Genomic DNA, 72,089 nt, shown 5'->3' on the forward strand with positions numbered 1-72,089 from the left:
TTTTTATCTGTGCTCTATGGTACAATTCCTGTCGACCTCAGGCTTGGTTTTGCTCTGACATGGCACTGTGTCATGACTCTTTGGAGGATCCCTAGATCAGTGTTACAGTGGATCAGCGTTCCAATAGGGCCCTCTCACCCGCAAAGGAGGGATGGATGTGAGGGTTTTATGACACTCACGTGATCGTAAAATTGTAGCAGCAAACATTCCTTTTGATTTCTGTTTGGGTGGAATGAATGTCAATTTGTTAGAGAGAGGGTGCGCCCAAAACTTCAACATCAAATAATTGACACTGCGACAATTTATTTTCAACATCCGAATGTTGGGATGATGAGAGATGGAATATGGAAAATGTATGTTATATTTTGTGATGTTAATTTAAAATGGTTATTTTAAGACGTTATAACGCAAACATTGTAACTTGAAGAGCTTTACACTTTGTACACGTAACTAGCACGCCCAGGGGAGCCAGAGGCGTGTCAGCATGACGTAAAATGCCACTTTTTCCCAAGGGTATAAAAAGTTTGATTAAGAATGAACATTCAGACTAAAGGACCACACTCTGCAGCGAGGTCTACGATAGTCACAAACCCCCAGAACGCAACACAGGTTGAAGAAGACAAATCATGTTCCAATCATTGAAATTACCACAGGTGGACTCCAAGTCAAAGTTGGAGAAAATCTCAAGGATGATCAGTGGGATCAGGATGCACCTGAGCTCAAATTTCGAGTCTGATAGCAAAGGGTCTTGAATACTTAAATAATACCTTACATAAGGTTATTTCTGTTTTTTATTTGTAATAAATTTAAATTGCTAAAATGTATACAAACCTGTTTTCGCTTTGTACTATGGGTATTGTGTGTAGATGCTGAGAATTTTTTTAAATCAATTTTTAGAATGTTATGTAACAAAATTGTTGGAAAAGTCAAGGGGTCTGAATTACGTTTCCAAAGGGCAACTTGTATTTATATTATGTTACTCAAACATGTATTTAACAGTGAGGGGGGGGGGGGGGGCGGGGGGGTTTTGGAGATAGACTGCGGACTCTTATCTTCATGATGTTATAATACAATAAGTTGTGTTAACAAGACTTTACATCAAGTTGCTATTTACCATAAAATGCAATGACTTAATAATATCATTGATTAAAAACATGTTGTTCCATAACTCTTTAGGTAATTGCAGTAGTATTTGCATTGACATTGCATAGTTTATTATGGGATTAACTGTTTTTGTAGTACTGTACAAGAGTGATATAGGGATTGTTCCTTGTTTCCACTTGTGCTTATAACAAAGACCACTCAATTTTATTACAATGCAATTACAAACCAGTTACAAAATGACTATGTAACAACCTGTTATTATTAACAACTAATGTTAATCAATGCCAAGTTATTGAAATAATTAGTTTTTAAACTGCATTATTGCTGAACACCACATGATACTTGGACCTCAATTCAATGGGCCTACAAGTTATGGTGTGGACATTGTACCCAAATCTGTCACACATGATAATAATGTTACATTATTCACCACATATCCACTATTGATTGGCCTCTATCTCTATCTTTAATTGACCTTATGATCAGCATGTCTACTATATGTTGATGATTGGTCCATAGCACTTTAAGCTGTACAGTAACTGCTTCGAAAGCTATTGTGGGCGTTAGTAGGCTGCTTCCTCTGCTATTGCAGATACATCCTCAGGTTTTAGAATTCATTAATCAGTTCATTTTTACGCAAATTGGACCAATCAGAAAAATGTAGGTTAGGAATTCGTTTCCATCGAAAATTGATCTAAGGCTTAAATTAGAAACAGATGCTATGGCCTCAATATGCTCTAAATCTAAATCCAACTAAAAACTCAATTTGCAAGAAATGCACCAAACGCTTAAGGGCTAATCTAAACGGCCAGTAGTTCTATGTTATAGGTTAAATCAGAACATCGCAACAGCTGACCGACAACATAAACCACAATTATTTTTAACGAAACAATTGGCTCCAATTCAAATAATATACGCCATTCAAATAAAACCGAGTACATTGTATGGGAAGGTATTCTTGTAACACTAGTGCAAAAAATATATAGTGCCATATAGTCAATCTTACCATGGTGAAAATTTGCCCCTGATATCAAGAGGGGCAGGTTCGCCAACATGAAAGTTAATCATCTCCATTTTAATGCTGGCCAAAGTGCCCAGAACCAAAAACTATTCAAAAAAACGAAGGTGCTCACACAGACTGCGTTCCTACGGTCCCATTAATGCGGAGGAAAGATCGGGATAAAGTAATCTGTGTGATGACCATGCTTCTGCTCACACCAGCGCGCGCCTGGCTCCTCCCTGTCTGGCCAGCACACAGAACGCACGGTGTTCAACTCGTTGGTCAGGACCACAACAGTCGATTACTGGAGCGCACTCTTGCACTCACTTTCGCAGCATGGGCTCGAGATATAGGACCACACTATCTCTCTCACTAAGCGTTGCTTAAGCAACGTCAGATTAAATCGTCCTCATGGAAACGCTGTCTCCAATGTAAACCAAGGCGCGAAAAGAGACGGACACCGATTATTATGTAATGGATTTGATAAACTTTTATGTTATTCAACTTTTATCTTAAAGTTTATATATTATTGTTATCTCACATTCATCTGCACATCCGATAATTTCAGTTGTTAAAATCAAAAACGCACAATAGACCAATTAACATTTGCACATAGCAATTTCAACAAATCCATAGTTTTATGAATGAGCTAGTACAGGACAATATTTATATTTATAGAAAATGTAGGCCTATCTCTAAACCTAATCTTCAGATATTACACCCCCCCCCCCCACACACACACACACACACACACTTTGTGATGTTAAAAGTATTTTCATATCAATGCACCTGCCCTGGTTTCATTTTCATTTGCTTCACTAAGTGAGAAAGGAGCAAGTGGACTGTCACTTGCTCATCCTCTCCTGGGCATATTCACTTGTAAAAGGGCAGTTATTCTGCTTTGCCATTTGTAAGGTCACACGCCTTGCCTTTTCCCTCGTGGGTCAGTTGCTCTTTTTCTTTAGGGCCTTTGTGCATAGTGACATATATTAAGAATCACCAATTAGGAGTTATGAGACATCTTTTTGTAAGGAACTATGTAAAAATGTCTTTCTGCATACATACTTATAGCATAACACCTGGCAAAAATAATTAGAGAAACCTATGATTTTATCTTTCTTTTCTCCATACTTGCATTTCAAACCCTGAGAAAAACCTGCTGAGCTGGTGTTGATTTATATCAGTCCAGAAAAAGCACATGTAATATGTTTCATTATAATCTTCCAGAATAACAGATATAGTTCTTCGATGTGGGACACTTCAGCATTTAACACCTCCAGCTTCCTTTTTGTTTTTGTCACGGTCCTATGACACAGAACACAGTCTCTTAAACACATGTTTACTCAGATAACATAATAATCAATGATCTCAAACAAAATGGTTGAATAGTCCTCACACACAATGATTACAGTCAAATAATGATATCGCATAAAACCCTGAATAGCTGCCCCGCGTTATACAGATTAAAACTGTGTACACTACTTCGTACTTTGAAGCAGAAGTCATGATAGAGGGGGATTTATGTCAGCTCATCGATGATGTACTCTAAATTGATTTTATGACTAAAGGCTATACTCTCCCTCTAGTTAACTATTAACTGCAGGGGTGGCAGTACAGTTGGCAGGCATCCTTATATAGGCACTCTCATATTGTCAAAGACACCCTTGAAAAATGTTTGTAATAAACTCACACTATACTAATATAAGTATCCTATTATTAGTGTTGTAAAGCTATCAGTAATTTTAGCAAAGTGTAGCCGGAGAATCTTCCGCAGTAATTTTGGTAATTAACAGAAACTCTATGGCAATACTATGACTTATGACTTGACATAACTTAACATTTATTCAGGTATGAAGTGTTCATGTTTTTTTTTTATACTGTGTCCATATGTCCCATGCAGTTTCTACTAGATAGACAATATGGTTCAAGACAATGGCAATTATTTTAATTACCTCTGTAACTAGTCTACCTATTGACTTTTTTCAAACTGCCATCAAGTTTGATTCCGAAACATTTAACTATGAAATATGGCAGTATAACAGTAGGTAAAAAAAAGTGTTGAAAAAATATATAGTAAGAAGGATAATTTCATTGAAGAAACTGCTGATATCTCAAACACCAAAATGTTAATTCAACGGAGTTGATGGTTTATATTTAGGGATAATGTTTTACAGCTTTTGTCATTATACTTTTTATCTTTAATATCATCTTATTTAATTATTTCATATTACATTGAAACCAAAATATAAATGCAACAATCATGCAACAATTTCATACAAGGAAATCATTCAATTGAAAATAAATTATTAGCCCTAATCTATTGAATTTCGCATGACTGGGAATACAGATACGCCATCTGTTGGTGACAAGACCTTTAAAAAAGAAGTAGGGAAAGTGGATGCAGAAACCAGTCAGTATCTGGTGTGACCACCATTTGTCTCATGCAGCGCGACAACATTTTCTTCACATAGAGTTGATCAGGCTGTTGATTGTGGCTGCTGGAATGTTGTCCACACTCCTCTTTCAATGGTGTGCGAATGCTGGATATGGCGAAACTGGAACAGCTGTCGTACATGTCGATCCAGAGCATCCCAACATGCTCAGTGTGGTGACATGTCTGGGAGAATGCAGGCCATGGAAGAACTGGGATATTTCAGCCCAGGATTGTGTACCGATCCTTGTGACATGGCCATGCATTATCATGGGTGAAAGAATGGCACGACAATGGGCCTCAGGATCTCGTCATGTATCTCTGTGCATTCAAATTGCCATCAATAAAATGCAATTGTTATCATTGTCCAAAGCTTATGACTGTCCATACCATATCCAAACCGCCACCATAGAGCACTCTGTTCACAATGTTGGCATCAGCAAACACGCTCGCACACACAACGCCATACACTCTATCTGCCATCTTGGCTGGTACAGTCAGAGGTGTTGGGTTTAAAGCGGAAGTCACATTTCAGTTGAATGCATTCAGTTGCTACAACTGACTAAGGTATCCCCTAGTCAGTTAGAGCACATTCTCCGTGTGCCAGTGGCCATCGAAGGTGAGCATTTGCCCACTGAAGTCGGTTTACAACGGAACTGCGTACGTTCAAGATCCTGGTGAGACGACGGAGCACACAGATGAGCTTCCTGAGACGGTTTGTGCAGAAATTCTTCAGTTGTACAAACAGTTTCATCAGCTGTCTGGGTGGCTGGTCTCAGACAGTCCCGCAGGTGAAGAAGTCGAGTGTGGGGGTCCTGGGATGGCGTGGTTACACGTGGTCTTGGTTGTGACGCCGATTGGACGTACTACCAAATCTCTTAAAATGACATTGGAGGGTGCTTATGGTTGAGAAATGAACATTAAATTCTCTGGCAATAGTCTGGTGGACATTCCTGTAGTCATAATTGCACTCTCCATCAACACTTGAACATCTGTAGCATTGTGTTGTGGACAAAACTGCCCATTTGTGCTGCCACAGCACAAGGTACACCTGTGTAGATGAATCATGGTGTTAATCAGCTTCTTGATTGCCCACACCTGTCAGGTGGATGGATTATCTTGCAAAGGAGAAAATGCTTTCACTACAGGGATGCAACACACATTTGTGCAATGTTTTTTGAGAAGTAAGCTTTTTGTGCGTATGGAAATTTCAGCGTCTTTTATTTCACTTACATGTTTCGTTTATAATTTTGTTCGTGTATTTTACGTGTGATAAGGCCACACAGAGGGCTAGAATAATTACAGAACACCTTTGATAATCTGAAGTACCCAAAAGGGCCACTAGATGTCTTGTGATAGATTACATAAAGTTGTTGAAAGATAACACATTCTGGTAGTTTACTGGTTAGCCTACACATTTCACTGAAGTCCCAAGTACAGCCTACTTGATAAAGCAGTTTTTATTATTGCAATGCTAACATAAACAGCATATGTTTTAATAATATTAATTTCGCTTATTTCAATTAATTTTACACGAGATAGAGAGAAAACAGATAAAAATCCTAAATCCTAGTCATGCACACGCTGACTGTATATCAGGGTCTTCAACCTTTTCTTGCCAGGGACCCCTCCCAGCAAGACAGCCACACCAGACCTCCCATCATACGTCTTGTGTTAATCATCAGGTGAATGAAAATGGCAAGGAGAAGTAATTAACATTTTTAAAAAATTAATAGATTGGGTAAATATTGGAAGACGAGTTAAATTAACATAGCCTATTAGCTGAAAGGTAACTCCAAACACATTTTAGCTAAGAGCAGCTGTCCAGTCAAGAAACTTCTTAGCGCCCAGTGGCACTTGCCGCACTGATAGCCGATTCACAGTTGCTTTTTTAAAGCCTATATCAGATTCTCCAGTGAGTGTAATTGTCTTCAATGATGTAATTTACTCAGTATAAGGAGTTGAGAATAATTTGACATCATCATAAGAAATATTCTCCTGTTTTCTACTGTAGGTATTTAAGCGTTTTGTTGCTAGCGATATTCATAAAAACATAATTTTTTAAAATCCTTGGTCTACATGTCAGAGAGGCATGTATTTGTTCTATTAGGCTACAAACTAATATCTGAACGTTGCCAAAATGTTGTGCCCTGCTGAACGAACCCTGGATGCACCCTCTCTTCATGGGGGGGGGTTGTAAGTTAACACATGGTTTGGCAGCTGGCTGCGAAGTTGAAGACAAGAGAAGGCAGTAGCTACCATAGCTAGTTAGCTTGCAAAGTTACACAGTTAGAAAGAACTCCAGGTAACAGCAACAAAGTCAATAAAGATAACCCACATATACCTTTTATTGACTGCTGGTTAGGTAGTGTAACGTTACATGATTGACTAATGCGCTAGCTAACGTTAGCTAGGTTGGCTGTTGCAATGACTGTAATGCACGAGCCTACCTGAACATGTTTAAGGCAGTCTAGTATAGCTACACTACATGACCAAAAGTATTGCTCGTCGAACATCTCATTCCAAATCATGGGTATTTAATATGGGGTTGGTCCCTGCCTTTACTGCTATAACAGCCTCCACTCTTCTGGGAAGGCTTACCTCTAGATGTTCGAACATTGCTGCGGGGACTTGCTTCCATTCAGCACAAGAGCATTAGTGAGGTCGGACACTGATGTTGGGCGATTAGGCCTGGCTCGCAGTAGGTGTTCCAATTCATCCAAAGTGTTGATCCGGTTGAGGTCAGGGCTCTGTGCAGGCCAGTCAAGTTCTTCCACACCGGATCTCGACAAACCATTTCTGTATGGACCTCGCTTTGTGCATGGGGCATTGTCATGCTGAAAACTGTCACGGCCGTCGTAGGGAGGAGACCACGCAGCGTGGAAGCGTACATTCTTCTTTATTTATAGAACGAAACTGAACAAAAACGAACAAAATAACAAAACAACTGTGAAGCTAATATGGCATGCAGACAGGCAACTAAACATAGAATAAAGAAACCCACAAAACCAAAAGGGAAATGGCAACCTAAATATGATCCCCAATCAGAGACAACGATAAACAGTGCCTCTGATTGGGAACCAATTCAGGCCACCATAGCATCATATGCCTAGACTTATCTAACACCCCTAGACATACAAATAACCCTAGACAATACAAAACAAGCATACCCACCCTCTCACACCCTGACCTAACAAAAATGATAAAGAAAACATAGATAACTACGGTCAGGGTGTGATAGTACCCCCCCAACAAAGTGCGACTCCCGACCTCAAACCTGAACTTTATAGGGGAGGGTCGGGGTGGGCATTTACCTCGGTGCGGGCTTCTGGTTCTGGACGCCGCCCCCCCTCATTACACTGTCCCTCCACCTATGTAGATCCGCGCCATGATACGCCGGAGGCCCGGACTGCGTATAATTCCGGAGGCCCCGGACTGCGGATAATCGCGGAGGCCCCGACTGCGGATATCGGCCGGAGGCCCGGACTGCGGAATAATCGCCGGAGGCCCGCGACTGCGGATAATCTGCCGGAGGCCCCGGACTGCGGATAATCGCCGGAGGCCCCGGACTGCGGATAATCGCCGGAGCCCGGACCGCGGGATAATCGCCAAAGGCCCCGGACCGCGATAATCGCCGGAGGCCCCGGACTGGGGAATCGTCGCTGGAGGCCCGGACGGGGATCGTCGCTGAGGCCCCGGACTGGGGATCGTCGCTGGGAGCGGTACGGGCTGAGGACACGCACCCAGGGCGAGTTCGGGGAAGAGGCACAGGCCGTACTGGACTGTGGAAGTGCATGGAGGCCTGATGCGTGGTGCCGGAACTGGTGGTACCGGCTGAGGACACGCACCTCAGTGCGAGTGCGGGAGCAGGACGTACTGACTCTGGAGGCGCACTGGAGGCCTGGTGCGTGGTGCCGGAACTTGGTGGTACCGGGCTGGGGGACCACGCACCTCAGGGCGATTGCGGGGATAGGAGCACAGGCCGTACTGGACTGTGGAAGCGCACTGGAGGCCTGATGGTGGTGCCGGAAACTGGTGGTACGGGCTGAGGACACTCACCTCAGGCGAGTGCGGGGAGCATGACGTACTGGACTGTGGAAGCGCAACTGGAGGCCTGGTGCGGGTGCCGGAACTGGTGGTACCGGCTGGGGACACGCACCTCAGTGCGGAGTGCGGGGGAGGCACAGAGTACACTGGGCCGTGGAGACGCATTGGAGATTTGGAACGTAGAGCTGGCTCAATGCGTCCTGGCTGGATGCCCTTCTAGCCGGCAAATGCGAGGAGCTGGGAACTAGGAGCGCACCGGGCTATGAATGCGAACTGAGACCCGTGCGCATTTCTGCATAACACGGTTTACTGACCAGTCACACTGGTAGCACGGGAGCACGGTAAGCACGAGGAGTTGGCCTCATGTTCTGCAACCTGACTCAGCCAATCTCCTCGTGTGCCCCCACAAAAAAAATTTGGGGCTGCCTCTCGTGCTTGCCTTGTTTGTTTTCTCCTCACTGTATCGCGTTCCGCTTTTGCTGCCTCCATTTCTTCCTTCGGAGCGATTACTCCCCCAGCCTGCGTATCCAGGGTCCTGCTCCATCCAGTATTCTCCTCCCAGGTCCAATTTTTCCATAAAACGCTTTGGGCTTTTTCCTTTTTCCCCTTTTCCCTTTCCACCGCCTTGGCCCCCCCCCTTTTTTGGGTTCCCTTTTATGTGGGTTCGTCTGTCACGGCCGTCGTAGGGAGAAGACGCAGCGTATAAGCGTTACATTCTTCTTATTATAGAACGAAAACTGAACAAAAAACTAACAAAATAACAAAACGAACCGTGTGAAGCTAATATGGGCTAGTGCAACAGGCAACTAAACATAGGAATTAAGAACCCACAAAACCAAAAGGCCGGGGCCTCCGGCGATTATCCGCAGTCCGGGGCCTCCGGCGATTATCCGCAGTCCGGGGCCTCCGGCGATTATCCGCAGTCCGGGGCCTCCGGCAATTATACGCAGTCCGGGGCCTCCGGCGATGATCCATGGCGCGGATCTACATAGGTGGAGGGATCAGTGTAATGAGGGGGGGCGGCGTCCAGAACCAGAGCCGCCACCGAGGGTAAATGCCCACCCGGACCCTCCCCTATAAGTTCAGGTTTGAGGTCGGGAGTTCGCACCTTTGTGGGGGGGTACTATCACACCCTGACCGTAGTTATCTATGTTTTCTTTATCATTTTGGTTAGGTCAGGGTGTGACGAGGGTGGGTATGCTTGTTTTGTATTGTCTAGGGGTTTTTGTATGTCTAGGGGTGTTGGTAAGTCTAGGCATATGCATGACTATGGTGGCCTGAATTGGTTCCCAATCAGAGGCAGCTGTTTATCGTTGTCTCTGATTGGGGATCATATTTAGGTTGCCATTTACCCTTTTGGTTTTGTGGGTTCTTATTCTATGTTTAGTTGCCTGTCTGCACTAGCCATATTAGCTTCACAGTTAGTTTTGTTATTTTGTTCGTTTTGTTCAGTGTTCGTTCTATAAATAAAGAAGAATGTACGCTTATCACGCTGCGCCTTGGTCTCCTCCCTACGACGGCCGTGACAGTTTCAGCATGACAATGCCCCCATGCACAAAGCGAGGTCCATACAGAAATGGTTTGTCGAGATCGGTGTGGAAGAACTTGACTGGCCTGCACAGAGCCCTGACCTCAACCCGATCAAACACTTTTGGATGAATTGGAACACCTACTGCGAGCCAGGCCTAATCGCCCAACATCAGTGTCCGACCTCACTAATGCTCTTGTGGCTGAATGGAAGCAAGTCCCCGCAGCAATGTTCGAACATCTAGAGGTAAGCCTTCCCAGAAGAGTGGAGGCTGTTATAGCAGTAAAGGCAGGGACCAACTCCATATTAATRCCCATGATTTTGGAATGAGATGTTCGACGAGCACATACTTTTGGTCATGTAGTGTAGCTATACTAGACTGCCATTAAACATGTTCAGGTAGGCTCGTGCATTACAGTCATTTGCAACAGCCAACCTAGCTAACGTTAGCTAGCTAGCATTGTAATCTAACTTACTAACTAACCTTAGCTGAACAGGTAATATGTGGGTTATCTTTATTGACTTTGTTGCTGTTACCTGGAGTTCTTTCTAACTGTGTAACTTTGCAAGCTAACTAGCTATGGTAGCTACTGCCTTCTCTTGTCTTCAACTTCCAGCCAGCTGCCAAACCATGTGTTAACCCTTACAACCCCCCCCCATGAAGAAGAGGGTGCATCCAGGGGTTCGTTCAGCAGGGCACAACATTTTGGAACGTTCAGATATTAGTTTGTAGCCTAATATAGAACAAATATGCCTCTCTGACATGTAGACCAAGGATTTTAAAAAATTATGTTTTTATGAATATCGCTAGCAACAAAATCGCTTACATACCTACAGTAGAAAACAGGAGAATATCTTCTTTATGATGATGTCAAATTTATTTCTCAACTCCTTATACTGAGTAAATTACATTCATTGAAGACAATTACACTCACTGGAGAATCTGATATAGGCTTTAAAAAAGCAACTGTGAATCGGCTATCAGTGCGGCAAGTGCCACTGGCTGCTAGTAAGCTTTCTTGACTTGGACAGCTGCTCTTAGCTAAAATGTGTTTGGAGTTACCTTTCTAGCTAATAGGCTATGTTAGAGTTTACACTCGTCTTCCAATATTTACCAAATCTATTAATTTTAAAATGTTAATTACTTCTCCTTGCCATTTTCATTCACCTGATGATAACACAAGACGTATGATGGGAGGTCCCTGTGTGGCTGTCTTGCCTGGGAGGGGGTCCCTGGGCAAGAAAAGGTTGAAGACCCCTGATATACAGTCAGCGTGTGCATTACTAGGATTTAGGATTTTATCTGTTTTCTCTCTCTCTGTTAAAATTAATTGAATAAGGAAATTAATATTATTAAAACATATGCTGTTTATGTTAGCATTGCAATAATAAAACTGCTTTATTCAAGTAGGCTGTACTTGGGACTTCAGTTGAAATGTGTAGGCTAACCAGTAAACTACCAGAAATGTGTTATCTTTCAACAACTTTATGTAATCTATCACAAGACATCTAGTGGCCCTTTTGGGTACTTCAGATTATCAAAGGTGTCTGTAATTATCTCTAGCCCTCTGTGTGGCCTTATCACACGTAAAATACACTGAACAAAATTATAAACGAAACATGTAAAGTGAAATAAAAGATCGCTGAAATTTTCCATACGCACAAAAAGCTTACTTCTCAAAAAAACATTGCACAAATGTGTTTGCATCCCTGTTAGTGAACATTTCTCCTTTGCCAAGATAATCCATCCACCTGACAGGTGTGGCAAATCAAGAAGCTGATTAACAGCATGATCATTACACAGGTGTACCTTGTGCTGTGGACAGACAAATGGGCAGTTTTGTCACACAACACAATGCTACAGATGTCTCAAGTGTTGATGGAGAGTGCAATTATGACTACAGGAATGTCCACCAGAGCTATTGCCAGAGAATTTAATGTTCATTTCTCAACCATAAGCCACCTCCAATGTCATTTTAGAGAATTTGGTAGTACGTCCAATCGGCGTCACAACCACAGACCACGTGTAACCACGCCATCCCAGGACCCCCACATCCGACTTCTTCACCTGCGGGACTGTCTGAGACCAGCCACCCAGACAGCTGATGAAACTGTTTGTACAACTGAAGAATTTCTGCACAAACCGTCTCAGGGAAGCTCATCTGTGTGCTCGTCGTCCTCACCAGGATCTTGAACGTACTGCAGTTCGCCGTTGTAACCGACTTCAGTGGGCAAATGCTCACCTTCGATGGCCACTGGCACACTGGAGAAGTGTGCTCTACAACTGACTAGGGGGATACCTAGTCAGTTGTACAACTGAATGCATTCAACTGAAATGTGACTTCCGCATTTAACCCAACACCTCTGACTGTACCAGCCAGATGGCAGATAGAGTGTATGGCGTTGTGTGTGCGAGCGGTTTGCTGATGCCAACATTGTGAACAGAGTGCTCTATGGTGGCGGTTTGGATATGGTATGGACAGTCATAAGCTTTGGACAATGATAACAATTGCATTTTATTGATGGCAATTTGAATGCACAGAGATACCATGACGAGATCCTGAGGCCCATTGTCGTGCCATTCTTTCACCATGATAATGCATGGCCCCATGTCACAAGGATCGGTACACAATTCCTGGAAGCTGAAAATATCCCAGTTCTTCCATGGCCTGCATTCTCACCAGACATGTCACCCACTGAGCATGTTTGGGATGCTCTGGATCGACATGTACGACAGCGTGTTCCAGTTCTCGCCAATATCCAGCAATTTCGCACAGCCATTGAAGAGGAGTGGGACAACATTCCACAGGCCACAATCAACAGCCTGATCAACTCTATGTGAAGAAAATGTGTCGCGCTGCATGAGACAAATGGTGGTCACACCAGATACTGACTGGTTTTCTGATCCACTTCCCTACCTTCTTTTTTAAAGGTCTTTGTCACCAACAGATGCGTATCTGTATTCCCAGTCATGCGAAATTCATAGATTAGGGCCTAATGAATTTATTTCAATTGAATGATTTCCTTGTATGAAATTGTTGCATGTTGCATTTATATTTTTGTTCAATGTATATGAAATAATTAAATAAGATGATTTTTAAATAAAAAGTATAATGACAAAGCTGTAAAACATTATCCTAAATATAAACCATCAACTCCGTGAATAACATTGGTGTTTAATATCAGAGTTTCTTCATGAAATATCCTTTATATATATTTTTTCAACACTTTTTTTACTATGTTAATATGTATTTCATGTTAATGTTTCGGAATCAAACTGATGGCAGTTGTGAAAAAAGTCAATAGGTAGACTAGTTACAGAGGTAATTAAAAATAATGCCATTGTCTTGAACCATATTGTCTATCTAGTAGAAACTCATGGACAATATGGACCCAGATAAAAAAAAACATGAACACTTCATATGAATAAATGTTAAGTTATTCAAGTATAGTATAGTATTGCCATAGAGTTTCTGTTAATTACCAAAATTACTGAAGATTCCGGTAACTTTGCTAAATTACTGATAGCTTTACAACACTAATAATAGGATACTTATATTAGTATATGTGATTCTATTATCAACATTTTCAAGGGTGTCTTGACATTGAGATCCCTATATAAATGCCTGCCAATGTACTGCACCCCTGCAGTTAATAGTTAACTAGAGGGAGAGTATAGCCTTAGTCATAAAATCAATTTAGAGTACATCATGATGACTTACATAAAATCCCCCTCTATCATGACTTCTGCTTCAAGTACGAAGTAGTGTACACAGTTTAACTGTATATCGCGGGGCAGCTATCAGGGGTTTATGCGATATCATTATTTGACTGTGAATCATTGGTGTGAGACTATTCAACCATTTTGTTTTGAGATCCATTGATTATATATGTTTAACTGAGTAAACATGTGTTAGAAGACTGTGTTCTGTGTCATAGGACCGTGACAAAAACAAAAAGGGAAGCTGAGGTGTTAAATGCTGATGTCCCACATCGAAGAATATATTCTGTTATTCTGGAAGATTATAATGAAACATCTTACATGTGCTTTTTCTGGACTGATATAAATCAACACCAGCTCAGCAGTTTTTCTCAGGGTTTGAAATGCAAGTATGGAGGAAAAGAAAGATAAAATCATGAGGTTTCTGCTAATTATTTTTGSCAGGTGTATGTAAAGTATGTATGCAGAAAGACATTTTTACATAGTCCTTACAAAAAGATGTCTCATAACTCCTAATTGTGATTCTAATATATGTCACTATGCACAAAGGCCCTAAAGAAAAAGAGCAACTGACCCACGAGGGAAAAGGCAAGGCGTGTGACCTTACAGAATGGCAAAGCAGATAACTGCCCTTTACAAGTGGAATAGTGCCACCAGGAGAGGAGAGCAAGGACAGTCACTTGCTCCTTTCTCACTTAGGTGAAGCAAATGAAAATGAAACCAGGGCAGGTGCATTGATATGAAAATACTTTTAACATCACAAAAGTGTGTGTGTGTGTGTGTGTGTGGGGGGGGGGGGGTGTAATATCTGAAGATTAGGTTTTAGAGATAGGCCTACATTTTCTATAAATATAAATAATTGCCTGTACTAGCTCATTCATAAACTATGGATTTGTTGAATTGCTATTGTGCACAATGTTAATTGGTCTATTGTGCGTTTTGATTTAACAACTGAAATTAATAGGATGTGCAGATGAATGTGCAGATAACAATAATATATAAACGTTTAAGATAAAAGTTGAATAAATAAAAGTTTATCAAATCCATTACATAATATCGGTGTCGTCTCTTTTCGCGCCTTGGGTTTACATTGGAGACAGCGTTTCCATGAGGACGATTTAATCTGACGTTGCTTATAGCAACGCAGTGAGAGAGATTAGTGTGGTCCTATCTCTCGAGCCAGTGCTGCGAAAGTGGAGTGCAAGAGTGCGCTCCAGTAATCGACTGTTGTGGTCTGACCAACGAGTTGACACCGTGCGTTCTGTGTGCTGGGCCAGAACAGGGAGGAAGCCAGGCGCGCGTGTGTGAGCAGAACATGGGTCATCACAACAGATTACTTTATCCCGATCTTCCTCCGCATTATGGGACCGTAGGAACGCAGTCTGTGTGAGCCCCTTCGTTTTTTTGATAGTTTTTGGTTCTGGGAACTTTGGCCAGCCATTAAAATGGAGATGATAACTTTCATGTTGGCGAACCTTGCCCTCTTGAATATCAGGGGCAACATTTTCACCAGGTAAGATTGACTATATGGACTATATATTTTTTGACTAGTGTTACAGAGAATACCTTCCCATAAAATGTACTCGGGTTTTATTTGAATGGCGTATATTATTGAATTGGAGCCAATTGTTTCGTTAAAAAATAATTGTGGTTATGTTGTAGGTCAGCTGTTGCGATGTTCTGATTTATCCTATAACATASACTACTGGCCGTTTAGATTACCCTTAAAGCGTTTGTGCATTTCTGCAAATTGAGTTTTTAGTTGGATTTAGATTTAGAGCATATTGAGGCCATAGCATCTGTTTCTAATTTAGCCTAGATCATTTTTCGATGGAAACGAATTCCTAACCTACATTTTCTGGATTGGTCCAATTTGCGTAAAATGAACTGATTAATGAATTCTAAAACCTGAGGATGTATCTGCAATAGCAGAGGAACAGCCTACTCAACGCCCACATAGCTTTCGAGCAGTTACTGTACAGCTTTAGTGCTATGGGACCAATCATCAACATATAGTAGACATGCTGATCATAAGGTCATATTAAAGATAGAGATAGAGGCTCAATCAATAGTGGATATGTGGTGAATAATGTAACATTATATCATGTGTGACAGATTTGGGTACAATGTCACACCATAACTTGTAGGCCCATTGAATTGAGGTCAAGTATCATGTGGTGTTCAGCATAATGCAGTTTAAAACTAATTATTTCAATAATTGCATTGATTAACATTAGTTGTTAATAATAACATGTTGTTACATAGTCATTTTGTAACTGGTTTGTAATTGCATTGTAATAAAATTGAGTGGTCTTTGTTATAACACAAGTGGAACAAGGAACAATCCCTATATACACTCTTGTACAGTACTTACAAAAAACAGTCAATCCCATAATAACTATGCAATGTCAATGCAAATACTATGCAATTACTAAAGAGTTATGGAACAACATGTTTTTAATCAATGCTATTATTAGAGTCATTGCATTGTTATGGTATAATAGCAACTTGATGTAAAGTCTTGTTAACACAAGGTTATTGTATTATAACATCAGAAGATAAGAGTCCCAGTCTATCTCCAATCACTGTTTAAATACTATTTGTGAGTAAACATATATAAATACAGTGCCTTTGGAAAGTATTCAGACCCCTTGACTTTTCCCACATTTTGTTACATACATTCTAAAATTGATTTAAAAAAAATTCTCAGCAATCTACACACAATACCCCATAGTGACAAAGCGAAAACAGGTTTGTATACATTTTAGCAAATTTAAATTTATTACAAATAAAAAACAGAAATACCTTATGTAAGGTATTATTTAAGTATTCAGACCCTTTGCTATCAGACTCGAAATTGAGCTCAGGTGCATCCTGATTCCACTGATCATCCTTGAGATGTTTCTACAACTTGATTGGAGTCCACCTGTGGTAAATTCAATTGATTGGACATGATTTGTCTTCTTCAACCTCGTGTTGCGTTCTGGGGGTTGTGACTATCGTAGACCTCGCTGCAGCGTGTGGTCCTTCTAGTCTGATATGTTCATTCTTAACTCAAACTTTTTATACCCTTGGGTAAAAAGTGGCATTTACGTCATGCTGACACGCTCTCTGGGCTCCCTGGGGCGTGGCTAGTTACGGTTGTACAAAGTGTAAAAGCTCTTCAAGTTACAATGTTTGCGTTATAACGTCTTAATAACCATTTTAATTACATCACAAAATATACATACATTTTCCATATTCCATCTCTCATCATCCCCAACATTCGGATGTTGAAATAAATTGTCCCAGTGTCCATTATTTGATGTTGAAGTTTTGGGCGGCAACCTCTTCTCTAACAAATTGACATTCCATTCACCCAAACAGAAATCAAAAGGAATTGTCTGCTGCCTACAATTTACGATCACGTGAGGTGTCATAAAACCCTCACATCCATCCCTCYCCCCTTCTGCGGGTGAGAGGGCCCTATTGAACGCTGATCCACTGTAACCTGATCTTGGGATCCTCCCAGAAGAGTCATGACACAGTGCATGTCAGAGCAAAAACCAAGCCATGAGGTCGAAGGAATTGTACATAGAGCACAGATAAAAGAATTGTGTGGAGGCAAAGATATTTTATTTATTTATATTAAACCTTTATTTAACTAGGCAAGTCAGTTAAGAACAAAATTTACAATGACGGTCTAAAACCCTAACCTTGACGACGCTGGGACTCCCAATGGGACTCCCAATCACGGCTGGTTGTGATATAGCCTGGAATCGAACCAGAGTCTGTAGTGACGCCTCTAGCACTGATATTCAGTGCCTTAGACCACTGCGCCACTCGGGATCTGGGGAAGGGTACCAAAACATTTCTGCAGCATTGAAGGTCCCCAAGAACACAGTGGCCTCCATCATTCTTAAATGGAAGAAGTTTGGAACCACCAAGACTCTTCCTAGAAACTGAGCAATCGGGGGAGAAGAGCCTTGGGAAGGTGACCAAGAACCCGATGGTCACTCTGACAGAGCTATAGAGTTCCCCTGTGGAGATGGGAGAACCTTCCAGAAGGACGTCCATCTCTGCAGAACTCTACCAATCAGGCCTTTATGGTAGAGAGGCCAGACGGAAGCCGCTCCTCAGTAAATGGCACATGACAGCCCACTTGGAGTTTGCCAAAAGGCACCCAAAAACTCTCAGACCATGAGAAACAAGATTATTTGGTCTGATGAAACCAAGATTTAACTTTTTGGCCTGAATGCCAAGCGTCAGGTCTGGAGGAAACCAGGCACCATCCCTACGGTGAAGAATGTTGGTGGCAGCATCATGCTGTGTGGATGTTTTTCAGCGGCAGGGACTGAGARACTAGKCAGGATCGAGACAAAGATGAACGGAGCAAAGTACAGAGAGATCCTTGATAGAAACCTGCTCCAGAGCACTCAGGACCTCAGACTGGGGCGAAGATTCACCTTCCAATAGGACAACAACCCTAAGCACATATTTTCCGAAGGCTCTGTATGTGAGCAAACAAAGCAAGTGAACATATCTAAATACTGTCTGTGAATTGACTCAACAGTTGAATTATTTTGTAAGTTGCCACAGCCAGTATGGCAGTGTAGGTGATATTAGTGACACACATCCTGGTTCTGTCATTGAAACAGTCTCTAAACAGTAAACTGTTGACCTATGTTCAGTTACACAGGGTTGCAAAGTGTTGCAATGTGTCCCAGGTCAAAAGGTTGTACAATGTTGTGTACTGGCAAATGTATCAACCTGGTAGCCCTCTCCTGACAACACATACCAGCAGAGGTATAATTGTTATTAGACTGTGATCTTTCACAGGCTTTTCTGAGATGTGTGTGTTTCTAATGAAAATATAAAATCAAAGATATAATATATTGTCCTCGCTTCATGATCGTGATGCATTAGCATTTTTCCCCCCAACATACGATCCTTCACATATTTAATGTGTGAGTGTTTTGGAATAACAATCTGATAGTGCCTCTTCTCTCTCTCTCCATGTATTATGAGCTTTTGTCAACAGCTTATTTTGTCACCATTTTGAATATTCTGGCAGAGTAGCTCTTCTGCTAGAGTTAAAAGGACAAAAGCTTAGTAGCCAAGTTACCTTGTTACCATCTCSGGTATGCATTTTGCATGCTTTTCACTCTATCCAAGTGTAATTTACCCTGCTCTGAGAGAAATCAACATTTGACTGTATTTCTCCTCAGTCAGTTTATTACTATTTGAAAATAGCTTTACACTTTTTCTCTATCCATCCTTTTTTATCATTCCTTTCACTGGCCTACTAAACTATTAATTGTGTTGCTACTTGACGTTGTGTTTTGACATGTTTTTGAAAAAATAAGCCAGAGTCGGACTGGCACAATATCTCACTACCTTTGGTGTGAGTCACCGCTGTTAATAAATCTGGATCCAGGTGACATGCACTATAGCCTTGGGGGTGATACTCCTTAGAAGTAAGCCACTTACTGGATAAATTCTCTTCACTCTAAGGAGGAACAGATTTTGAAATAGCACACAAATTTCACTGCAACGTGATCTCACATTTTTATGGGATACATTTTTGTTGTTTTAAAATATTACGACTTATGATAAAGTTTTCATATAATGTGTGTCCTGTAGAGCAGTTTATTTTACCCACACGAGGCCTAGGCCTACTATTTATTTAATGTATTTATTTAATTTATATTTTATTTCACCTTTATTTAACCAGGTAGGCCAGTTGAGAACAAGTTCTCATTTACAACTGCGACCTGGCATGGGTTTAGTACAAAGCTAGGCTTTTTAGGAAATATCTGCATTTAAAGGAAAACGGATGATTGTTGCAGTACACTGGAAGTATCATAATATCACAATGTGAGGTTGCATTTATTCTTGTTAGCTTAGTGGGGTAGCAGTTGCATAGTCAGTGACCTCTCTTATGCCCTACTGTAAGACATGGACGGCCCCTTAGGCTAGATGACCTTAGTATGTCCTTAATGCATGCTCCATATGTGCATATCAGGCAGATGCTAGTGCTGAGGGGTCCAGATATGTTCTAGCCAAATGACTGTGGGAGCACAGTTACACTACACTGCGTTTGTGATGGAAAGACCACAGTATGCAGAGAGAGCTTTCACCTTATAGAGGCTGTAGGGAATTAATTTGGCTAATCAAGGTTGGAAATGACAGATCTTGTATGTGCCATATCTGTGCAATGCCACCATTTCATTCTMTACTGATTGGCATTTAAAAGGCTGTAGATTTAATTAGCTAGCTTTACGTGCTGTCACATTCAGGATTTACAACATTAACAATATAGGGCTACGCAAGGATGACTAGTGCTAGTGCGGTTCTCTTCTCTGTTCTCAGGTACAAATTGATGTCATTGTAGGAATCTAATTACGCTTGTTAGAGCTGGGGCTACATTACAAGGCTTTTTTAACTTTSTTTTTTATTTATTTGTTAAATCTGTGGGAAGAAAAGCTGCTCCTTTTGTGTTTCTTCTYTTTCACCTCAGCACTCAGTGAATGTATTTGAAATGTCTCCCTATTCCCTTTATAGTGCACAAACCATGTCAAAAAGTAATGCAATGTATAGGGAATAGTGYGCCATTTCGGACATACCCAGTGTGTTAGCTCGTAAATAGACGGTTAGCGAAACAGGGCCTCTGGAGATCCTGTTAATGAACCAAAATAAAAGACTAAGAGGAACAACATGAGCGGGAAATTGACTTTGAACTGTTATAACAGAGTTTGGAGGGGTGAGAGCAGGACTAGCATGTTTAAAGAAACCCCCTCGAGACCAATCAAATTCTCTGCCCTATTAGCATTTTATGACATCACATTTCCTTTACTGCATGCATAATGTGTATCCTGTTGTGCTGTACACTGCACTGGAGTTACTACAGGTATACCTACAACAGCTTTAAATAGGTCCCATCTCTTTATCAGTTAGGTTATTAAGTTAGAACACCTAGTTGCCGAAGGGGAAGGCCACAAAGGGAGGCACCTCTTGGATATTCCAATATCTATAGCATATCAGTTGGAAATATAGCTGCAAGCTTTGGCCCCWTAGTGCCACCATCAGGACAAATTGGACACATTGCCCTAAGATAAGCTAGATCTGTACTTCTTACCACAGTTGTCAAATATCAGAACGCAACGTTGAACAAATAATGCAATATGCTTTTAAACTATTTTGGATCATTTTGAATGATGTTGASTACTTTAAACATTTTCTTCCAGGACTCTAGCTCTAACAATAGGGTGGTTCCCTTCTCTGTGAAAAGATGACGCCGACAGAGATGGTYGCCTCGCTTCGAGTCCTTAGGAAACTATGCAGTATTTCGTTTTTTTATAGATTATTTCTTACATTGTTAGCCCAGAAAATCTTAAGTGTTATTACATACAGCCGGGAAGAACTATTGCATATAAGAGCAACATCAACTTACCAACATTACGACCAGGAATACAACTTTCCCGAAGCAGATCCTTTGTTCGGACCACCACCCAGGACATTGGATCTAATCGCAGAGCTCGATCCAAAACAACGTCGCTGGCAGAAGAGGTAGACGGAGTGGCCTCCTAATCAGGCTTCGATAGCGTGCTCACCGCCCACCGCTTCCGAGTATACTACTCACCAATGTCCAGTCTCTAGACAACAAGATGGATGAAATTAGGGCAAGGGTTGCCTTCCAGGAAGACATCAKAGATTGTAACATTCTCTGTTTCACAGAAACATTGCTCTCTTGGGATATGTTGTTGGAGTCGGTACAGCCATGGGTTTCTTCATGCGTCGGTCCGACAGAAATAAACATCTCTCTGGGAAGAAGAAGGGGAGGGTGTATGTTTCATGATTAACGACTAATGGTGTAATCATAACAACATACAGGAACTCAAGTCCTTCTCTTCACCTGACCTAGAATTCCTCACAATCAAATGCCGACCATATTATCTCCCAAGAGAATTCTCGTCAGTTATCGTCACAGCTGTGTATATACCCCCTCAAGCAGATACCACGATGGCCCTCAAAGAACTTCACTGGACTTTATGTAAACTGGAAACCATATATCCTGAGGCTGCATTTATTGTAGCTGGGGATTTTAACAAAGCAAATTTCAGAACATGGCCACCAAAATTCTATCAGCATATTGATTGCAGCACTCGCGCGGGTAAGTCTGAGCCGCAATTCAACGGCTCAGACACGAGACGTACGTGGCGGTCTACARGTAATTACGGACTACAAAAAGAAAACCAGCCACGTAACGSACACCAACGTATTGCTTCCAGACAAACTAAACACTTTCTTTGTCCGCTTTGAGGATAATACAGTGCCACCGACACAGCCCACTAACAAGGACTGCGCCCCCTCCCKCTCCTTTTCCGTGGCCAACGTGAGTAAGACATTTAAACGTGTTAACCCTCGCAAGGCTGCTGGCACAGACAGAATCCCAAGCCGCGTCCTCAGAGCATGCGCAGACCAGCTGGCTGGTGTGTTTACCGACATATTCAATTGCTCCCTAACCCAGTCTGCTGTCCCCACATGCTTCAAGATGGCCACCATTGTTCCTGTACCCAAGAAKGAAAAGTTAACTGAACGAAATGACTCTCGCACCGTAGCACTCACTTCTGTCATCATCAAATGCTTTGAGAGACTAGTCAAGGATCATATCACCTCCACCTTACCTGCCACCCTAGACCCACTTCAGTTTGCTTACCGCCCCAACAAGTCTACAGACGATGCAATCGCCATCACACTGCACACAGCCCTATCCCATCTGGACAAGAGGAATACCTATGTAAGAATGCTGTTCATTGACTACAGCTCAGCATTCAACACCATAGTAACCTCCAAGCTCATCATTAAGCTGGAGGCCCTTGGTCTCAACCCTGCCCTGTGCAATTGGGTCCTGGGCTTTCTGAAGGGCCGCCCCCAGGTGGTGAAGGTAAGAAACAACAGCTCCACTTCGCTGACCCTCAACCCTGGGGCCCCACAAGGGTGCGTGCTCAGCCCCCTCCTGTACTCCTTGTTCACCCATGACTGCGTGGCCATGCACGCCTCCAATTCAATCATCAAGTTTGCAGCCAACATAACAGTAGTGGGCTTGATTACCAACAACGACGAGAGGGAGGAGGTGAGGGTGCCCTCACATCCTACAGGGAGGAGGTGAGGGCACTCAGAGTTTGGTGTCAGGAAAACAACTTCTCACTCAACATCAACAAAACAAAGGAGATGATCGTGGACTCCAGGAAACAGCAGAGGGAACGCCCCCCTATCGACATCRAAGGGACAGTAGTGGAGAAGGTGGAAAGTTTTAAGTTCCTCGGTGTACACATCGCAGACAAACTGAAATGGTCCAACCACACAGACAGTGTGGTGAAGAAGCCGCAACAGCGCCTCTTCAACCTCAGGAGGCTGAAGATATTTGGCTTGTCACCTAAAACCCTCACAAACTTTTACAGATGCACAATTGAGAGCATCCTGTTGGACTGTATCACTGCCTGGTAGCGCAACTGCACCACCCTCAATCCGCAAGGCTCTCCAGAGAGTGGTGCGGTCTGCACAACGCATCACCTGGGGGCAAACTACCTGCCCTCCAGGACACCTACAGCACCCGATGCCACAGGAAGGCCAAAAAGATCATCAAGGACAACAACCACCTGAGCCACTGCATGTTCACCCCACTACCATCCAGAAGGCGAGGTCAGTACAGGTGCATCAAAGCTGGGAMCGAGAGTCTGAAAAACAGCTTMTATCTCAAGGCCATCAGACTGCTAAACAGCAATCACTAACTCAGAGAGGCTGCTGCCTACATAGAGGCTCACTAGTCACTTTAAACAATGGCACTTTAATAATGTTTACATATCTTACATTACTCATCTCATTACGCATCTTATACCATCTATTGCATCTTGCCTATGCCACTCGGCCATCGATCATCCATGTATTTATATGTACATATTCTTATTCCATCCCTTTAGATTTGTGTGTATTAGGTAGTTGTTGGGGAATTGTTAGATTACTTGTTAGATATTACTGCACTATTGGAACTAGAAGCACAAGCATTTCGCTACACTCACATTAACATCTGCTAACCATGTACAGTGCCTTGCAAAAGTATTCATCCCCCTTGGCGATTTTACTATTTTGTTGCATTAAAACCTGTAATTTAAATTGATTTTTATTTGAATTTCATGTAATGGACATACACAAAATAGTCCAAATTGTTGAAGTGATATTTTCTTTTTATTGTTTAAAAAAATTCCAAAACAAATGAAATGGAAAAGTGGTGCGTGCACATGTATTTACCCCCTTGCTATGAAACCCCTAAAGAAGATCTGGTGCAACCAATTGCCTTCAGAAGTCACATAATTAGTTAAATAAAGTCCACCTTTGTGCAATCTAAGTGTCACATGATCTCAGTATATATACACCTGTTCCGAAAGGCCCCAGAGTTGGCAACAACACTAAGCAAAGGGCACCATCAAGCAAGCGGCACCATGAAGACCAAGGAGCTCTCCAAACAGGTCAGGGACAAAGTTGTGGAGAAGTACARATCAGTGTTGGGTTATAAAAAAATATCCGAAACTTTGAACATCCCACGGAGCACCATTAAATCCATCATTAAAAAATGGAAAGAATATGGCACCACAACAAACCTGCCGAGAGAGGGCCGCCCACCAAAACTCACGGACCAGGCAAGGAGGGCATTAATCAGAGAGGCAACAAAGAGACCAAAGATAACCCTGAAGGAGCTGCAAAGCTCCACAGCGAAGATTGGAGTATCTGTCCATCGGACCACTTTAAGCCGCACACTCCACAGAGCTGGGCTTTACGGAAGAGTGGCCAGAAAATAGCCATTGCATCAAGAAAAAATAAGAAAGCACGTTTGGGGTTCGCCTAAAGGCATGTGGGAGACTCCCCAAACATATGGAAGAAGGTACTCTGGTCAGATGAGACTAAAATGTAGCTTTTTGGCCATCAAAGAAAATGCTATGTCTGGCACAAACCCAACACCTCTCATCACCCCGAGAASACCATCCCCACGGTGAAGCATGGTGATGTGGGGATGTTTTTCATCGGCAGGGACTGGGAAACTGGTCAGAATTGAAGGAATGATGGATGGAGCTAAATACAGGGAAATGCTTGAGGGAAACCTGTTTCAGTCTTAAGGAGATTTGGGACTGGGATGGAGATTCACCTTCCAGCAGGACAATGACCCTAAGCATACTGCTAAAGCAACACTTGAGTGGTTTAAGGGGAAACATTTAAATATCTTGGAATGGCCTAGTCAAAGCCCAGACCTCAATCCAATTGAGAATCTGTGGTATGACTTAAAGATTGCTGTACACCAGCGGAACCCATCCAACTTGAAGGAGCTGGAGCAGTTTTGCCTTGAAGAATGGGCGAAAATCCCAGTGGCTAGATGTGCCAAGCTTATAGAGACATACCCCAAGAGACTTGCAGCTGTAATTGCAGCAAAAGGTGGCTCTACAAAGTATTGACTTTGGTGGGGTGAATAGTTATGCACACTCAAGTTTTCAGTTTTTTTGTGTTATTTCTTGTTTGTTTCACAATAAAACATATTTTGCATCTTCAAAGTGGTAGGCATGTTGTGYAAATCAAATGGTACAAATTCCCCAAAAATCCATTTTAATTCCAGGTTTTAAGGCAACAAAATAGGAAAAATGCCAAGGGGGTGAATACTTTCGCAAGCCACTGTATATGTGACCAATAAAATGTTATTTTATTTGATTACAATATGTCCACTATGAGCCAGTGCGCTTGCATACATTTTTTTCCGGTCCAACTTTGCCACCATGCATCCAAACAGAAGCCATACTCTACAGGTCAGCTATACTCACATCCCTGAGCATGTGTACCACATTTCTTTGGATTTTGGCATATGGTCTGCACAACCTCATTTCTATTTGACCTCACAGGTTCAGCACATTTTGAGTTTGTGAAGGTAACAGCTACCTCCGAATTTTGACACCGCTAATTAGGTTAGTGATGGATTACAGCCGTCAGTCATACTAAGCCTAGTTCATTACTCTAAAAACACATCCACAAACATACATTCCATGGTTTTAAAAGACAAAAAAAAGTGGCAGGTTTATTTTATAGGTATGTTTAAGTTACTATGTAATGACAAATGAACAAGGAGTAATATTAAAAGGGCTTTATTCATTTGAATGTTGTTGATAAATCACCTCTGCATGTTCTGTGTGCTGTCTGTCTTCTTACAATACTCTCTCTTGTCTCTTTTGTTCAGGAGGGTGCAATGTTCCAAAGCGTTATTCAAATAGACATGCATTAGAACTTATATCAATAAGATTGTCAGTCTGGTAGAATAAGGAATTGTTTCTCTCTTAATGACAAATCTATCTGCAACGTTTTAAACATCTCATGCCACTGAATAMACCACATAGTAATTTGGATCAGTCAGAATGAGACTGTCTTGGCCCGGTGTCTCATTAGTCCATCAGTCCCAACAGTGCAGACAGTGAGCCTTCTTAGTAGAGAACTCTGCCTCCTGGTGGTCCGTTTATGTGTGCACTTTGTGCTGTCAGTAAGCAGCACATAGAATATCAGGGTCAGAGTAGGAGTGCTGRTCTAGTATCAGTTTAGCCTTTTATGAAATTTTAAATAGGATAACATAGACAAGATTACATAGATAGGACCTGATCCTAGATCTACACTTCTACTCTGAKACGCTTTATGAGTACGGCTCCAAGATGCAAGGGTTTATATGAATTTCTTGAGTGAGATAGCTTTGTCCATTATTCCCAAATCCCTACTGGATAATAGGCACTGTGTAAACATTTATTATCTTGATAAGTTTGCTCTTTTCTACAGTTAACAGTAAACATATTGTTTTTATTTCCATATTTTTTTGCGCATGCCCACCGATCTTGATCGCAAAGCTATGTTCAACATGAAAATGCAACTTTCTCCTGTTTACTACTATCTTTKCCTCTCTAGCTTTCTTCCTTCTGGGCTTCTCCAGTGCTGTGGATGCAGAGAGCTCAAGTGTGCTGTGTTTGTTCCCTATAGGGCCGAGCTGAGTGACATTGGGGACTATGTAGGTTCAGACATACAAATATCCTGGTTGCCTAATCTGGATGAGTTAATGAAGGGCTATGCACGAAATTTTCGCCCTGGGATAGGAGGTGAGTATGAGATCTACTGCTTGTGGCATTGGATTGCATTTCACCCCCTCACATTTACAGACATTTGTAGCATACCAGGAACCGGGTATAAGTGTTTTCAAATTCATCATGCTGTATTCATCTTATTAGATTCCACTTCCCCCAAGAAAGTGCTTTAAGTTATTTTTAAATCCTAGTTTAAAGACATATTTACCCATATGTAAATAATAGCTTTAAATCTATGAAAAGTTTTTGCGATTGAACGTGATGCAAAAGATCATAAACAAAAGCAATTAAGCGTTGGAATGAGTTYGCGGAAGAGATTGAAATGATGCTTTGGAAATGGAAGACGTGCGTAGTGTTGCTAAAGAAAAGAAAGGAGCATTGCTGGAGAATGCCTTTGCTAAGAATGCTTGCCAAATGTGAAATATCCAATGTCCGCAGCATTAGATTTCTCAACCTCACAGCTTAACTCAGGTCAGCAGAGGTGAAAAAACATTGTCGATATATAAGAATCACCACCACCTTGCCAGGCCTTGTGAACCAGCAACAAGGCTACGGCAGCCAACAGCAAACAATTTTACATACTGTACCTATAGTGCAACATTATGCTCAACACTTATGTAGTCCCTCATTACTTCCCCTTATAGAAATCAGAGAAGATACGGTAAAATCTCCCTCAGATATCATCTAAGTGGTAAGACAGCTACCATAAAGCCAAACTCAACCATTGAAGAATAATAATATCAGTTGGTGTGGTCTTACTCTGTCTATTCAACTCACATCCCTTCACCATTTCATATTTGAAGGAAAGTGGTGCTACGATGGGCATCTAGAATCTATACAAATAAGTTGAACACTGAGCCTATCACAAAGAGCCATTTGTCAAAATGAGCTCGGTTTTAGTGACAGGCTGAGGGATTATGGATTTATTTGAAGTTTCATTGACTTTAACTGTCCTCCCACTTGTCAGTGCTGATGACTGCTCTCTCTATGGTGGGTAGGATAATGGCTACAGAATACAATTTGACGTAAATGGTTATGGGATGAGTACTAAATGACAGAGAATGGTAATATATGATTCCTTAATGTTCAGAATAAATAGCCTTTCAGTTCTGCTTCGGTAATCCTGATCTCCCTCCCTCTAGATTTTCTTCAAGTATCCACAATCTCAGCAGCACAAATTATGCTAATCATCGAGCAAACTACAACAGCATACTAGCTATGTATGCACTTCTAAACTCACCACTGCGCAAGCCCATGAGACCCCCATTGTCATGTTTATGAATGTACATAGTGCTATGTCACTTCACTTAGAGCAATGTTAAGTGGGGAAGTGGGGAAGTGGCCCTTGATCCTTGTCTAGGTGTGTCCTTGGGAAGGAGGGGATGGATGAAGGGAGGGAGCGAGGAAAGGAGGGATTGTTTTCTTTTCTCACTTTTTTTCCCCACAGGCCCACCTGTGAATGTTGCCATGGCTATTGAAGTAGCCAGTATTGACCACATCTCTGAAGCCAACATGGTAATGTGTAAATTCACCTGCAGGCCTTTATACAGAATGGTTGCCATATTTCACTGCTACTGTACTGTTCCAGTAAAATTAGAAAACTACCACTTATGCATCAGCCATTAGGTATTCTAAAAAGTTAATGATACCCTGCCTTTTTCAGTAAGAGCATGCATGGCCCTGTTTCAAATCTTATGAAATGCATCCTTCCTTCCTCCATTGATGCATTCAACAAATTCAACCAGGTTGGTTTGGTTAAAAGCAATAGTTTTGTAACCTATATTTATTTTATCCAATACTATTCAGATCAGTGATTACCCAAAGGAAGGTAATAAAGGACACATTTGAAAAGTATTGAAACAGGCCTTTTATCCATCTTCTATTCTCCTAGTTACAGTACAACATGATCCACCACTCTCTCACACCAGAGTTGGAAATGCCCTGAGCTCAGCTTTGTACCTTTGTGTGTGTGTGTGTGTGTGTCCTTCTGTCTGTGTGTGCATTTGCCTGTGCATTTGCATATGCTTATGCTTATTCTTGTGTTACCTTATGTTACCGTGTGTTACCGTGTGTGACCTCTTGKCAGGAGTACACCATGACCATTTTCCTGCGGCAGAGCTGGCGGGACGACCGCCTGTCCTACAACCACACCAACAAGACTCTGGGGCTGGACAGCCGCTTCGTGGATAAACTCTGGCTGCCCGACACCTTCATTGTCAACGCTAAGTCCGCCTGGTTCCACGACGTCACTGTGGAGAACAAGCTGATTCGCTTGCAGCCCGATGGAGTCATCCTTTACAGCAGCCGGTGAGAAGGGCAGAGGGAGGAGGGTGAAGAGAACTAGGAGGAGGGGGGAGAAGGGTAGGGGGGAGGGTTGAGGGGCTAAGGGAAGAGGAGGGAGGAGGGGGAGAGAAGATGGGGGTGGAGAGGGGGATGAGAGAGAGGGGAAGCAGATGGAGGGGGTGGAGAGGGGGATGATAGAGAGGGGAAGCAGATGGAGGGGGTGGAGAGGGGGATGGTGGAGAGGGGAAGGGGGAGAGGGGGTGGAAGGTTAAGAGAGATAAAAGGAGGAAGAGAGGGGGTGAAGATAATGTGTGAGGGGAAGGAGCATATATTGAGTAGGAAAGGAGGAGGAGAAGGATGAAAGGGGTAGGAGAGATGGAAGGCATGGGGACAAGGCAGAGAAGAAAATGGCGTGAGGGTTGGAGAGGCCCCTTAATAACTTGCCGTTGCCTGATGTTAAGGCTATATAATGCCTAATGATAATGTCAAAGTGAGAATGACATTTAACCTACCGTTCCTTGTCAAGTTACCATTGTGGTTGACATGGTTGTTTACTGAATTACTTGTTCTCCTCTCAGGATCACCTCGACTGTTGCGTGTGACATGGATCTGACCAAGTACCCCATGGATGAGCAGGAGTGTATGCTGGACTTAGAAAGCTGTGAGTGGATTTATACAGTACATGGCCAAAAGTATGTGCACATCCCTTCAAATCAGAGGATTTGTTTTTTTTAGCCATACCCGTTGCTGACAGGTGTATAAAATCGAGCACACRGGCATGCAATGTCCATAGACAAACATTGGCAGTAGAATTTCCCGTACTGAAGAGCTCAGTGACTTTCAACGTGGCACTGTCATAGGATGCCACCTTTCCAACAAATCAGTTCATCAAATTTCTGCCMTGCTAGAGCTGCCCCGGTCAACTGTAAGCGCTGTTATTGTGAAGTGGAAACGTCTAGGAGCAAAATCGTCTCAGGCTCGAAGTGTTAGGCCAYACAAGCTCACAGAACTGGACTGCCGAGTGCTGAAGCGCGTAGTGCGTAAAAATCGTCTGTCCTTGGTTGCAACACTCACTACCGAGTTCCAAACGGCCTTTGGAAGCAACGTCAGCACAATATCTGTTTGTCRGGAGCATCATGAAATGTGTTTCCATTGCCGAACAGCCGCACACAAGCCTAAGACCACCATGCACAATGCCAAACGCCGGCTGGAGTGGTGTAAAGCTCGCCGCCATTGTACTCTGGAGCAGTGGAAACGTGTTCTCTGGAGTGATATTTCCCACTTTACCATCTAGCAGTCCGACGGACGAATCTGGGTTTGGTGGATGCCCGCAGAATGCTACCTGCCCGAATGCATAGTACCAACTGTAAAGTTTGGTGGAGGAGGAATAATGGTCTCTGGCTGTTTTTCATGGTTTGGGCTAGGCCCTGTAGTTCCAGTGAAATGAAATCTTAATGCTACAGCATACAATGACATTCTAAACGATTCTGTGCTTCTAACTTTGTGGCAACAGTTTGGGGATGGCCCTTTTCTGTTTCAGCATGACAATACCCCCGTGCACAAAGTGAGGTCCATACAGAAATTGTTTGTCAAGATCGGTGTGGAAGAATTTGACTGGCCTGTACAGAGCCCTGACCTCAACCCCATCGAACAACTTTGGGATGAATTGGAATGCCAACTGCGAGCCAGGCCTAATCGCTCAACATCAGTGCCCGACCACACTAATTCTCTTGTGGCTGAATGGAAGTCCCCTCAGCAATGTTTCAATATCTAGTGGAGAGCCTTCCCAGAAGAGTGGAGGCTGTTATAGCAGCAAATGGGGGACTAACTACATATTAATGCACATCTTTTTGGAATGAGATGTTCGACAGCAGGTGTCCACATACTTTTGTAGCCATGTAGTGTATGTACCGCTCTTCTTGATGGGTGGAAGTCAATACCAATAGTCTGTCATGTTCCCTAGCACTCTTAATGGATGGATCTCAATAGTCTACAGCATGATTATTTATTTCCCAATTCGAAGGTGGTTTACTTTTCTCCCTGGTAGTTCAGTGATCGATTATTGTAATTGTTAGGCCAGGTAATTCACTCACCTGATCTCCTAAGTCTGAAACAGTCCCTTATTAAACTTAAGGGTCAAAACATGCAGTGCTGTGGCACTGCAGGGACATAGTTGAACAACCCTGCTCTACAGAGGAAACAGGACAGGAAACCATTTTACTCCCATATTGTGTATGATGAGTACCAGAAGCAAGGCAAGGGTTAATTCACTACACATTCATTGAAAATTCCAATAATACTACATTGTTGTTGGGATGTTTGTTTGTTGACTGTTTGTTTGTTGACTGTTTGTTCCAGACGGCTACTCCTCAGAGGATATTGTGTACCACTGGTGTGAGAGTCAGATACACATCCACGGACTGGACAAACTGGAGCTCTCCCAGTTCACCATCATCGACTACAAATTTGTCACAGAGACTATGAACTTCAAATCCGGTGTGCTCCCCCCCCTCTATCCTCGTTTCACTATCACCATGGTTACTGTACTGAACAGCCAGTGGGATGTCTGTGAGATTCCTCTTCACTTTTATATACAGAGCTCTTCAAATATGCCTCTTTCACTGTACAGCGCCTCTCCATGCTTTTGAACATGTAGGAGACTCCAGCACTCCTATAGATAATTTTTTAACTAATATGTTTTGAACCCAGACACCTCTGTGGGTATTTTTTATGCAGAGACAGAATGGCTCATGTTATTTGGGAGAGGAGACTTATGAGAGGAAGGGAGTAGATTATATGTTATGACTTCTTCAAGTGAGAAATCTGGTACAGCGAGGAGGACGTGCCCCCTCCCCTGAGTCTGTTTCCTCTCAAGGTTTCTTCCTTCTAGAGACTTTTTCCTTGTAACTTGTTCTTTGGGGTCTTGGTCTTGGTCAGGTTACCGTAGGACTTTGTGACAATTGTTGATATAAGAAGGGCTTTATAAATAATTTTGATTGATTGACTGATTGATCGAAAAGCTTATGTTGGTCTACTTTTTCGCTCCAAGCCGGACGTTTCCCGCGGCTCAGCCTTCGCTTCCAGTTGAGACGTAACCGAGGCGTCTACATCATCCAGTCCTACATGCCCTCCATCCTATTGGTCGCCATGTCCTGGGTGTCCTTCTGGATAAGCCAAACAGCAGTCCCGGCTCGTGTATCCCTGGGTTAGTATCATGTTAAGAGTATCTGTTAGTGATATTGGTGCAGTGGAGGCTGCTGAGGGGAGAACAGCCTCATAATAATGACTAGAATGTAGCAAATGGAATGGCATCAAACACCTGGAAACCATGTGTTCGATGTATTTGATGCCATTCCACTGACTCCGCTCCAGTCATTAACACAAGCCCGTTCTCCCCAATTAAGGGGCCATCAACCTCCTGTGTATTGGTGGTGAAGTCTGCAATCTAGTTGGCCCGGAATGCGGCCATTAGCTTGCTGTGGGCATGTTAGTAGAGATACTGTATGAGTGTTAAGAAAACACAGATGAATGAGACAGCAAGAATAATTTAAAGTGAACTGAATGTGTCTGCGTGTATATTGAAAAATAGACAGTACCAGTCAAAAGTTTGGAGACACCTACTCATTCAAAAATTTTACTAATTTTCTACATTGTAGAATAATAGTGAAGACATCAAAACTATGGAATAACACATATGGAATCATGTAGTAACCAAAAAAGTGTTAAACAAATTCAGATGCTTCAAAGTAGCCACCCTTTGCCTTGATGACAGCTTTGCACACTCTTGGCATTCTCTCAACCAATTTATTTAACTTATGGCTGCAATCCCATTAACGGGATGATATGACAACAGCCAGTGAAAGTGCAGGGCGCCAAATTCAAACAACAGAAATCTCATAATTAAAATTCCTCAAACATACATGTGTCTTATACCATTTTAAAGGTAATCTTCTTGTTAATCCCACCAAAGTATCCGATTTCAAATAGGCTTTTCAGCGAAAGCACGACAAACGATTATGTTAGGTCACCACCAACTCACAGAAAAATTCAGCCATTTTTCCAGCCAAAGAGAGGAGTCACAAAAAGCACAAATAGAGATAAAATKAATCACTAACCTTTGATGATCTTCATCAGATGACACTCATAGGACTTCATGTTACACAATACATATATGTCTTGTTCGATTAAGTTCATATTTATATCCAAAAACCTCAGTTTACATTGGCGCCATGTTCAGAAATGCCTCCAAAATATCCGGAGAAATTGCAGAGAGCCACGTCAAATAACAKAAATACTCATCATAAACTTTGATGAAAGATATATGTTTTACATAGAATTAAAGATACACTTGTTCTTAATGCAACYGCTGTGTCAGATTTCAAAAAGCTTTACGGCAAAACACAATATTCAATAATCTGAAAACAGCGTTCAGCCACAAAAGCAAGCCATACAGTAACCCACCAAATTGTGCAGTCAACAAAACTCATAAAAAGCATTATAAATCTTCACTTACCTTTGCTGATCTTCATCGGAATGCACTCCCAGGACTCCCACTTCCACAAGACATTTTAGTTTTGTTCGGTAATGTCCATCATTTATGTCCAAATAGCTATTTTTGTAGCGTGTTTGGTAAACAAATCCAACGTCAGGAAGCGCGTTCACTAAAAGCTGACGAAATGTCCAAAAGTTACGTAACAGTCAGTAGAAACATGTCAAACGATGTATTGAATCAATGTTTTTAACATAAATCTTGAATAACGTTCCAACCGGAGAATTACATTGACTTCAGATGAGCGATGGAACAGAGCTCCCTCTCATGTGAACGCGCATGGTCAAAGCATGGTCAGGTCATGGCAGACCTGACTAATTCCCCTCTCATTCTGCCCCCCCTTCACAGTAGAGGCATCAGACAAGGTTCTACAGACTGTTGACATCTAGTGGAAGCCGTAGGAAGTGCAAACTCATCCATATCTCGCTGTGATTTCAATATGATCTTGGTTGAAAATCAACCAGCCTCAGAATTTCCACTTCCTGTTTGGATTTTTTCTCAGGTTTTTGCCTGCCATATGAGTTCTGTTATACTCAGACACACTTCAGAGTGTTTTCTATCCAATACTAATAATAATATGCATATATTAGCAACTATGACTGAGGAGCAGGCCGTTTACTCTGGACACCTCTGTGCACCTTTCATCCAAGCTACTCAATACTGCCCCTGCAGCCATAAGAAGTTAAATTAACAGGTGTGCCTTGTTAAAAGTTAATTTGTGGAATTTCTTTACTTCTTAATACATTTGAGCCAATCAGTTGTGTTGTGACAAGGTAGGGATGGCATACAGAAGATATCCCTATTTGGTAAAAGACCAAGTCCATATTATGGCAAGAACAGCTCAAATAAGCAAAGAGAAATGACAGTCCATCATTACTTTAATACATGATGGTCAGTCATTCTGGAAAAATTCAAGAACTTTGAAAGTTTCTTGAAGTGCAGTCGCAAAAACCAGTAAGCGCTATGATGAAACTGGCTCTCATGAGGACCGCCACAGCAATGGAAGACCCAGAGTTACCTCTACTGCAGAGGATAAGTTCATTACAGTTCATTACAGTAAGATTTTTGGTTCCAATCGCTGTGTCTTTGTGAGAGCAGGGTAGGTGAACGAATAATCTCAGCATGTGTGGTTCCCACCGTGAAGCATGGAGGAGATGGTATGATGGTGTGGGGGTGATTTTCTGGTGAGACTGTCAGTGATTTATTTAGAATTCAAGGCACACTTATCCAGCATGGCTACCACAGCATTCTGCAGCGATACGCCATCCCCTCTGGTTTGCGCTTAGTGGGACTATCAACCCATTTGAGATGGTTTGGGATGAGTTGGCCGCAGAGTGAAGGAAAAGTGCTCAGCATATGTGGTAACTCCTTCAAGACTTGAAAAGCATTCCAGGTAAAGCTGGTTGAGAGAGTGCCAAGAGTGTACAAAGCTGTCATCAAGGCAAATGATACTTTTAAGAATCTCAAATATAAAATATATTTTGATTTGATTAACACTTTTTTGGTTACTACATGAGTCCATATGTGTTATTTCATAGTTTTGATGTCTTCACTATTATTCTACAATGTAGAAAATAGTAAAAATAACAAAAAGTCATTGAATGAGTAGGTGTGTTCGAACTATTGACTGGTACTGTATGTTGCCCTAGAACTTGAAGAAATAAAATGCATTATCAGTGAGACATATATTAATAGTTATGTGATATACATAACAGCATATTTGATTAATGAAAAATGTGAAACCTTCGTTACAGTTCTAGTTGTAGATTCTTATCTTAGGTTGTTTGTGGTGCATAGACCAAAAAGTAATCCGTAATGAATAGAAAAATGGTTTGTACTCTATATTTGCAGTGAAATAAATGGAATACAATTTCATCTTAAACAAGATGGAATTTATTTATCTTTCACTTTTTTATTTCACTTTATTTCACTGCAAAGATTGAGTCTGGACCTCTTTTCTATTCAAAATAAATATTTAATTTCCATATATATTTTGATAAAGGAATCACCACTGTGCTCACCATGACCACTCTGATGGTGAGTGCCCGCTCGTCTCTCCCTCGAGCCTCGGCCATCAAAGCGCTGGATGTGTACTTCTGGATCTGCTACGTGTTTGTCTTCGCAGCGCTCATCGAGTACGCCTTCGCTCACTACAACGCTGACTACAGGCTCAAAGAGAAGGCCAAGAGCAAGGCCAACAAGATGAGCTCAGAGGTAAGAAGGGAGGACAACGCTCCCCAACCTGTGGTGTTTAGTGCTAGGCCCGTTCCTTATTTGACCCATTTGTACCACAACATTCATTCAATGTTCATACAGTGTTCAAGGGACATTGGGTTGACACAATAAGTGCAAAAAAGGTAGTAAGAACCTGCAAGTACTTGAATTCTTAACATGCAAGCTTTCCGTTGGGTTCCTTTGGTGTGAGGTAAAGATACTTCACGACGGAATTGAATTGTAGCCTTTCTCTATTGATATTTCTCCAGTCGATCGTGAAGAATGGGAAGCAGGCCATGGTGCTCTTTTCCCTGTCTGTGGCCGGAATGAACCAGGGCCTGATGGTCTCCAGCCGCCGTCCACAGCGCTCCGGTGCCGAGACCCCCGGCGAGGAGGACGTGGAGCATAGGAGGGGGCGGGGGGCCAGAGCATCAGTAGAGAGAGAACAAGAGAAGAAGTGCTGTAGTTGCTGTTCTAAGTGTTGTTGCGCTTGTAAGCCTCTCCAAGCTGACACCATAGACGTCTACGCCAGGGCCGTGTTCCCAGCCACCTTCGCCATCGTCAATGTGATCTACTGGGTGGCATACACAATGTGAGTTGGGAAGACTAAAGACAGGCATCACCGCCAAGGACGGGTGTACTGTACATAGGGGAAAACGGGCCACTTTGAATTCAGTGACATATAGGGGCACCGATGTAAACAAGGCTTCCTTAAGAAGAACTGTATTCATGTATACAGTAATATGGTGAAGTAAGGACCTGGTAAATAGCAGATAAAGTACAGTAGATTGACAAACGAAATCAGATGAGGTATATGGACATGTTCTGAAGTACAACTAAGTTACGTACAATGGAGCCGTGAGTGGTCGCCAATGTCTTATCCTGAGTGAGGCTCACTGTATGATAACCGAGCAACAGGCTTTTATCTCCAAAACCCTCCACTAGCCACCCTACCCCTACCCCTACTGCTCTAATCCCTTTCAATACTGATCGCTACCCACGAAGCCACAGCAATGGACTGACGTTCAGCTATGTCCTATTACCGTACATGTATGAACTCTGCTCACACCAGCAACATACACAGCAAGCTAATGTTTCATTGCTGAAAACAAATGCACACGACAATTGCTATTTGCTTAACTCACAAACACATCTGTGGATGGACTAACTGTTGAAAAAATGAAAGTGTCCAAACTTCATAATGATGAGATGAGGTGTAGTCTATTATTCTGCATGGCTGATGCCCCCCCTTTCACTGTCCCACCTCCCAACACCCCACTTTTTCCTTCCTATAATTCCACCCGTTTGTCCACTCCAGTTTGTTTTGGGCTTCAGAGCATCTTATCTCCTCTTGCCAGGTCTTCCTGTTTCCTGATTATTATTATTATTAAAGGACTTCCTCCACTACCTGGGTATCTCCAAGCTGGAAATGTTCCCTTTGGAGTTTTAATGCCTCTGCTTAAAGTTTAAGAATAGTTGTTTATCATGATTGTCTTGAACATCTACAATCACATGTACTGTAGGACTGATAAAAGGGTTCTCCAAATTCCAAATGTTATGTAACTTTGCGGGAATTATGGTATGTGATGAATTCATTAACAGCATCAAAATGGTGGCTTACACATCTATTTCAGCTACTTTGCAACAGGTGATCAATGAACTSAACTCTAGTTTGAGGAATAGACCAATTGGAGGCATGTTTAATCCAATTTCCAGATGATGCACTTTGCGATATGAGCAATATTTATAATTCAGATGATCTAAGGCAGCGTGTCCCTTTGTGTAACAGTTTAACTGGAACCTCATGGGTTATAACATACTGATGATGAAATAATTAATACTGTGGTCCCCTAGAAGTAATTGCGGCTGCACGTGATGAAGTAAATACTGAGTTGCATTTGGGCAATTCCACATAACAGAATGACACTGAGACTACGATTTTTTTTACTTTAAGGGTATTCCAAACAAAAATGATTGATTGCAAAGTTAAACAAACCATACAACTGCATGCACAATAACTACTTTGAATAATTTCCACAGAAGATTTTACAAAAACACATTCACTCGAAGAACTGTGCAGATGTCAAGTTTGGTAACAGAATGATGGTAAAATCTCCCTCGGTTTTTAATGTGACCACATTTTCCCAAAACTCTTAAATATCTACTCTGAATTAAGATTCAAAGATGTCTGCAGAAGGAATGGGGTGTCAACCTTGAGTTTGAAAACATTTATTTTGGTTACTGAACTACAGTAAGCGCTCTATTCAATCAGATCTGCTCTAGTCGGCATCCGCATAGCCGTTGTTTTGGCGGTGTTTGAGAAGGAACTGGATGCTTAAAGCGTACATTGCCATTGGCTGCACAGCGTCGCATTACAAGAAATCCCAGGCAGCCTTGTTTAGAAGTTCYAACACTGGAATGTGAGATGTAATCTACATTAGGATGATTGAAATCCTCATGATTCATTTGATGATTTTTTAATTTGAGCGTAATTATTTCTATATAGCCTACACTTTCTAGTTCTGAACTTCTAATGGGTGGGGCAAGTGTGGCTTCATGACAATGATCGAGCAGCTGCTCACCAATTTGATGGCTATAACGTAGTTCCACCTTTGAGACCACCAAAACATCCTCTATTTGGGTGTCTGCTATCGCCAGTTAACACTTGATCTGATTGAATCTAGGCCTAAATGAAGTGGATTAACACCCGGTAACAGAATGATAGTAACATAATGACATCATGGGTCCCTGATTTGGACTATACAGAAATGATGGATTATGGATGTAATTCTCTTCATGGTGATGTATCCTTAATCCTACACAAAGGTAGGAAAGCTTCCTTTGCATGCTTGGGTATTGCTCTACACACTGGCTATTATTCGACCTCCAAACAAGACCACATTTGGTTGGTCCGGATCAGACCAAATCTGTACCAATCACAGACGTGTATGTTTCACAAGTTTGGACATCACAGTAGTTCACAGTAGAACACAGTGAAGTACAGGACAGCAGAGTAGATTCGAGTAGAATTCAGTACAGCACAATACAGTACACTACAGTAAGTTGAAAGCCGGACTGAGTTCCTTAAAATAAAAAATACATATATATACAGCACCAGTCAAAAGTTTGGACACACCTACTTATTCCAGGGTTTTTCTATAATTGTACTATTTTCTACATTGTAGAATAATACTGAAGACATCAAAACTATGAAATAACAAATATGGAATCATGTAGTAACCAAAAAAGTGTTAAACAAATCGAAATATATTTTATACCACCCTTTGCCTTGATGACAGCTTTGCACACTCTTGGCCAGTTGTTTAACACTGTTTTGGTTACTACATGATTCCATATGTGTTATTTCATAGTTTTGATGTCGTCGACATTATTCTACAATGTAGAAAATATTAAAAATTAAGAAAAACCCTTGAATGAGTAGGAGTGTCCAAACGTTTGACTGGTACTGTACGTATATATTTGTATATTTTTTGAGGGGGGGTCCTCCACGCCCCCCTTGCCACCCCACAGTTTGGGAACCACTGCTCTACTGTACAGCATTGTACTGACCTATACTCTACTTTACTTTTCTTTACTGTAGATGCATTGCACTGCATTGTACTGTGCTCTACTGTACTGTACTGCGCTGTCTAAACTTGTGAAACAGATGTATATGATTGGTTCAGATTTTGGCTGACTAAATTTCAACTACTTTCAATGTCCGGTCTGTGCTCATTGGGTGAGAGGGCTGATTACAGTAAATAGAAAGAGAGGGGGCTCATGGGTAATAGACAGGGGAGGTGAAATTAACTGGAGAGATGAAGAGAGACAGGGAGGGCGAGAGGAAGGGGTTGTCCAGACGGTTTTTTACACTCTTGCTTTGAACAGCCACATGGCAAAAAGGGAAAGAAAACATTTATGAGCTGAACATAACAGTATGCCAGTGGAAGGGAGGAAATTAGCAGGTGACCCAACTGTGTTTTGTGATGTCTATGAATTCTCATTGTAGCTAATTCAGTTGCAGTCATTCTGTTAATGATGTGTTTTAATCACTTAATAAATAATAAACCAAATTATTAACAGTAAAAATACTACAACTAATTGGTAGGGCTACCTATACTTGTTACTTCTGTGAACTTTCATTATCCTCCCTCCTCATGAGGCAAATCATAACTGCAAAACTAAATAAAAATGTTGATATTAGTTGGCACGGGTCTTACTTTCAACATGATTGTGTTTGGATGTTTTTCTAATATATTTTCAGACTTTTTCTGCCTGATGTTTTCTAAGACCAGTTTTCCATCTGTTTGACCAGAAATCCAAGCCTTTGCTTTTTCTGAATTTTTAGGATGGAAAATGGTTGAACATTTTATATATGCCTTCATTTCTGAAAGAATATATACTCTTAGCTTTCATTTTACATCAAATTTGATGTGCTCCTATGAACTTAGTGCTCATGGGGCTTTTTACATGGAAATGCTCTCTAACCAGAAATAAGCTAGTGGATTATTGGCAGTATTGTTAGTACTGCTTATTACCTATTATTTGTGCTTACTAGAATTGCTACTGGTTGTTGTCTGTATGGTTAGAAAGTAACATACAGGCGTAACCTTCTTTAGTCTGAAGTGTTAGCTTAGCAGTGTGTTTTTGGTCCATGTTTTCTCTGTGTGGAGGCTGGCTGGGGGGYGAGTTAGTAAGGCTGTTATCAGATTCAGCAGTGCTGAACAGGGCAGGGGCCAGACCTAAGTGGGAAAGGGCAGTGCTGGGTGCTCTTTGAACGTTGCCCATCAAAGGCTAGCTCCTCTAGGGTAGATAACTTTGTTCTGGGCTTTGTTCTTGTTCTGACATCATGAAGGATGGCGGTGAAGATGTCGTCGCAGAGACGGGAAGTGTAATCTGCTGTCCTTCACTAACAATGGCACCCAGAGGACACACACACACACTCACACACACACACTGAAGAAGTCTAACATAATATTTACAGTATGACTGGTGCTCCAGGCCAGAACACACGGTCCATTTCAGATCCACTTTCTCACGGATATTGTCAGAGAAAAGTTCCTAATTAAACAAGACAATTCATAAGACAATTCCAAGAACTGTTTACCCAGTGGCATTTTGCCAAATTAAGAGAACACGAGAGGAAACTTCTAATAATGTTGGATAAATGTGTTCTGAAAGTTGTTATGAATGATACTGCAACACTCATTGAGGTATTATGACTGGTTTTTATAAAGATGTTATGAATGCCTTATATATACCCAGTGGCGTAACTAGAGTTTTATACAGGGGGTGGCCGAGGCTACTTCAGGGGGTCCATAGACCATGAAAGAAAATGTGTGTGTAACCMTAACCTGATATCTAAGGAGCATGAATGAATCCTATGATTGCTGATTAGATGTAGAAGTGATAATTCACTTAACCCGGAGTTCTTCAATGTGGCAGATAGCACTCACACACACACACACACACTATACTCACATACTGGAGAGACTTGGGTCACTCTGTTTTCATTAATACATAATCTGGGTCTATAAGTGTTGAACATCCAAAATATTTTCTGAAAATAAAGCTCAAGCACCAAGGAGATAAGATAGCATTTGTGTGTTACATAAATTGCATAGTTTATTTACAAAAAAGTACATTTACAACAATTTTTTTGTTGTTGACATAAGGTACCAGGTATCAAGCAGAAATGGACTTGAAAAATCATCAATATTACAAACTTACAGTATAATATTTATGCTCATATATATTATGTTAACTAATAGCAAAGATACGTTTTGGAATTGGCCTAATCAAGACCAAATTAAATCTGACATGATACCCTTTGGATTTATAATTGTGAAATGTCATTGTACTAGCTAGTACACAGTGCAGGTTTTAATTATGACCAGAGGGACTGTCTAAGTGTCAAATTATCCTAGGTAGATTTAAAACAGCATAATTCTGCGGTTCTGGTGAGAACTTGCAAAATGTTTCACAAACTCATCCACGTTGAGGGAGCATGCCTCCTTGACTCAACACTGAGAATTCCGAGGTGACTTAACCTGTCATCAACCATTGTTGTTCTAAGGTGGGTTTTAATCAGTTTTAAAGCTGAGAAGCTTCTCTCGCAAGAAGCACTGCTGACTGGTATAACAACAGAAATCTTACAATGTCGAAATAGCTTATGGAAGACCTCTTTAYAAGGTTCTAGTAACACAACAAATTCAAGAAGAGTAGACGGCCTGTCCCTTCCACTTTTCTCCCTCCTATCAAGAAGCCGCTTGGTTTGATGAACCTCACGTTTGAGGTCCTCTAAATCTGACTCAAAGGTCTGAGCAAAGGCAAACAGAGGCTCCTCATTCAAGAATGTTGTACTCTTTAGGTTGAGAGACTGGACCCCTTGCATTATCTCACAATTATTTTTGAAAAACGCCTCTGTAGCTCAGCTGTGAGACTGTCAAGCACTTGATAAAAGATAGCTCTTTGGAAGCTCTCACCATCACTTTGGTCACTATTTTTCTCTCCTACAGTGCTCATCGTCAATGAGTCGTGAAATCTTAAGCTTGTTTTAGGCTGTCTTTTACATATTGTTTGTACACTTATTTTGCAGTGCTCTGCAATCTCTCAACCTCTTTCCATAGTTCTCCAAAGTAACCCTCACTTCTGTAGTCCTGTAATGTGTCTGTAAGAGCACCTACTAGATCCACAGACTTTGCTAGGTCAAGAGAGCTTGATTGGAGAATGTCAGAAAGACATTTGGCGTCACCACGCACTTTACAAAAGGTAACCTTAAAGCACTATGAAATGTAAATGTATCTGAGAAAGAAGGCCCCTTGCCTCCACTGATCTATCACCACTATTTTCAAGTGTGATATCCTGTAGCACTCTCAGAACTGCTGGAAGCTTGTCCCTCAGATTGCAGCATGCCATGTATCTGCATGCCCACCTTACATCCGTAAGTCTCTGTAGTTCCCTGGGCTGCTGCTGTGGATACAGCTCTTTCTGAACTGCAAGCCACTTGAGATGAATGTACGAGCCAGATACAAAGTTATTAAGCTTCTGCAGGAGAGCAAAAAAGTTAACTGCCTCAAGCACTGATTTTACAGCATCGACAAGAACGAATTTCAAACAATGTGCATTACAGTACACATAAAATGCAAATCTTGCACTGTTTTTAATCCGTGCAGACACACCAGAATGCTTTCCGCTCATGACGGATGCACCGTCATAGCCTTGCCACACAAGATTATTTCTGTAGTCCAGACCATGTTTTTCAAGGCAATCAATTATCATTTTTGTGAGGCCTGCTGCATCTAAGCTTTCAGCTGACTGAAAGTGTAAAAAGCTTTCATGGATGGCCCTGTTGTAATAGTACCTCACAACTAAAGACATTTTATTTTTTATTTTTTATCTTTGGTTTCATCTGCAATTACTGAACACTAAAAACTTCACTTTCTTTTACTTCTCTTATTTCACTCTGTACCATCTAAGCTCAGCCCTCAATAACTTAATTCTGGATTTGGTGGCTTGTGTACTTATTAGCATTGCCACATGCATTCATCCTTTTCTCTATGAGAGGGTCATGCTTTGCTATTTCTTCTAAGATTGTCAAAAAATACCCTTGTTGTGAGAGTCATCAAACTATCGATGACCTCTCTGCGCTATATTTTGAGTGGCAGTTAATAGGAGCACATCTGCAATTGTTTTAATGTAAGTACAGTTTCCTCCACTTTCTTTTTCCGGTCCTCATTTATGACATCTAACATTGATGAGTTGCTGTCAATAGCCCTTTTATGCTGATTCCAAGCATACATAGCATTGATATGATGCTCTGCCTTCGAATGGAGCTTAAACCCAGAATCTTTAAACAGTGCCTTTTTCCTGTTACGAAAACCAGACTGTGATGTGAGGGCAGATTCAGGTGTATTGGGCAGAGAAAAATGCCTACAGACGAGTTTAATCTTGATTTACAGAATATTCAAGCCATGAATTGTCCTTATACCAGGAGCTGTTGAAAGCCCTTTTTCTAGTACCATGCTGAGTTCTGGGAAATGTTGTCAAACACCTCTGTACAGGACCCTCTTCTCTAGATCTTGAAATGTCTGAAATACACGTTAAATAATGTGGCATATCTCTATGGAAATGTATAATTAAGGGATCCACAAGATTAGATACTAACAGCTGCTAACTGAAATGTGTAGTTTAAAGTATAGGCCTGGCCTACCATTGGGTCCTTTTGGAACAGCCTATCTGGTGCTTGATGCAGTTGGGAGGGTCTCGATGACATCTCCTGTCAGCTCTGGCTCACTGTCTTGCTCAGAGCCAGAGGTCTCTGTGTCATCCCTTGATACATATATTACATTACAATAACACAATAACCATTAGTGTATAATCACAATAAAAATGCCACAGTCATCCAAACAAGAACACACATGAATCAACAACCAACATTTTAAAGTGAGGCTTAATCTGACAAAATCATCTATTACAAGCTGAAGCTAAACTTAAATTCTGAATTGGGCATGTGACTGATTGCCTGGTAGATGCTCTGACCTGGTGGTGGTAGACTGGGTCCATGTGAAGTCTGACCACTCTGACTAGCCTCAGGTAGGGAGCTGCTCTGGGGTCCGGTGGTGATGCAMGGGCTGGGGTCTGTTTGCACCTGATCTGCCTGTTTGTGCTTCTTTATTAAGAAGTCTGATACCTCTCCAGTTCTTTTCATGTTTAATTGACCCTATGCAAAAATAAGACAGTCTGTGGTTACATCTAAGCATCCAAWTACCCACATTTTAGTCCAATCTCAATCTTAATTACAAATCCCCATTATCATAACTGTACCTTAAAATCAACTACCAGCTTAAGTTACTAGTTAGATCATGGCTAGCCCTACTCTGCAGTAAGTAACTTAGCTAGCAGCAAATTGTGGTAATCATTTGAGTAACGTTAACAGATTGATAATAACAATTGTTCGTTTTGAGTTCAAGTACAAAAATCTAACTGAGTTAATGGATTTCAAATTGCTGAATGTTAACTTGCTGAACACTGACAGCTGGTGCCTACTAGTTACCCCACATTAGCTAAACATTCGTATACTGTGACTTACGACACTGCACCCTATATGCGTCTATTACTAGCACAGATGTAAACATAATGTTAGGCTATATTGGGAACCTATCTCTCTTATCTGATTAACTGTCTGATAATGGAGTCAAAGGTCTAACAGGCTGACCAAATTTAGAAATCTATGTTATTCAATTATTGCACCCACACCTCTCGCGTGTGTCAACAAGTGTCTGCGTTGCCAAGGGCTAAAATAKAAGTCCTTTCTATTTCTGACGCAGATCGCGCTGCAAGTCCTGCTTCTCCCATCTCCTCATTGGTTTATAGAAGCAGGTACCCACGTGCCATCTTCTCATTGGTTATACCCACGTGGGTAATTGAAAGACAAACTGTTTTGCCGGTCGGTGTAGTAATACTATGAAAGTTCAAAGACGAAAAAGCCTGGAAGGAGGAGAGATGACTAGAAACGATTCGGTTGACCGTTTTATGTGTGGAATAATTGTTGGAGTAGAGGACCTTGTGCATTTCAGGTAAAATAAACTCAATGTTTATATCCCAGGACAAATTAGCTAGCAACAGAAGCTAGCTAAATAGGACAAATTAGCTAGCAAGTGCAAGCTAACTAGATAAATTGCCATAAATGTTTCATTCATTTTATTCTTATTCTTCTGTATCTTGCAACCAACGATAATATTCTCTCTTCCCTGTCCTCGCTTTGAAAAATGCGGCGCCGAACGTCAAAATAAATGAGAGGTGAAATGAGATGTCAGTCAGCATCAAACTGCCAGTAGTGAATGACATTTTGTGTGGCACCCGGAGTGGCCAATCAGAGTTCAGGGGTGTCCAGTTCCACAACCCCTCTGGCTCCGCCCCTGTGTATACCCCCTCCAAGTGAAATGTTACCCAGATATTCAGGGATCCCTTATCTCCTGTGTCTACTCATCCAGTGGGGCTACCTCCAGGGCCGGATTACCAAACGGACACACAGGGCACGTGCCCCGGGGTCTGTGACCTCCAGGGAGCCCCCAGGTCGGGTGCCCCGGGGCCCCAAATGCGGTAGTCCGGCCCTGGACCATGTCGGGAGCCAGGGGTGGTGGTGGTGTGTGTATTTATGGTGGGAGTCTTTTAAAAGGTAGACACAGTGGCACAACTTAGCCATATCATATAGAATTTAGTGACTGCAAATTACAGAGGTATATCTACTCACAAAAACAAAAGCCTGTTTTTAAACTTGAAGAAAAATGGAGCTACATTTAAACCACTCTCAGCAAAGATTTAATTTCATCTGGAATATTTTCACTCTAAGTATGACCATACAGTTTATATATTGTATGAAGAAATTAGACTGACAACACATTTTGATCATCACAATATTTTTTTATTTTTAGTACATAGTTTAGTTAGTTAGCTACTTATAGTTTAGTTAGCTATCTAAGTACTCTAACTGTGTTAGTACACAAAATATGAAGTACATAATCACTTATTTACATTTACATTTACATTTAAGTCATTTAGCAGACGCTCTTATCCAGAGCGACTTACAAATTGGATTCTAATTGAAATTCAGTGACGAGTAAATTCCCAGTGTGAATTTAACCAGCTGAAATTGTAACCAACAGTAGATGTACCAAACAGGGACAGTACATTGGCCAGGGACTGCTCCTAGTCATCATGATCATACAGCAGATGTACCAAATGTATAAAATGATACTCATTAAAAACATGCTAWTCCTTTTGATGTCTCTGTACAGTCCTTTGAAATTGACTGGTCAGAACWGTTGAAAATGTTGTAATACATGCTCACTAATCACTCTCACAGTCACACTTTGGCTCCTGGCACTGTTTTCAAATCAGCAATGGCTTTGTTTCATCCTACATCCTAGTTAATAATACACTATGGAGAGGCTATTCACTGTCTAATGCCAATTCAACTGTTTGGTTTGGTCACAGTATGGGCTAATCGCAGTGGTGGGCCGTCAGGGCCAGCAAGGCCTTCTCTGCTGGCCTAAACATCATCAGAATATATATATTTTTTAAATATATATTCCCACAAATATGTATTAAATTATTCCCCAGAGTAAGAATTATACTCTTCATTTCATAGCTTTCCTCTTGGTTGCACTGCTTCCAGCCCCAGGTTGAGATTTGGAGGGCTGGTCTTTATGTTAGATCTTTTATTCAATCATATTCAGCCATCATGTGTTGCCAGGGGTCTAAAATCTGCCCTCAGGCCTTCAGAATCAACAGTGCGGGCGCTTGTAGCTTAAAGTGAATGGAAATGAAAATTTAGTGTCAACCAATCAGCTTTAGAGTTGGCTATTGTACACTTGCTGGCTGGCTCCAGTGTTACACAGGAGCCAGCTAGCAGGCGTAGTGCGTGCACGTCTTTTGATTGGATTACCAATATTGAGAAGCAGGTCCTATGGGCAGGTCTATGCAGATCCTCAGAACTAGGAAACTGAATTTGATAAACAAATTAATTTGCGTACGACTAAGCTGTTTTTTCAACCCACAATGGCGGAAGGAGGAGAAGATATCGATTTGTTTGAGGATATAATTATAACGCCATTCTCAAGACGAACTTTTCAAGAAAAGTTAGACGTTGTAAGGAGAGGTCGCCCGACGCCGACGCTACAAAGCCTGTCACAGGCGGGAAAAGGGTTTGTTCACCACTTTCAAAGTTCCAACTACGAGCGCTATCAATGGCTCACAGGCTCCGAGAAGCACTGCAAACTGTACTGCTGGGAATGCCTATTATTTGCAAGTGATCGATTTGGTGTTTGGAGCCACACTGGCTTTGCAAACTTGAGTTTGGTGCACGAGAACCAAAGTACGGCTGGGCACTTACAAGCAATGGTGCTTTTGAAAACTTTTGGGGACACCAGAGTGGAGCTACAGCTCAACGAACAATCACGCAGGGCAACGGAGCTGCACAATGAAAAGGTGAAGAAAAATAGGGAAATATTGAAAAGACTCTGTCATGTTTTTGGGTAAACAGGAACTTTCTTTTAGGGGACACGATGAAAGTGCTGACTCCACAAACAAAGGGAACTACGTGGAGCTTCTTTCTTTTCTTTCTGAAAGCAACACAGATTTACAATACCACCTGTCCACTAACAAAGTGTTCATTGGGACGTCAGGCAAAATACAAAATGACCTAATTTATGCTATTGCTGAAGTGATGGGAGAAGAGATCAAAATGGAGATTAAAAAAGCTCCTTTGTTGGGTTATGGTGACGAGACAACAGATGTGGGAAATGCAGCACAGCTCTCACTCGTCCTGCGTTATGTGACGGACACTGGAGTCAAGGAGCGATTATCCGATTGTAAGATGTGACAAGCGGCAAGCGAGCTGATGACATTGCCGCTCTTATTTTCCGTTTCTTGGAGGAAAATGAATGTAGTCTGGATAAAGTTGTGGCACAGTGTTTTGATGGCGCAGCAGTCATGGCATCTGGACTCAATGGGGTGCAGGCTAAAGTTAAGGAGAGGGCACCGATGGCCTTATTCATTCACTGCTATGCACATCGACTAAATTTAGTACTGACTCAAGGAGCCTCAAAGCTTAAAGAATGCAAAGTCTTCTTTGCCAACCTCAATGGCCTTGCAGCATTTTTCTCACGATCCCCTAAGCGCACGCAACTGCTGGATGACATCTGCAAGCGTTGTCTTCCTAAGGTTGCACCAACGAGGTGGCAATATACATCTAGATTGGTCAATGCAGTCTTTGAAAAGAGAATTGCCCTAAAGGAGCTGTTTAACCACTTACTGGAACATCATGATGACCATGACGGGATACTGTGCTTATGGCTGATGGATTTAATGCACGTTTGGATGATTTTGAGTTTTGTTTTTTGCTTGAAACATTCAATGGGATTTTTAATTATTCGGATGTGCTTTTTGGAATTCTACAGAAACAAACATTTGATGTACAATTCTGCCTGACAAGGGTGAACGAGTTTTGTGACACAATTGAGCGAGAGAGGTGCAGGTTCAGTCAAATCTACGATGACACAGCGCGCATCTCAAGTTCACCCAGCGCACGCAGAGGCCAGCACAAGAGGACCCTCGCACATACTATCAACACATCCACAGCAATATATCTGGGACACATTCTTTGCCAGATACGAAACAGGTTTCAAGACCACGAAAAATTAATGTTTCTCTCCCTCCTGGACCCCCGGCACTTTCAGACCTACCGGAAAAAAATCCCGCAAACAGCCTTCTCCAGCTTAACAGAGAGTCACGGAACACTGTTCGACCTATCCAAGCTAAAAACAGAACTGACTGTAATGTATGCTATGACTGATTTTGAAGGGAAAAGTCCCTCTGATCTCCTTGATTTCCTTAAGCAGAAAAATCTGAATGAGGACATGGGGCAACTTTACACATTGGCATGTGTGACAGTGACTATCCCTGTGTCCACGGCTTCTGTCRAGCGGTCATTCTCGGCCTTAAAGCGAATCAAAACGTATTCCAGAAATGCTACTGGACAGACTTTCAGCATTAGCCTCCATGTCGATAGAAAAGGACTTATTGGTGGAACTAAAACGCACAGATAGACTGTACAACAGAGTCATTGAAGTCTTCTTGAGGAAAGAAAGGAGGAAGGATTTTGTGTTCAAATAATCAGTCTTTGGTGAGTAGGCATACAATGCATGTTATTTTTTATTAAATGTGTATGTATGTTTCGCATTTTATTTCGTTAATATTAAATAGCCTATATATTAACAAAATAAAATGGCAAATAGCCTATGTTGCAAATTATTTGTTTTCTTTTATTTTCAGTGAATAGTTATGTGTCTTTATCATCACAGTGAAACTGCTTTGGGTGCGACAATGCGCTGTTTAGTGAACACACTGTATTTATTTTTTGGGGGACTTAAAGCTCAAAGTTTGTGGACCAGAAATGGATAGAAGAAGAATATTAATATAACTCTGTTGCACTCGACTATGTTCTTGCCTATTAGTTGAACTGTACTGTATTGTACTCTTCCCCTGCAATTCTCTGAAAAAAATGTCAATTTCAAGGTGACGCAACGCCTGGTTATACTGCGTTTCTGTCTAAATGTATAGTGTCTAGAGCCATGGCATCATAATGATGGTAATAAGAGGTGGATTAATTCGGGTGGGACTGTGTAGGACCTCACTGAAGGCCCAGGCCCCAGGCCCACGGCACGCTACTGGCTAATCGTGAYTATGGTTTGATAAAGCTATTAGCCATACAGTATGGCATTTACTTATTTTTAATTTTTATGATGACTCAAATATAAAAGGCTTTTAGAAAAATGACTCAGTACACTCAGTTCATAGCAAAAATGTGTTAAAAAATATCTGTTATTTTTCCTAACCTCTAACCACTCTTACTATCCTGCCTGCCACTGACACTCACTAACCTCCTGGTTGATACCTCACATACTGTAGTAGAGCACTGGTGAGGTTCCAGGTAGAATAGCTGATTCTAGTATAGGGTTATCATTATGCTGTGATTACTGTTGATTTCAAGAAGCTGTAAAGCACTTGCAGGACATTTTTCGAACAACCTTTTTTTCCCCCGATACTTTATTAGTTTTCGACTTGGTAGACAGCTGGTGTCTTCCAGACATCGCTAGTTGCAGGTGAAACGTTTGAATTGAGAAGATGCTCTGTTATTAAACCAAATAAATGTTTTCTCCATTAAATATTCTCACAATTTATTTCAATCAATCAATCAATGAAATGTATTCATAAAGCCCTTTTTACATCAGCAGATTTCACAAAGTGCTATACCCCAAACAACAAGCAATGCAGATGTAGAAGCACGCAACACTCATGTATAGGCTGCCATCTTAGAGTATATTTGTCTTCTCTGATTGATCAAGACAGGTGGGTGTCCACCCCAAATTGCTGCATGTCATGTGTGCGACTCAGAAATCAAGCACCGATTTTAATGGACACTCACCATCAGAGAAGACAAAGATAGTGTAAAAAAATGGCAGCGTATCTATACATTGTCGGATTACATCATGGAGCAAAAATGTCTTGAAGCTAGGGGGCAGAATTGTTATGTTTGGAAAAAATAACGTTCCCAATGTAAGCTGCCTATTTCTCAGGCCCAGATGCTAGAATATGCAGTTTCCAAAACTGTCAAAATATTGTCTGTGAGTATAACAGAACTGATTTTGCAGGCGAAAACCTGAGGAAATCCAACCCGGAAGTGTCTCCTATTTTGAAAAATCCCTGTTCCATTGCCTGCCTTTCCTCCATTTAAAGGGATATCAACCAGATTCCTTTTCCAATGGCTTCCACAGGGTGTGAACAGTCTTTAGACATAGTTTCAAGCTTATATTCTGAAAAATGAGTGAGATTTATCAAAACGCGTCAGTGGATAGACGGATGTCCTTCCATTAGTTCATGCGCACGAAAGTTGTAGCTCGACATTTTCTTTATCTCTGTTATTGAATAGTTTACCGTCCGGTTGAAATATTATCGATTATTTATGTTAAAAACAACCTGAGGATTGATTATAAAAAACGTTTGACATGTTTCTACGAACTTTACGGATACTATTTGGAATTTTCGTCTGCCGTTTATGACTGCTCGAGCCTGTTGATTTCTGAACATAACGGACCAACCAAATGGAGGTTTTTGGATATAAAAATAATATTTATCGAACAAAAGGAACATTTATTGTGTAACTGGGAGTCTCGTGAGTGCAAACATCTGAAGATCATCAAAGGTAAGCGATTAATTTTATAGCTTTTCTGGCTTTCGTGACCAATCTACATTGCTGCTAGCTGTTCGTAATGTTTTGTCTAGTGATCGATAAACTCACAAACGCTTGGATTGCTTTCGCTGTARAGCATATTTTCAAAATCTGACACGATGGTGGATTAACAACAAGCTAAGCTGTGTTTTGGTATATTTCACTTGTGATTTCATGAAAATAAATATTTTTAGCAATTTGTTTTTAATTTGGCGCTCTGCAATTCAGCGGTTGTTTACGAAAATGATCCCGTTAAAGGGATCCGTGCGCCAAGAGGTTAATATCAGAGCATTTTGTAACTTCAAACATTACACCTGTAACTGGTGATGTTTAGAAGACACCAGCTGTCTTCCATGTCAAGAATKAAGAAAGTATCGCAAAGAAAAGGTTGGTTGAAAAATGTCTGAGATCAAATCAAATCAAAGTTTGTCACGTGCGTCGAATACAACAGGTGTAGACATTACAGTGGATTGCTTACTTACAGGCTCTAACCAATAGTGCAAAAAAGGTATTAGGTGAACAATAGGTAGGTAAAGAAATAAAACAACAGTAAAAAGACAGGCTATATACAGTAGCGAGGCTATAAAAGTAGCGAGGCTACATACAGACACCGGTTAGTCAGGCTGATTGAGGTAGTATGTACATGTAGATATGGTTAAAGTGACTATGGATATATGATGAACAGAGAGTAGCAGTAGCGTAAAAGAGGGGGTTGGCGGGTGGTGGGTGGGACACAATGCAGATAGCCCAGTTAGCCAATGTGCGGGAGCACTGGTTGATCGGTCCAATTGAGGTAGTATGTACATGAATGTATAGTTAAAGTGACTATGCATATATGATAAACAGAGAGTAGCAGCAGTGTAAAAAGAGGGCTTGGGGGGGGTCAACAGTAATCACAGCATGATGATACCTCTATGATACAATCTGCTACAGGTAGGACAGATTTAGGATCAGCATACGTCCTTCATAGGCTGGACCAATTTGTTTGTGTTTTAGCCAACTCCTCTGACTATTCATGTATGGCATGGCAACGATAATCTGAGGAGTTGACTGAGGCAGATATGGGATCAGACACCTCATCTCATCCTGGTCCTAACCATTAGGGGCCAAAGGTCAGTGTCTTAGCGGACAATACATTCTCCTCCACTGGGGCTTGTGGTACTCCTCTCTCAGACAGGATGTGTCATGTCATCAACTTCCTGCTGGCCCTGCTGAGCCGTTTCCTGTTTGCCGTCCATGGCGTGGCGACCGTGTGGCGTGTAGTCGTCGTCAAAGGGGAAGTGAGCCCCTCTATCGGCTGCTTCTGATTGGCGTGGCTCTGTTGGGGGTGGAGATGGCAGTCACCATCAAGTATACCCGCAGCGCAGAGTGGAAATGGTAACAACGTCTATATAACGTATACAGCCTTACAGTGTCTTCTACAGCAATGACACACTAATAATGATGATCACTCAGGATCATTACCTATCATACCCGATTAAGTCTTATAAAAACTGCATTAAAAATGCATTACACTTGTTGGCAAAGAGAAGTATTACCCAAACTAGTTCTGGAACAAGTGTTGTGTTGTAAGAATAAACATTAACACTTTACTTGGCATCCAGTGGCATAACACAGTATGACAAGGTCCTAACCTGTCATAATATGGTCATAACACTGTCATGACCCATATACAGTGGGGAGAACAAGTTTTTGATACAGTGCCAATTTTGCAGGTTTTCCTACTTACAAAGCATGTAGAGGTCTGTAATTTTTTTTATCATAGGTACACTTCAACTGTGAGAGACGGAATCTAAAACAAAAATCCAGAAAATCACATTGTATGATTTCTAAGTAATTAATTTGCATTTTATTGCATGACATAAGTATTTGATACATCAGAAAATGTATCTTGTCAGCTCGGGGATTCGATCCAGCAACCTTTCGGTTACTGGTTACTGGGCCAACGCCCAACGTTCTAACCACTAGGCTATCTGCTGCCCCGGCTGCCATAATCGACCATCCTGCGTCACTTTACTTGGACTAAGGAAATACACTTTATGACACTGTCAAGAAGCATTATGACCATCCTGTGTCACTTGGACTAAGAAAATACACTTTATGACACTGTCAAGAAGCATTATGACCATCATAAGCATATAAGGCAGATAGGTCTATTACATACATGGTGTCTTGTCCTGCTCCTGAAATCTGCTTCTGCATTCATCCCAGACAGCAGCGACAGACCATTGGGGTAGGTGCATGTCTAACATCAATGTGTGCACAATTACAATGATAATTTAACATGGCAAATAAATAAATAAATTGCTTAACATAAACCCACTGTTGACCCACAGGCTATGGTGTAATGGAATGTTTTGCCTTGTGTAGGTTTTGACACTCTTATGTAGGTGTCATAAGCAGCCATAAAATAACTATCATGGTAGGTTTTGTGGGTTTTAACACTATTATGTAGGTGTCATAAGCAGCCATAAAATAATGCAATATATGTCACAACAGRTCTAAATATATGTGCAACGATAGTGTTCAGACTATATTATAATCGGTTATGACAAGTTATGTTAGCTGTCCATCACTCCATCTACATTCCACAAGGCAGTAACTTGTCTAACATCATCCACTTATACTGCACTTATTTCCAATTTGTATTTACACTCACATTCAACTAATTTAGCAGCAATATGTTCCATTAAATTGCATGACCTTGATATACACGTCTTCATTTTCACAATCTACACACACACACACACACACCAACGTAAGACTTACAGCAGCACCTCCATTTTTGCACCATCTTCATTATCTAGTTCTGTCTCGGAGTCATAGCCCGAGTGGAAAACCTAATGAAAAACAATCAAACAGCCCCAGGGTTACAGAGCAATTGTAATAATGATTAACCACACAAATGAACTCATTAATTTGATGCGAGGAAAATGTTTTTTCCTCTCCTGTTCATGTTGCGATAAATGGAAATGTTAGATAGAAAGACATTAGCAATTCACCCGTTGGCCTAGCTGTCTTCGCACTCTGCTCTGCCTGTGTTTTTTGTTTTACAGGGGTGGTATAGGGTTGTAGTTGTCTCCACATAAACCTTTTTGTATGGGGATAAATCATATCTGAACTCACCACTGTACTGGTGGAACTCTTTTATGAGTTCCTGCCAGAGGCTGTGTATGCATCCAAAATATCTCTCACTCTATCTAAAAGAAAAAAAAGTTTCTTTGTCCTTCAAAAACACTCTGTCAATCTCTTGCTTGTGTGTGTGTGTCGACGTCCAGTTATTTTACCTTCATACTCCTTTTCTCACCATTGTCTACTGCATGGCCTGGCTCAGGCCCTGAACTGAATTAACAAGCTTTTATTTCACACCCTTCAAAGAGATGACACGAAATGATGTCATTGCTGACTGAAACACAACGGTGGAATCATTTCTCCATCYATCCAAACGATGCTGAATCAGCCAGCCATCATATTGCATCCTATGTGCGAAGGGGCATGCTGAGACAGAAGCTTACTCCAGGTCCCTCTCTCCCTCTAACTTTGAAGTTCTCTCCTCATGGAGAAGGCTTTGCGCTGTCAAGTGGGATTTGCATACATGATGAGAATAATTGGCTGTCTGAAATGGGAAACTTGTGGAAGCAATACTTCTTATACTGACTGCCCAAAAACTGTGTGTGTTGCTAAAAATAACTCTCCCTATCCCCTCCTCGCTGCTTTGCTTTTAGGTTCTCCCCCATGGTTTCCTCTACCTCAGTGCCGTCATCCCCTCAATTTGGTTCCTGGAGCTCAGCCTGCTGCAGTACAAGCTCCCGGTCAACATCTCCTCTAGTCTTAAGCTAGAGGAGCTGCTGGCTCACATCCCCATCTCAGCGGTAGGTGTTACACCACAAAACGCACAGCAACTTTCTTGGAAAGTAGACATTAAAGTATCATCTAATCTCATTGTGTTTTGACTGACGCAGGACATCTTGCAGCTGGGCCAACAGGTGAGCGAACGACAAAGCTGCCCGACAGAGATGGAGGGGGGGGGGGGGGGGGGGGGGGGGGGGGGGGGGGGGGGATCAGATCAGAGAGGTTGCCAGGTGTGGAAAGCATATACGATGCTGTGAGGCATGACTCGACCCTTAGGGGGAATCTCCTTCACACACCAGGAGTCAAGTTGAACAGATCTGCCAACTCTATAATCTCCAGTTCAAAAGTGTACCATGAAGAGACTCTGGTCTCTGGAGGAGGTTCAATGCCAAGGAGTAGAGTATACCACTGAGCAAGGGGAGTCCCTGAAGATTTGATCACACACTATTATGTAATTCCCATGATAAAGATAAAGACCAGAGAGGGAGAGAGCTGCACTTTCCATGAACACTATCACCTGACATACAATGTTCACCAAGTTCACTAGGACCCAAGTCACACTTGTGAATATCTCTGTGACCGTCTTTATATTGTATAAAATGTTGTGTATTACTTAGGTATTGTGACTTTGTTTGTATGTGTCCTTTGGAACTATCTCACTTTTTATATCTCAATTGGAAATGTTATCATTTTGTTACATTAAGACATAGGTATCATAGGTTAGTGTGCCATTTTTTGGTTTGGATGATGATGATGGTGGTGGTGATAAATGTTGTGAGAGAACTGTGTCTGTTTTTTAAAATCAACGTTTCCAGAAAATGCTTTCAAGCTTTACACATTGAGAAATACATTTTTGAACAATCCTTTCTTTTTATACCATGAGATGGCAGTGTTACCAAGTCAAACAAACTACAACTCGTCTGTTTATCAGATTAAAACATACACTCAAATGTGTAAAAAGCTTGTGCTGTGCTCCTAGAAACGCCTCATTCTAAAAGAACCAAGCCTTTACATAGAATGATTGTCAAACGCCTAACTGCTTATATTGACAGTGACCCTTTATATAACTTGAAGGTTTAAATTGGTGTCTAGATAGAGCCCTTAAAGACCTGTCATCTTCAAATCTTAAAGTGCTGTCTCACCCGCTTTAAAACATTGGCAGGAGATAAGCAGCAGGTGTTCCCGACTAGGGATTTGAGTTCAATTCACTCTTATTACAGCCCTCTGTGTCTGTTAGCCGTCAAATAGCTGCGCTCCACCACCCAGAGTACAGGAAAGGAGAGCACTAGAAGGCAGTGTTTTTCTTCCAATAAGCAGCCTGAATTGGTGGAGAGAGGAAAAAATATGCATGGTCTGAAAATATTTAATAATGCATCTTTAATCTGTTAAAATGTGTGTGACAAGTCGGAGACCATTACATCGGAGAGAGAGGGAGAAAGAGGGAGAAAGAAAGAGAGAGCGATAGATGCAGACAGAGAGAGAGAGAGAGAAGGGGGGAGAAGGAGAGAGGGGACAAGAGAGAGAGTGAGGTAAGGAGAGAACGAGAGAGAGAGAGGAAGTGAAAAAGAGAGAAGCAAACAGAGAGAGAGAGAGAGAGAACGAGAGAGTGACATTTTTCTGGAATGGAAACCAGAGAGCCTTTCTAGAGGAACAGTTAAAGAGCTGTATTCTCCCAAGTGGCACAGCGGTTTAAGGCACTGCATCTCAGTGCAAGAGGCATCACTACAGTCCCGGGTTTGAATCCAGGCTGTATCACATCTGGCCGTGATTGGGAGTCCCATAGGGTGGCGCACAAATGGCCCAGCATTGTCCGGGTTTGGCTGGGGTAGGCCGTCATTGTAAATATTAATTTGTTCATAACTGGCTTGCCTAGTTAAATCAAAAAAATTCTCTGTGTTTTTGTTGTGACACATTGGTTTCAATTATCCATGGAGGACCGACTTTCACATTTATAAGGAAACATACAGAGATGTCATGTCTGCCCAAATGCAGCATTCACTTAATTGTCAGATACAGATTGACCAAAATATCAGCCCACTCTCTCTAGACCATCAAAGGAATCAAGTGACACAAGCTAATGTACAATGTGGCTTCTTTAAGTCTAAGTGGCTTTTTCTAACACACCTATATGGATATGAATAAGAAAGAGCGTGATCATGGCAGACAATTGCATGATGAAAGATCTGCTTGCCTAAGAGTTCATTTCTTCCTCAGATTAGCTGCACACTTTAACAAGATTGTGTTGGCACGTGGGCAGATGGGACTGTCAGCTGATCGCTGCTTGTTAAACCACGGGCTGCCCTAGATAGAGCTAGAGAGAGAGAGAGAGAGAGAGGAGGAGAAGAGAGTCAACTGCGAGCCCGCATGCATGGTGAAATGAAATCAGCCTTCCACTTCTCAACAACTTCTTCACATGAACAACCACAGACTGAGCGAGAGAGACACACATGCATGCACATGCACACAAGTACATTTGCGTATGCACGCACGCACACACACACACTCCCTCAAACAAAACAGGTGAATGTTAGGGAAACCAAGAGCTTTAATCACTTGCCACGATTTCCTCTCTCATCTTTCCTCTTTCCTCTCTTCATTCTCAAAGAATCATGAAGGACCAAACATCCAACTTTGTGCATAATAATCCGTTGGAGATCCTTTATAAACCGGAGGCTAATGACAACATGCCATCTCCATGTTCAAAAGGGAGGAGGAGAGAACGATGGAAAACTTTAAATGAACTTGAGAAATTTCTGACTGCTGGCATACTTTCACTGCAGTAGCATCCACACGAGTTAGCAGGATAATTAGCTACATTTCGATTGAGCATGTAGGCTTATCCTTCAGCATGCTGTTTATCAACCCCAATCTTGTAAGACCTCGTCTTGTGCCCACTTTTGAACTTTTCTGCCCACCTTAACTTGACCCAGAATTTTGGGCAAACAATCGCAGCGCTCCAATGGAAAGCAACCGTCGTTGAGTCCGACACCTCAGATAAGCTCATGTTTAAATTGCATAAAGGCCAATGAGGGCTATGGCAAAAACAGAGTTTTCTTCAAAAATGTAATGTTTACATTTACCGTGCACCAGGCGTACTTGCTACAGTGATTCCTGAAATGCAGACACCCGTTGGAGTATTTTTTGAATCTTAAATTATTACATTGTTTGCTAGCTCAGGTGGTTAACTAGCTAGCAGTCTAAGTAGGCAGGTTTCCATTGACCCAGGTTTATATTGACCCAGGTTTATTGCGACATGTGTAATGGAATCGTCAGATATAGGAGACATTCTCTAAWGATCAACATTTTTATCCATTCGACAGAATTTKTTGTTGTTGTTGAACTTTCTTTATTGCATCAACATAATTAATTAAATTAATAATAATTGTCCAGCAGGAAGGGCGGTCTGGGCTTCGCGTGCTAAATGATACACCCTGTGGCGTTTCCGGTGTATTGGGATCTGAAAATAAATGTAGTCCTGCTTTGTGGCATTTCGCGAAGGCTCTATGGTGATACTGATAGCAATATACTGTACGTCTTTGTGAGTGTAGATATGGTTGTCCTTGTTCGATAGAGCCATTGGACGTCTTTCAGCGGATTCGTTGCTAAATATAGGAGCTGACACTTTTTTACAGTCTCTGAAAGACTACAACTCGTGTAGGGTGGTGCTTCGTGCTCTGACCCCATCCCTCCCTCAATGCAGGCTTTTTTGAAAGGGAGGCAGACACTAACAACACAATCCTTTGGACAAAACTGAAAGAACTGACCAGACCACAATGGCTTCAAGTGATTCCTCTCATTAACACAAATCTGAAGATGGAGCATTTTTTTTTGTTGCTACATGGTGACATTCCACCATAAATATTTCAACCAGAATATAGCAAAGAGGATTCAAAACAAAGAGTTGGATTTAGCTACAAGCTCAGCCATAACTGATGCCAGCCCCAAGAGGGCAAATGACAAATACAGTGGCTGGCCAAGGAAGTCATTTTTCCTGTAAGTCACCTAGCTAGCTAGYTAACTTTAGTAAATCTACTGAAACCCACATTGTGTATTGCTGGCTAACATATAGGGGGGACATGTAATAATTTTTCTGTTTGCTAACTTAGTTATGTAGTCTAGCAATCCTAAATTAACTAAACAACTACAGATTGCCAAATCTATGACTAAAAATAGAAGTTTTACAATTTGAGATCTATTGTATCTCAATTGTAAAAGGACTCCAAACAGATGTAAATAACAACTACTGGTTATCCAGCAAGGTAGCTCACTAAGTTTACTAGTTAACAGTGAGGAGAAACAACAATTGAACTGTTGGAAATCTCAAACAATTATAAGCTGCATTTACTATAAAAATATTTGCCTAGACATGGCTGTAACTAGATACGGTCTGCCTACCTACCTAGGTATATCTGTACAGTCTGGTCACTGAAAAGGTTGAGAGTTATGCCATATGCCTTTCTAATAGGCTAGATATTGTTCTAAATGTAATCTCTGGGCCTCTGCACATGTATGCATGTTCAACTGGTCTACCCTAATGTTGTTATGCTGGCACAGTTCAACTGTCATTCAAACTGTGCAATGGAGTGTAATTACAGTATGCTGCCTGGGCTTCTTCCTTGAGTGGCTTCTTGGAGAGAAACACAATTCCTTTCCCTGCGTGTGTCATTGTAGCAGAACTGTATCCTGTGAACTGTATCCCTCTCTATGGATTGGATTGGATGTTATGCTGGATGTCAAGCAGAAGATGACTCAAGAGGAGCTGAATGGCAGTTTGATCATGACAACACTCCTCCCACAGTTGTACAAGTGTTCCCTGAACTTACTGTATGTTTCTTTGTAATGGCAATTTCATCATGACCATCTCTCCCATCTGCTGATTGCCAGTTCTCTTAGCTACAGATTGTTACACCAGATACACCAGATAATGTGATTTAAGCAAAGGTTTTTGGTATGCATTACTGGGAGTTACAGGTACTGTTTGGTGTAGCACAGAATTTTAGAAGAAACAGGAGTCTCATAACATGTCTCTGTCCAGTTGCAGAGGGTCAGTTTGAATTTAGAAAATGCTCAGTTATTAAAATAAAGACCTTTTTTGCTCCATGAAGAAATCAAACAATGTGTACGCCGCCATCTTGTCTATTTCAAGTCTTCTCTCATTGATTGAGAGCATTGGTTAAATCACATTATCTGTTGTAACAACCTGTAGCTACCGTTCTCTGCACTTTAAATAAATAAATAATTTGCTGAAAAATTATTTTGGCCATACTGCTATTAGCCAATAACAGATTCACTACATGGAACAATAGATAGTCCCCCCAAAAATGTAAAGTTAGTTTGTTATGAAGTGTCAGTCCTATATCTGAGAGATAAAAGAAGGCTGAGGGAACATTTCATTTTTCCCCCACATGTATTTAACCCACTTTTTGTGGCACTAAATAGTCTCCATGCAGTGCATTAGGAAAGTATTCAAACCCCTTGACTTGTTCCACATGTCATTACTTTACAATCTTATTCTAAAATTGTTAAATTGTTTTTTYCCTCATCAATMGACACACAATACCCCATATTGACAATGCCTGCCCCTGTATTTGAAATAAACTTTTGTTACTTCGACACTGTCTGCATCTGGGTCATACCTCAAATTTGATAGTACGAACTGGTCATGACTGACCCAGCAGACTCGGGCCAGCTCCACAACGTCCTCTCCTCACAACATGTACATGTTCGTGAGAGTCTCAAGTTTCCACAGAGGGGTGTGTAGCCCAAACTGTTTGGACACTACAGACAGAAGTTGGCAGATCGGCTGTACCAACTTCAGATGAGTACCAAGACGCTTGTGGGGGGGTCGTAGAGCAAAACGGAGAACACCATCGTGTTCATGAGAGTCTCATCTTTACATAATAGTTTGTAGGCCAAACCGTTCGGACACTACAGACAATTTTGTGAGAAGTCCTATTTTCGTGATGTCTCATGGTCTGACAAACACCTCTAGCTCTGTCACCTTTCACCTCAGGTGCGGAAGTGCGTCAGATTAAATTTCCTCGGGAGAGCGGATATCAAATCTAGGGGGTTTTAACCACCCCACTAATCGTATTCTCTATTAGACTGGCTAGCTTAGCACACCTAACATGGACATTTAAGTATTGTCAGCTTGCTGTTAGTTAGCGTCACTAAATTGTCAGCAAGATTGCTAGCCAGCTGAGAACCAACTAACCAACCAGAGACAATTTATGCATATTCATCATTACTACCCACACAGAGAGTGAGTTAGCTATATCAAAAATTATATTTTTAGTAAAGGAGTGTTTTCCAGACAAGGGTGGAATAGATGGCTACCAGATTGATTTACTCTTATTTGCTAACGTTAGCTAGCTTACGTTAGCTAGCTTACATTAGTCAAAGATAAAACGAACAGACAAATGTTTTTACTCTGCTGAAAGTAGCTACCAGTCTAGCAGTGACTATGGCGTAGGCGAAATTGATTGACAGTGTGTATCCAAAAGATAAACTACATGGCCAGAAGTATGCAGACACCCTTTCAAATTAGTGGATTCGGTTATTTCAGCCACACCCGTTGCTAACAGGTGTATAAAGTCGAGGACACAGACATGCAATCTCCATAGACAAACATTGGCAGTACAATGGCCCGTACTGAAGAACTCAGTGACTTTCAACGTGGCACCGTCATAGGATGCCACCTTTCTAACAAGTCAGTTCATCAAATTTCAGCCCTGCTAGAGCTGCCACGATCAACTGTAAGTGCTGTTATTGTGAAGTGGAAACGTCTAGGAGCAACAACGGTTCAGCTGTGAAGTGGTAGGCCACAAGCTCATTGAATGGGACTGCCAAGTGCTGAAACACGTAGCGCTGTTTTTCATGGTTCGGGCTAGGCCCCTCCAGTGAAGGGAAAACTTAACGCTACAGCATACAATGACATTCTAGACGATTGCTGTCATGCCTTGTCCATATACTGCTTACAGGGTAAGGGAACCAATATGTCATTTTGTAATTTGGGTGAACAATCGCTTGAATATAGCATGTTTTCTTAGCTAACTAAGTTAGCAATGTTAGGAATACAGTGAATCCTGAGCCATTCAGTGGCTAGCTACACTACAAACATAATTTGACCAGGTTCCCAAGAAGCAATCGTAATGCCAGTCCACCACAACATACCCAAGAGTTTCCTGATTAGCAAGGGGTAGTCTGTGTTTAATTTCATTGTGTATTAGAAACACAGTCTGAGATCATTGTGAGGGGACTTTKCCAGTGGTTGAATGGGGGAAATTGGGCTTCCCGGAAAAATGTTGTCCAAGGTTGCAACAGTATCCAGGGAGGGGGGGCTTAGCGAAGGCTCAGTTGGTACACTTGCCTGTTGTTCAATGGTTATTTCAATCAATATGCACATTTATTTGTGAAGAAAATACTTTGAATTGTATTTAGTATAATCTTGAAAGAAGAGGTATGTGCACGTACTCAAGGCTTGTAGAACACACAACCAGGTGATAGCGGTAGTGTGTTCTACATCACCCAAAGATTATAAACAATATAAAAAAGAATAACATGGGTCCAAATTCAGACATTTCTTATGAAATGTGTAATAGTGCTTTATATAGTCTGAGCATTGACTATGGATATAGACAGGTTTAGCAATACATTGATAAATAAATGAATAATGTTGTATACTGCTGGAATCGGATAAACTTTGAACATTGAGATATTAAATAAATGATAGAGACGAAGCCTTGAATAGAAAGAATCTGTAGCAACCCAGAAGGCTTTGGAATGTGTTTGATGGAGGAGAGGAGAGTGATGTGTTGATATAGGGAAGACAGATGGATATCTGTGGATTAGGTGAAGGAGGGGTTGAGGTCAGGAGGTGAGGGGTGAGGTCAGTTCCCCTTAAGGGAGTAATCAGGGTTAGTATCTGGTTACCTTCTTTCTCTTGGGCATAAACTAAGGATGGAGAGAGGGAGTGTCTTAAGTAGGATGTATATAACTGTGATATCTGAAATGTTTTGCCTTCTTATCACAGCTGTACAGAACCTTTGAGAATAATTATACTTGGTTAAAGCTTCTCTAGTGTCCGTGGGTTATTTACTCTGAAAAATAAGAACCTAACAATACATAACAATGAGCTTCTATATGGCTAACAGAAGAAGTAACGACATCTAACAGATTCATGTTTTACTAATAAGGAATCATTTATTAAGGATAATGGGTATATAGTAATTTATCCTCATTAGCATAACATTTACAGTAGTAATTTCTACGAGCTACCAACTCTACCATTCACTACCACACATGTAATTCAATGATTCAGTTCTCCATTTACTATCGTACCTACAGACCAGACCCGAGCATGCACTGACTAAAGAAGTCAAGGTAAACCAGACCAGTGTTATTCAATCACAGTAGCACTAACACTCTGATTCAATGTATTACCTAATAATTAAGCCCTTGATCAAGTTGAATTAGGTGTGTTAGTACCCTGTGGCTCTCCAGGACCAGGATGCAAGAACAGTGTCCAGCTAACAAATGTTGGTTCCCAGAATGTTGTGGATAAGTTAAAATCTAAAATAACCAAAGAACGTTATGAGAACATTCTGTGTTAGCTAGGTGAACTAGAGCATCAACTTCACATGACTTGATCATTGGAACCTATGTTTTTTTCAACTAAATGTCTTCTTTGTGCATTCAAATTTGACATTGAACTACTCTGGACTATGTGCAAACTGCATATCCTAAGGGCCGCATTTATTGTAGCTGGGGACTTCACTAAAGGAAATCTAAGTTCTATCAACACATCTCCTCTTGACCATTGCTACTCCCCATTCCAGGACGGTTGCAAGGCTCTCCACCTCCCTCCCCTTCTTCAAATCAGATCACGCCTCCATTTTGCTCCTCCCCTCCTATAGGCAGCAAATTAAACAGGATACACCCGTGGTAAGGACTGTTCAACTTTGGTCTGACCAATCGGAATCTATGCTTCAAGATTGTTTTGATCATGTGGACTTGGAAATGTTATGGGTTGCCTCTGAGAATATTATCAACGTCTACACTGACTCAGTGATTGAGTTCATCAGGAAGTGCATAGAGGATGTTGTTCCCACTGTGACGATTAGAAATTATCCAAACCAAAAAGGTTGGATAGATGCCAGCATTCGCACAAAACTGAAAGCGCAAACCACCACATTTAACCATGACAAGGTGACTGGGAACATGGATGTTTACAAACAGACCAGCTATGCCCTCCGTAAGGCATAAAAGAGGCAAACCGACAGTACAGGGACCAAGTCAGCTCAGACACGAGATGGATGTGGCAGAGAATCCAGACAATCACAAATTATAAAGGGAAAGCCAGCCACATCACAGACACTGTCGCCTCGCTCCCAGACAAGCTAAACACCTTCTTGGTCCGCATCGAGGAAATAACAGAGTCACCGATGCGGTCCGCCGATGCTGGCCACCACCACTCACGAGGACTGTGAGCTCTTGTTCTCCGTGGCCGACGGGTGTCACACCTGTCTTTGTGATTGTCTCCACCCCCTCCAGGTGTCGCCCATCTTCCCCATTATTCCCTGTGTATTTATACCTGTGTTCTCTGTTTGTCTGTTGCCAGTTCGTCTTGTTTGTCAAGTCAACCAGCGTTTTTAACGCAGCTCCTACTTTTCCCAGTCTCTCTTTTTCTCGCGCTCCTAGTTTTGACCCTTGCCTGTCCTGACTCTGAGCACGCTTTCCATGACCACTCTGCCTACCCCTTACCCTGATCCTGCCTGCCGACCTGTACCCCTACCCCACCTCTGGATTATTGATTTCTGCCTACCCTAACCCTGAGCCTGCCTGCCGTCTGGTACCGTTGCCCCATCTCTGGTTTACTGACCCCTGCCTGCCTTTACCTGTCTATTGCCTGTCCGTTAGATTATTAAACCATTGTTACTTCGACGTTGTCTGCATCTGGGTCTTACCTTTATACATGATAACGGGAGTAAGACATTTATCCATGTTAACCGTCACAAGGCTGCCGGCCCAGACGGCATCCCTATCCGCGTCCTCAGAGTATGTGCCGACCAGCTGGCTGGAGTGTTTATGGACATCTCAATCTCTCCCTATCCCAGTCTGTTGTCCCCACTTGCTTCTTTCCAGATGTCCACCATTGTTCCTGTACCCAAGAAAGTGAAGGTATCTGAATTAAATGACTATCACCCTGCAGCACTAATTTCTGTCATAATTAAGTGCTTTGATAGACTAGTTAAGGATCATAACACCTCCATGTTACCCGACACCCTAGACCCACTACAATTTGCATCCCCACAAGGGTGTGTGCTCAGCCCCCTCCTGTACTCCCTGTTCACCCATGACTGCATGGACACTCATGTATCCAACTCAATCATCAAGTTTGCTTATGACACAACAGTGGTAGGTATGATTACCAACAACGACAAGACAACTTACAGGGAGGAGGTGAGGGCCCTGGTGGAGTGGTGCCAGGAAAATAACCTATCCCTCAACGTCAACAAAATAGCTGATAGTGGACTTCCAGAGACAGCAGAGAGAGCACACCCCCCTCCACATCGATGGGGCTGCAGTGGAGAGGGTGAAAAGCGTCAAGTTCCTTGGCGTGCACATCATTGAGAAACTGAAATGGTCCATTCACACAGACAGTGTAATGAAGGCGGTGMAACAACACCTCTTCAACCTCAGGAGGCTGAAGAAAGTTGGCCCCTAAGACCCTTTCAAACTTCTACAGATTAATCATTAAGAGGATTCTGTCGGGCTGTATCACCGCCTGGTACAGCAATTGCACTGTTCGCAACCGCAGGGCTCTCCAGAGGGTGGTGCGGTCAGCCCAACGCATCACCGGGGGCACACTGCCTGTCCTCCAGGATATGTATAGCACCCGGAAGGATATCTATAGCCCCCGGAAGGCCAAGAAGATCATCAAGGACCTCAGGCACCCGAGGCACAGCCTGTTCACCCTGCTACCATCTAGAAGGCGGATACAGTACAGGTGCATCAAAGCTGGGATCGAGAGACTGAAAACATAAGCATTTCGCTGCACCTGCGATAACATCCGCAAAATATGTGTACGCGACCAATACAATTGGATTTTGATTTGATAAATTCTTTGGCATAGAGAACTGCTTAACATAACTTGCCAGGTCTTGTGTAAAACAAACATATCACATTTCATTAGTAAAGTGTTCCTGTGATCACGGAAAAGCAACCATCATGCCCAAATATGATGTCACAGCTCTGGTGTCATTTGATCACTCAAATATAACTGCATAAACTATCACTTATCTTATTTTCACTCGGAGTGGAGTGGAATGCAGGGTGGAGTGCAGGGTTGGAATCATAAAAGGGATTTTTTAAAAGTGGTACAAAAAAAACAACCTTTATATATGCCAAAATTAATAATTAAAAACCTAAGCTTCACTCATCGGAAAGAGTGATGCTTAAAACGCTTTGAACAAGCTGTGGAGGAAGTGAATAAATACATAAATTGCACGTGTTTGTGAACCATGCGAACAAGAAACCCAGCGAATTGAAATTACACAGAGATGATGAAAGGGGGAGGTAATTTGAACCATGAACTGCCAGAAAGCTTTTTAACTCTTAAACTGTCCAAAAACACTCACACCTAACTGAACCAGCCTTAGAGGCCCCCGAATCACCAAATGGTATGTTTTCACTTAACAGGCCTACAGCAGTTGTTTATTTAAAAGTCTCCTATATGATGCTACATTGTGCTTATCAATTTTATGGAATACTTTGAGTGCCACTGTATGTTGTGCCACTGATTTGCATTCAGCTTTGGCCCATACAGTTCTGGATCCATTCCACTTTACTTCACTTCAAAACGTAATGGAACATTAAATGCTTTGAAGGGCCTCTCTAACCCTTAAAGTCACTCAAATGAATGTCAATGATGGAGGTATCAGGCGTTTACCACACTATAGGTAATTATGCAGTTTCACTGAGTGACTATGGCTGAATCACAAATAGCACCCCATTCCCTATATAGTGCACTATGAATCATAGGTGGGGATGGGGGGGGGGGGGGGGGGGGGGGGGGGGGGGGGGGGGGGGGGGGGGGCAGTGAAGGCTCCTCGGAGGAGGAAGGGGAGGACCATCTGTTACGCGGAGCGGAACAGGTGAACCCAAGAGCAGACTCAGATGAGGAGACTGGGACGAGGTACCCAAGGTATTTATTGAAACACGGAGGGAAGATTGATTGCAGGCCAGGAGAAGCTCGGGCGGGTTGCTGGAAACCAGGTGCGGAGGCTGAGGCTGGAGCGAGAAGTGTGGGGACAGGGTAAGCAGGTACGGAGGGGAATCCAAGGGAGCGTAGAGTGGGGAATCCAGGACAGAGTAGCAGGACTGACGAGAAGTCGGACTGAAGACAGGGACCAGAGTCAGAGAGGGCAGAACTGTAGCGGAGAGGGAAAAAGCATCAAGCAAGGGAAAAAAGGCACAACAGGACAACAGGAACAAACGGCTAGAAACATGGACTGACTGGGCAGAGATTATGACCTGGCAGTGTGGAAGTGGCAGGACTGAGTATTTGTAGAAGTCTTGATTATGGAACAGGTTGCAGCTGGTGGGGATCTGCTCTGACTCCAGCACACCTGTCTCCACCCACACAATCACACACACAGAGAGGGAGAGGGAGAGAGCACTGGGGGAGTGGCGGCAGGTCAAGGAGACACCGGATGAGCACTAGAGGGCGTGGCAGGAGCAGATGTAACACCATCCTCCTCAGTGAATTTCATTAAAAAAAAAATAGTGAAACATTTAAAAAGCTGTCATTTTTTTATAAAACTATACTAAATATATTCACGTCACCAAATAATTGATGAAAACACTGTTTTGCAATGAAGGTCTACAGTAGCCTCAACTGCACTGTTGGGTAGCACCATGGTGTAGTCGGAGGACAGCTAGTTTACATCCACCTCTGGGTATATTGACTTCAATACAAAACCTTGGAAGCTCATGGTTCTCACCCCCTTCCATAGACTTACACAGTAATTATGACAACTTCTGACGTCCTCCAACCTATCAGAGCTCTTGCAGCATGAACTGACATTTTGTCCACACAATCAAAAGATCAAAGAATGAATCTAGTACTAAAAGCATAAGCTTGAGATAGCTAGCACTGCAGTGCATAACATGTGGTGAGTAGTTGAGTCAAAGAAAGAGAAAGACAATAGTTTAACAGTTTTGAAGAAACATTTCTTCAAAAATGAAGGAGAAGCAAGAGAGAGAGGGGGAGGGAGCTATCATAGTATTTTTTTTCACTTTCACTTACTTAGCTAACTAGCTAGTTTAGCCTACTCAAACACCTGGCTTAAACAGAGAGGGATGATATGTTAGCTAGCTAGCTATGGCTATCCAACACTGGAACTCTTCCAAGTCAAGGTAAGCTTTTGTTTTTATTAATTTATTGCCACCAGTGCCCGCCGGTGTAACTGCTAAAGTGCTTGCTGACTGCACACTGTACTGCATGATTGTACCAGGTTTACTAATGCGTTAGTTATATTACCTATGTTGAATATGACGTTAGATAATGGTGACAAGAACGTAGGTTGTGTGTAGAGGTTAGCGGTTATAATATGAACGTTTGGCTTCGAAAGTGTTTTTTGCCTGTTCACAGACAGCTGATGTGTTGTGTACTGAAGTCCATAAGCGAAGGGAGAAGGTGAGAGAGAATGAGCAAAGTGATCATGCTGATTATACGTAGCTGCTATGAGAGTGAACAGTGTTTGCATGTGATCAGTGGTGTATTAATTCCGCCAATTCCGCCAAAACGTTTCTTAAACAGAAACAAATGGAACAATACGGGGATAAACATATCTGAATTTGTCCAATCAAAATGCTTGTTTGCAACTGTTGGACTAATGATGCAGGGTACAGGCCAGGCAGCAGGCTGTTAGCCAGCCTGCCAGCATAGTGGAGTCTGCCACTAGCACAGTCAGTGTAGTCAGCTCAGCTTCCCCATTGAGACCGTGTCTGTGCCTCGATCTAGGTTGGGCAAAGTAAACATGGTGGTGTTCGCCTTAGCAATCTCGCTGGAATAAAGACCACCTCCATTCCTGTCATTATTGAAAGATATTGTGAAGCCTCTCTTGAAAAAGCCAAACATTGACCTGGAAAATATTAAAAAACTATCAGCCTATATCGAATCTCCCATTACTCAAACTTTTTGAGGAAAAGATGATGTGTAGCAACTCACTGCCTTCCTGGAGATAAATAATGTATACAAAATGCTTCAGTCTGGTTTTAKACGCCATCATAGTACTGAGACTGCACTCGTGAAGGTGGTAAATTACATTTTAATGGCGCCAGACCAAGGCTCTGCATCTGTCCTCGTGCTCCTAGACCTTAGTGCTGCTTTTGACACCATCGATTACCACATTCTTTAGGAGAGATTGGAAACATTAATTGGTCTATGGACAAGTTCTTGCCTGGTGTCATGCCTGTCCTGTGAGGAACCGAATGGGTCAGATCAGCTTGGCAACGGATGACAGTAACCAGACCCTCTATCACCCACAGAAGAGGGGAGGAGGGAGCTGGTGGGGGGTTGACACCTCACGCCCTGTTGTAAATCAAGGAGAGAGATCATCCCTCTTCAAATTTCACATAGGAATGTGATTTGTCTACACAGAGGTTTCCCACTGAAACTCTAACATGTTCTAAAGTGAATAGTGGAAAAAATTCCTAACAGAGAATGTGGGGAATGGTCAGTGGTGAGCTAATGTCATTTTGGTTTATATTTTGTGGTGTCATTAAAAGTGTTATGAAGGAAATACTGTAACTTGAAAAGTATATACACTACATGTACGAAGTCTCCATCCTTAATCTTGTCAATAGGGGGGCGCTGTTTTCACTTTGGAAAAAATTGTGCCCAAATGAAACGGCCTCGTACTCTTTTCTAGATCATACAATATGCATATTATTATTACTATTGGATAGAAAACACTCAGAAGTTTCTAAAACTGTTTGAATTATGTGTGTGAGTAAAACAGAACTCATTTTGCAGCAAACTTCCATGCAGGAAGTGAAAAATCTGAAAACGAGGCTCTGTTTTAGGGCCTGCCTATTCAATTGCCTTATATTTATCGATATGCATGCACTTCATACGCCTTCCACTAGATGTCAACAGGCAGTGGAAGGTGGAATGGGGTGTCTAGCTTGACCTGAGGTCGAACAAGAGCTTTTGGAGTGGCAGATCAGGAATTTTCTTTGTCTACCAAGGCGCGCCGCGGAGCTCGACATTGGCTTCTGAAAAGCGTTACGTATACACGGCGAATATCTCCGGCGCTGATTTTATTTGATACATGTGATAATAACATCATAAAGTAGGTTTTTTCAACCGAGTTTTATCAGTTTATTCAACGTWTATTGGGACTTTTGGAATTTTCCGTTCTTTGCGCCAAGAGTTGATGGGCATGTTCGCGCCACATGGCTAGCCAAGGTTGCTAATTCGACAGAAGAAATGGACATTCTAAAACCAAACAACAATTTATTCTGGACCAAGGACTCCTTGTACAACATTCTGATGGAAGCTCAACAAAAGTAAGAAAACATTTATGATGTTATTTCGTATTTCTGTGTAAAATGTTGAGTCCTATTCTCTGCCGTTTTGGTGAGCGCTGTCTCGCAATAACGCAAGCTGTATGTTATGGTAAAGTTATTTTCAAAAATCTAACACAGCGGTTGCATTAAGAACCAGTGTATCTTTCATTTGCCATACAACAAGTATTTTTATGTAAAGTTTATGATGAGTTCTTTGGTCAGATTAGGTGAGTGTCCAAAATATCTCTGGAGATTCTGGTGAATCGATGCTACGTATTCACAATGTATAATCAGGATTTGTAGCTCTAAATATGCACATTTTCGAAYAAAACATAATTGTATTGTATAACATGATGTTATAAGACTGTCATCTGATGAATTTGTTCAAGGTTAATGATTCATTTTATATCTTTTGTTGGTTTTTGCGAAAGCTACCTTTTGCGGTGAATAAATGCGTTTGTGTGTTTGGCTATTGTGGTAWGCTAATATAATTCTATATTGTGTTTTCGCTGTAAAACACTTWAAAAAATCGGAAATATTGGCTGGATTCACAAGATGTTTATCTTTCATTTGCTGTACACCATGTATTTAGGTATTTCACGTTGCTCTCTGTAATTATTCTGGCTGCTTTGGTGATATTTTTGATGGTAGCTGCAATGTAAAACTATGATTTATACCTCAAATATGCACATTTTCGAACAAAACATAAATTTATTGTATAACATGTTATAAGACTGTCATCTGATGAAGTTTTTTCTTGGTTAGTGACTAATTTGATCTCTCTTTGGTCGGTTTTGTGATAGCTACCTATGCGGTAGAAACATGGTGAAAATATGCGGTTGAGTCTTTGGC

General features: G+C 41.7%; 1 protein-coding gene and 1 long non-coding RNA gene across 2 annotated transcripts in view; one reads left to right on the forward strand and one right to left on the reverse strand.

Moving 5' to 3' along the window:
* Positions 1-15,000: 15,000 nt before the first annotated feature.
* LOC111966551 (gamma-aminobutyric acid receptor subunit delta-like) lies at positions 15,001-40,219 on the forward strand. The gene is made up of 9 exons (XM_023991292.2): positions 15,001-15,344; positions 26,870-26,985; positions 28,418-28,485; positions 29,057-29,277; positions 29,832-29,914; positions 31,612-31,749; positions 32,303-32,458; positions 35,805-36,016; positions 36,286-40,219. The coding sequence occupies exons 1-9, from the start codon at positions 15,277-15,279 to the stop codon at positions 36,610-36,612; spliced, it is 1,389 nt and encodes a 462-aa protein (XP_023847060.1). The 5' UTR covers positions 15,001-15,276; the 3' UTR covers positions 36,613-40,219.
* Positions 40,220-50,049: 9,830 nt separating this feature from the next.
* The window catches only part of LOC139028040 (uncharacterized), a 191,540-nt gene continuing 169,500 nt past the window's right edge, over positions 50,050-72,089 (reverse strand). The window contains exon 2 of the long non-coding RNA XR_011480184.1: positions 50,050-50,244. This is a non-coding gene — a long non-coding RNA (uncharacterized lncRNA). The remainder of the gene's footprint in view (positions 50,245-72,089) is intronic.

The sequence above is a fragment of the Salvelinus sp. IW2-2015 genome, linkage group LG7, assembly GCF_002910315.2.
Source record: "Salvelinus sp. IW2-2015 linkage group LG7, ASM291031v2, whole genome shotgun sequence".
NCBI classification, from domain to species: Eukaryota; Metazoa; Chordata; class Actinopteri; order Salmoniformes; family Salmonidae; genus Salvelinus; species Salvelinus sp. IW2-2015.

Coding starts and splice junctions, on each gene's coding strand:
- LOC111966551 (XM_023991292.2), top strand. CDS start 15,277: ATGGAGATGATAACTTTCATGTTGGCGAACCTTGCCCTCTTGAATATC. Junction 29,278..29,831: donor GTCATCCTTTACAGCAGCCG/GTGAGAAGGGCA, acceptor TTCTCCTCTCAG/GATCACCTCGACTGTTGCGT. Junction 32,459..35,804: donor CCCGGCTCGTGTATCCCTGG/GTTAGTATCATG, acceptor ATTTTGATAAAG/GAATCACCACTGTGCTCACC.